This window comes from Cydia strobilella, chromosome 2 (genome assembly GCF_947568885.1).
Source record: "Cydia strobilella chromosome 2, ilCydStro3.1, whole genome shotgun sequence".
Taxonomy (NCBI): Eukaryota; Metazoa; Arthropoda; class Insecta; order Lepidoptera; family Tortricidae; genus Cydia; species Cydia strobilella.
In genome coordinates, this window is record NC_086042.1 from 30,680,318 (window position 1) to 30,750,253 (window position 69,936).

The 69,936-nt window shown below is 45.5% G+C and overlaps 4 protein-coding genes across 4 annotated transcripts; all 4 read right to left on the reverse strand.

Moving 5' to 3' along the window:
* Positions 1-4,148: 4,148 nt before the first annotated feature.
* On the reverse strand, positions 4,149-9,324 carry LOC134755329 (uncharacterized). The gene is made up of 2 exons (XM_063691794.1): positions 7,894-9,324; positions 4,149-7,802 (listed from the first exon to the last, which is right to left on the reverse strand). The coding sequence occupies exons 1-2, from the start codon at positions 9,322-9,324 to the stop codon at positions 4,149-4,151; spliced, it is 5,085 nt and encodes a 1,694-aa protein (XP_063547864.1).
* A 1,779-nt stretch (positions 9,325-11,103) lies between these two features.
* On the reverse strand, positions 11,104-13,982 carry LOC134755330 (uncharacterized). Its single transcript, XM_063691795.1, has 2 exons — positions 12,234-13,982; positions 11,104-11,304 (listed from the first exon to the last, which is right to left on the reverse strand). The coding sequence occupies exons 1-2, from the start codon at positions 13,980-13,982 to the stop codon at positions 11,104-11,106; spliced, it is 1,950 nt and encodes a 649-aa protein (XP_063547865.1).
* Positions 13,983-15,836: 1,854 nt separating this feature from the next.
* LOC134755331 (uncharacterized) lies at positions 15,837-16,784 on the reverse strand. Its single transcript, XM_063691797.1, has one exon. It carries the CDS (start codon positions 16,782-16,784, stop codon positions 15,837-15,839), a length of 948 nt encoding a protein of 315 aa, XP_063547867.1.
* Positions 16,785-52,982: 36,198 nt separating this feature from the next.
* LOC134755332 (uncharacterized) lies at positions 52,983-55,390 on the reverse strand. The gene is made up of 2 exons (XM_063691798.1): positions 53,954-55,390; positions 52,983-53,183 (listed from the first exon to the last, which is right to left on the reverse strand). Exons 1-2 carry the CDS (start codon positions 55,388-55,390, stop codon positions 52,983-52,985), a joined length of 1,638 nt encoding a protein of 545 aa, XP_063547868.1.
* Between the last annotated feature and the right edge of the window lie 14,546 nt (positions 55,391-69,936).

Consider the following 69,936-nt stretch of genomic DNA (forward strand, 5'->3'; position numbering starts at 1 on the left):
GCCTTGGGTCCACTAGAGTCGCGCTTGAGGGCACTCTTCAGCGGCTGCTTGACGCAGGGGCGGTTTCCTCGTGTGTGGAAGTCGGGAAAACTTGTCCTTCTGAGGAAGGAGGGGCGACCACCGGACTCGCCCTCGGCTTACAGGCCGATAGTGTTGCTGGACGAGGCCAGTAAGCTGTTGGAGCGCGTGGTGGCTGCTCGTCTCGTCCGGCACCTCGAGGGGCTGGGACCGAACCTCAGTGTCCATCAGTTCGGTTTCCGTCGGGGCAGGTCCACAATCGACGCAATTGCGAGGGTGAAGGCCCTAGCGGAGGAAGCAGTGTCCCGGGGCCAGGTGGTTTTGGCGGTGTCTCTAGATATCGCCAACGCATTCAACACCCTGCCCTGGGCTTGTATCAAGGCGGCATTGAGGCGCCATGCCGTGCCTGAGTACCTGCGGAAGACGGTGGAGGATTACCTCACCGATAGAACCATTAGGTACCCTGCGCGCGGTGCTTGGGAGGAGAAGGGGCTGTCGTGCGGCGTTCCACAGGGGTCTGTCCTAGGACCACTCCTGTGGAACATCGGGTACGACTGGGCGCTGAGGGGGGCCAACTTGCCGGGGGTGAGCGTGACCTGTTACGCCGACGATACCCTGGTAACGGCTCGAGGCATCAGCTTCAGGGAGGCGTCACTTCTGGCCACAGCGGGAGTAGCGTCGGTCGTGGCTCGGATTAGGAGGCTGGGGCTGGAAGTTGCTCTAAATAAATCAGAGGCCTTGTGTTTTCATGGGCCTCGGAAAGCCCCTCCGGCGGGTTCCAGCTTAATGGTGGGGGGAACGTCCATTGGTGTTAAGTCGACAATGCGGTACCTAGGCATAGTCCTTGACAGCCGTTGGACGTTCAAGAAACACTTTGAGGGACTTGCTCCCAAACTAATTGGAGCGGCGTCGGCACTTAGCCGGCTTCTACCGAACGTCGGTGGGCCGAATGTGGGCTGCAGGAAACTGTACGCGGGTGTAGTGCGGTCCATGGCCCTATATGGGGCGCCCATTTGGGCCTTCTCCCTGACCGCCGAAAATCAGGCCCAATTGCGAAGGCCACAGCGTGTCATGGCGGTCAGGATGGTGAGGGCATACCGCTCCGTCTCCTACGAGGCAGCGTGCGTGTTGGCGGGGACTCCGCCTTGGGACCTCGACGCAGCAGTGCTCGCTGATGTTTATTGGCGTGTCACTGAGGCGCGGGCTGAGGGGATCCAACCACCTCTGGAGGAGGTCAGACGGTGGAGACTTGACTCCCGTCGAGTGCTCCTCCACAAGTGGAATGAAAGGTTGGAGGCGCCAAGTGCCGGCCACTGGACTGTCGAAGCCATCCGACCCGTTCTGGAGCGATGGGTCAAAAGAAAGGGGGGGTTCCTCTCCTTCCACCTTACCCAGGTCCTCTCGGGACACGGTTGTTTCGGGAGATACCTGTGTAGGAGGGCGGGACGGGAACCAACGACGCAGTGCCACCACTGCGGCGACGCTGAAGACACAGCGCTACACACGCTGGCTGGATGCCCAGCGTGGGCGGAGCAGCGGGCCGCACTCGTGGCCGCAGTGGGAAGAGACCTCTCCTTGCCAGCGGTGGTGAAAGCCATGCTTGGTGGGGAGAGTCTATGGAAGGCGGTGGCCTCTTTCTGTGAGGACGTGATGGTGCAGAAGGAGGCAGCGGAACGCGGCAGGGAGGAAGATCCGACCTCTCAGCCAATGCGCCGCAAGCGCGTGGGGCGGCGGCGGTTGGCATACGACCGCCGGTTACCCCCATAAGGGTCCCTGTGGGCGGCAGGCTCGGGGACGTCTGTCGCCTACACAAAGGTCCCTGCGTGGGCGGGCGCAAACAAGGCGCCCATTGAGGTGAAGGCACAAGAGCCGGGTCCGAGTCCGGACGGCCGCTGGCGAGGTTGCGGAAGAGTACTTCGGCGTTCCTGGGACCTCGCCGTATAGCAGTGAGGCGGCAACAGAGGGGGTTTAGTGGGTAAACCATGGGTCCCATTAGCCTGTATGGGAGTCCCACATAACCATCCCAGGCCCGTCCCTGCGCCTGGGTGGTATGCGTAACGCATTCCCCCTCTATAAAAAAAAAAAAAAAAAAAAAAAAGGTTAGGTTAGGTTAGGTTAGGTTAGGTTAGGTTAGGTTTTTTTTTTTTTTTTTTTTTTTTTTTTTTTTTATCAGTGCTCCTCCAACATGATCGGAGACTTTGCCTAGCTAGTTTTTCATTCATACCAGTTCTCGCTTGTATACCTCTCGTACTAGCATACTTCATACTTGATCTTTCTTTCATTCATCTCTTTCGTTCCTTATGTGGGTAGTCCCACCTATCAGCTTATTACTTATTACTTACTATTCGGGAAAAATAAGGAAACACAGGGTTTGAACTTTATTCATGAGTGCTCACTGCATGGGTAGCGCTTTTTATACAATTTCTTATTACATGCTTATATTTAATATTATTATCTATGTTACATTTTTCATATATTCGCTATTGTATTATTATCTTAAATCTAATATACATATTGTGCGTTTCTTATGACACGAGTTTGGCTCTCTCTTTTGATTATTCCTACTGGGTTTTTTTATGTTTTTCTTAAATATATTTACTATATTTTAAAAACATATATTTCTATCTAGTTTTATTTCTTTTTACGACTCTTCTCACAATTTTTAAGCAGAACTCTATAAATTGGTCCATTTCCGCACTAGCCATTATGTTGTGTAGTTTGTCGGCAGTTATACTAATTTTAATTTTTTGCTCCATATCAAAGCGCTCACTATCATGAACTGGACACTCAAATATTATATGTGGCACCGTTTCTTGCGTATTGTTGTCACAGACGCACGATGGACTCTCCTTGCACTTGAAGCGGTTTAAATACTCAGAGAATCCACCGTGTCCCGTCATCAACTGCGTCTTTAGGTTGTTTGGCTCTGATTTCCTTGTCACCCTATAAGCCGCCACTGCATCTGGGAAGAATAACTTCGTGATGGAAGCCGTTTCGCCAGACTTATACCTCCGATTCCATTCGTCAAGCGTCGACATGCGAATGCTACGCTTGACGAATGAAACCGGGCATTGGTCATAGTCCGGCTTTCGTTTGGAGCCTACTGCTGCTCCTTTCGCCAACTCGTCTGCCCGCTCGTTGCCTTCTAACCCTGCGTGAGCTTTAATCCAGTGTAGGGTGACTACCTTACCCTGGAGAGACATAGCTTTTAAATTCTCTCTGGCCTCTACAGCGAGGGGGTGTAGGCAACTGTGGTTTTGTATTGTTTGAAGGGCTGCCATAGAGTCGCTGTAGACTCCATACGATTTCTCGGCATACTTCTTTGCTTCCCTAGTGGCCCTGCACAGGGCAAGGAGCTCCGCCTGGTAAACCGTACAGTATCTCGATAGAGCAAGCTTGTGGGCTTTGGTTTCGGTTTCTCCCTTCCAAATAGAAAGTGAGGCTCCAACCCCGCCCTCAAGCCTGCTGCCATCGGTAAATATTCGCACATCGAACTCACTGTTCGAGTTCACATCGTCTTGGTTCACCAGGCGAACCACCCTCAATTCTTCGCGATCCGCAGGATGAGGCATTTCAGTTCAGGTTAGGTTAGGTTAGGTTAGGTTAGGTTAGGTTAGGTTAGGTTTTTTTTTTTTTTTTTTTTTTTTTTTTTTTTTTTTTTTTTTTTTTTTTTTTTTTTTAAGTGCTCCTCCAACATGATCGGAGACTTTGCCTAGCTAGTTTTTCATTCATACCAGTTCTCGCTTGTATACCTCTCGTACTAGCATACTTCATACTTGATCTTTCTTTCATTCATCTCTTTCGTTCCTTATGTGGGTAGTCCCACCTATCAGCTTATTACTTATTACTTACTATTCGGGAAAAATAAGGAAACACAGGGTTTGAACTTTATTCATGAGTGCTCACTGCATGGGTAGCGCTTTTTATACAATTTCTTATTACATGCTTATATTTAATATTATTATCTATGTTACATTTTTCATATATTCGCTATTGTATTATTATCTTAAATCTAATATACATATTGTGCGTTTCTTATGACACGAGTTTGGCTCTCTCTTTTGATTATTTCTACTGGGTTTTTTATGTTTTTCTTAAATATATTTACTATATTTTAAAAACATATATTTCTATCTAGTTTTATTTCTTTTTACGACTCTTCTCACAATTTTTAAGCAGAACTCTATAAATTGGTCCATTTCCGCACTAGCCATTATGTTGTGTAGTTTGTCGGCAGTTATACTAATTTTAATTTTTTGCTCCATATCAAAGCGCTCACTATCATGAACTGGACACTCAAATATTATATGTGGCACCGTTTCTTGCGTATTGTTGTCACAGACGCACGATGGACTCTCCTTGCACTTGAAGCGGTTTAAATACTCAGAGAATCCACCGTGTCCCGTCATCAACTGCGTCTTTAGGTTGTTTGGCTCTGATTTCCTTGTCACCCTATAAGCCGCCACTGCATCTGGGAAGAATAACTTCGTGATGGAAGCCGTTTCGCCAGACTTATACCTCCGATTCCATTCGTCAAGCGTCGACATGCGAATGCTACGCTTGACGAATGAAACCGGGCATTGGTCATAGTCCGGCTTTCGTTTGGAGCCTACTGCTGCTCCTTTCGCCAACTCGTCTGCCCGCTCGTTGCCTTCTAACCCTGCGTGAGCTTTAATCCAGTGTAGGGTGACTACCTTACCCTGGAGAGACATAGCTTTTAAATTCTCTCTGGCCTCTACAGCGAGGGGGTGAAGGCAACTGTGGTTTTGTATTGTTTGAAGGGCTGCCATAGAGTCGCTGTAGACTCCATACGATTTCTCGGCATACTTCTTTGCTTCCCTAGTGGCCCTGCACAGGGCAAGGAGCTCCGCCTGGTAAACCGTACAGTATCTCGATAGAGCAAGCTTGTGGGCTTTGGTTTCGGTTTCTCCCTTCCAAATAGAAAGTGAGGCTCCAACCCCGCCCTCAAGCCTGCTGCCATCGGTAAATATTCGCACATCGAACTCACTGTTCGAGTTCACATCGTCTTGGTTCACCAGGCGAACCACCCTCAATTCTTCGCGATCCGCAGGATGAGGCATTTCAGTTGCGGATGCCATTTGTTCCACCTCTCTATCTCCAGGCCACAGGGCAGGCAGAGACTCTCCCTTCTTGGCTTCGTACAACGAAGCCGCCTCTCGGACTCGGAGGTCAAGAGGGAGCATCCCCGCCAGAACCAGCGCCGAGTTGAGGGACACGGTGCGGTATGCCTTGCATATCTTCTGCGCCATTCCGCGTTGCACCACTGCCAACTGCTTTTGGACACCCAATTTGTTTGCAGCATGCGCCCAAACACTAGCGGCATACAGTATGATGGGCTCTACGGTTGCCACATATATTATTTTTACGACTTCAGGATGGAGCCCCCAGTCTGTCTTGGCAGCCCTAGATAGCTGTTTATAGACTGCTATCGCTTTCCTGCAGACATTCGAAACATGGCTGTTAAAAGTCAGCTTGTCGTCGATGGTTACACCAAGTAATTTCATCTCTTTTACCATGGCGATGCTGGTTCCGCCCATACTCAGTCGAGGGGTGTCATACTTGAGCCTCCGTGTAATTACCATTGCATTAGTTTTATGCGGTGCGAATCGAAGCTTATTACTGACACCCCACTCCCGAGCATGGTCGAGAGCAGCGTTTGCGCGCGTTTCAATTTCCAGAGCGGTATTCCCATCAACGACAAGTACGACATCGTCTGCGAATGCCTGGCAGTAGTCGCCCCTTTGCCCGTAACTTTTAAGTAGTGGGTCCAAGAGCAAGTTCCACAGAATGGGGCCCGCTATCGATCCCTGTACGCATCCCTTGGTGGTGTCCAGACTGTATTGCTCTCCCGCGTATCTAACTGTTACTCTTCGGTCTGTGAGGTAGCTATCGATTACGCGTCTCAGTTCAACTGGGCAATTCTCTTCCGCCAACCGGGACCTGATAGCCGGCCACCAAGCACCATCGAAGGCCCCCTCTATGTCCAGTGATATTAGTGTTACGATCTTTTTAGAGTCTAATTTCTTTCGTATGTATTTCATTAGGGCATAAAGGGAGTCCTCGGTGCTGCGCTGTGGCATGAACCCGTATTGGCGATCACTCATTTGGGGCAGCAAGTAAAACTTTAGCCTGTTCACCACCATCTTCTCAAACACTTTACCCATGATCGGAAGCAGTCCTATTGGCCTGTACGATTTGGGCGTTGTATAGTCTCCTCTACCAGGCTTTCGGAGGACCACCACCGTTGCGGTTTTCCAAGCCCTAGGGAAGTATCCTCGGCTTAAACATTTATTAAGCAGTGCAAGGAACGTCTCTGGGTCCGTTTCTATGGCGTGAAGGCAAATATCAGAGGTAAAGCCGTCCTCCCCTGGGGCTTTCTTTGGGTTGAAGGAGTCGTACGCACGTTTCAGTTCCGCCATTGTGAACGAGGGTTCGCAAGTGTTATCTTGCTCCCCGTCGTTCACAATGTCGGCTCTCTCCCTCACTTGACGATGGTAGTCATTGTCGCTAGTGGTACAGTCCTTGGGGTAGAAAGTTTCCGCTAGCAGGCGCACTGAACTCTTCGCATCGAGCACTACTCCATCCTTCTCTAGCGGTGAGTCCTCTTCCCTGCTTGCGGTTCTTCCAATTACCCGGTAGATGCCCTCCCAGACCCCTTCTCTGCTTTGTTTATGGCAGAAGTCCTTCCAACTGTCCACTTGCGCTTTTGCCGCTGCCCTTTCATACTCTTCTTTGTATTGTACGTACTCTTCTACTACTTTTGACCTCCGGACTGGGGCAGCACACCCTATCCTGCGCTTCCTGGTAGCGACCCCTTTTTTCATTTTGGCGAGTTCCTCGGACCACCACGGCAATGTAAGTTGTTGTTTGACTTTCTTTTTAGGCATAGACGATATACAGGCTTCTTCTATTGCAGCGTTAAATTCTGTTACTACTTTTTCTATTTTTATATTGTTGTTTAAGCTTTCTATTTCTGATTTTACTATTTTGTGATCTTGCAGCAATTTTCTGAATTTTCCATAAAACTCAGACCAATTGGCTTTCCTAGTGTTGAATTTCCTTGTTGTCCTTTGTACCGTTATGCCAACCAGTTTTGTCAGCTTGACTTTAAATATAATGCCGTTGTGGTCCGAGCTTGTCAGCCCCTGATCAACTCTCCAGTCGTCTACCAGGTCCAGTATGTCAATGGAGCAGGCCGTTACATCAACATAGCTTGTGTAGTGTTTGCCGCCTCTCACGGTGTCGAATGTTGGAGTATCCCCTCTATTAAGTATGTTCAGGCCAAGCTCATCCAGTGTAGTGGCCAGCTGTTCCCCTCTGCCATCGACTACAGGGCTACCCCACCAGGTGCTTTTCGCATTAAAGTCTCCTCCTATTATCCACCTCTGCGGTTTTAGTTCTTTTGCGACTTTCTCAAGTTGCTCAAGGTGGGGTTCCATGGGTTGGTCTGGTTCAAGATACAGGGAAACGAGTACGACTTCCCAGGCACTGGTTTGGATGCTCACTGCTACAACATTGTCGGTGGTGAGTTTCGGGTATTGTGTTACCTTAATGTCGTCGTCAAAGACGGCGATCGCAGCCTTTACTGTTCCCTCCCCCGCGCCAGTGCCCTGGAAGATTCGTACTCCCTTGTAGCTTCTTGTCACTTTTGCCCCTCCTACATAGGGCTCTTGGAGAAGCGCGACAGCGATACCTCGCTGCTTCGCCTCTGCATAGAGCTCCTCAGTGGCAAGTTTCTTTCGCTGCAGGTTAGCTTGTGCAAGCTGGTAAAGTATTGGATTGCCAGGGGCGCCTTTAGCAATATGCCACGCTCGACCTTGCTATTTCGTCCCATCTTTTGCGTGTTTGGCAAGCCAGACTGAACGCGTTGTGCTCTGTGTCTTCCAATTCGGCCTTTTCACAGTTTTGACACTTCGGAGGGACTCTCGCGAGCCAGTCAGCACACTCGGAGCGTAGGTGGGGACCACCGCAGTGGCTGCATAAGTCCGCTGCTGCAGTGCAGTATCGCTTGCCGTGGCCGAAGCCCAGGCAGCGAGTGCACTGCACCAATGGCGTCTGGTCTTCCACCCTTACGCGTTGGAGGTCCAAATGGACGGTTCCCACCCCCGTCGCCCTCTGCCATATTATGGGAGAGACACAGGCCACAACGTGACAAGTATGTGGGTTTCGGGTCCTCCTTCTGTATTTAATTTCCACCCTGTTCTCTTCATCCTCGAGGTCGCGGAAAATTCCCTTGTTCTGGTTCCTTAGAGCCCTCACTATATCCTCGTCGGAGTTTATAGTGAGGACACTCCTAAGGACCAGAAGGGGGTCCTTATTCTTCGCGTCCTCGACGACGAGATTAGTTCCCTCTTTCGCTAGCCTTTCTTTAATCTTTTCCCTTTCCTCCCTAGTTGCCAACCCCATTATGATTTTCCTATCTTTTGCTTTCCGTACCCTTTCCACCTTGATCCACCCGTCCTTGGCGTCCACCGCTTTCCTTATCTTGCCGAGGACCTCGTCTCCCGTTTCGGTTTCGTCCGTCGAGGTTACGACCACCGAGTGCAGAGTACCTCTCCTGGAGGTTGGTCCTGCACCCTGCGCCGTGTTTGGGGCCGCCGCCGCTACGCTTGCGTACGTCGCGGTCGTCGCCACCCTCTCTAGGGTTTCCCGCTGGGTCTCCATCGAGGCCTTCAGCTCGTCCATTTTTGCTGTGTTTTCCTCTAGCAACAAGGTATTTCGTTGTATGAGAGTTTTAATCTCTCGAGCTTCTTCTTCATTCGTCCATCTCCTTTCGTCTACCTCTCTTTCTCTCGTTGTGTTTGGAGGCCGGTTTTGCTCCTCATCCAGCGTGAAGGTTGTGTCTGAAGCAGTTGCTCCAGGCACCACCCTCCCGGAACTCTCTTTTCTATCCTGTTCTGTTTTTAAGTCCTTTGCCAATTCCTTCACTATATTATACATTTGTTCAATTACTTCCTGGACGGTGGCTTTTATTTCCCTTTTAATATTCCCTGACAACTTCATTTGAGCCTTTGCTTTCTCAAGCAGAGCCCTGGCCTCCGCTACTCTCCGCTGCGGGCCTTTTTCCACCGAGTTTGGGATAGCTTGTCTTGTTTGGGGTGGAACTCCTGCAGGCCCAGCCTGCGATGTTGTTGGGATGACTGTGGGGATCAAAGTCTGAGTAACATCCCCGCTAGCCGCTTCCCATTTGTCAATGCTCCTTCTGACACTTTTGTTCGGGCTCTTAGCCGTGTCTTTTGACGGAGATTTGGTGGCCTTTTTGACCGGTGTTCTAAATCCTATCATTGTTGGAGGTTTTGCTGGGTCAGTCAATAAGGACCGACTTTCAGTCAGTTACCCTATTGTATATATGTTTATTTATCACCCCTGTAAAGAGGGGGTGCTGTCTAAAGCGCGAAGAAAATATTGAAAATATTAGAAATATTGAAAGTTGTTGTGTCTTAATGTAGAGTCGCAGCTCTACTGTCGGCTTTCTACTGCTAAATAAGGCTACTAGAGTCTCTGACTCTATATTTAGTCTTAAAACTACTTAAAATCTAGTTTATATTTTTGAACTCTACGTAGAGCCAAAATTCCAAACCCAAAAGATAGCTCTCTCCGAGACCTTTCCAACGGTACCAAACACGACCGGACCAGTCCAACGGGTTTCCGAGCAGTGGCGGTTCAAAATTTTCGGTATCGGTCCCCAAAACCGGTATCGGATTGGGTATCTGTCCGTAACTCGGGAACCCTTCGGCCAATCCTACCGTGCTTGGGCTCGTTTTTCTCGTCTCGGTAAGCCCTATCCTTTGAGTCACCCTTCAGGACTGAAAATTTTATTGACTATGAATTCCTGAAAGTCCTGAAGGAGTCCTGAAAGGTGAGTCTCCACGTAGAGGGCCCCGCGCTGGTATGAGACTTGAAAACCGCAGCTCTCCACGACCTACCGTTAGGAAGATATGGCTGTTTAGATTTTTCCAAGATGGCGGCGAGAACTGTCAAAGTCGAACTTTGACCGCCCGTATCTTCGCTTCCGGGGGTCGTAGAAAGCCTGGATTTTGGCTAGGGCTACTAAGCTAGACTTATTCTAGCGTCTGGGACCACTTTCAGATCTCCAAAATTTTCAGGAATTTTCAGTCCAAAATTGTCTTGAAAACTCCCGAAAACCGTTGGGGACGGTTGTTTGGCCTCGTGTGTTCTCTGCAAAGAAAACCGCGTGTCTCTAGCACCCTCGGTTGCCAAGTTATCGTTAGTTGAAAATAGGCAAGATGGCCGCCGAACTGTCAATGTCAATGTTTGAAGACCTATAACTTGGGAACCGTTGGTCGGAGGAGGTTCGGGTTTTCTCTCCTACTATTGGCCTTATCTCCTCTATTCTTTAAAAGTGGTCTCAGTCCTTAAAAATAATTATTGAGATATTCACCCAAAACCGGTAAATATCGGTTCTTGGTAAAAAAGTTATGCCTAGGGTGAAAATCCGAGATCTGTACGTCAAACGGTACCCGAGAAAAACCTATTTGAAATTTGGTATCGAAAAAATAAAATGGCGGAAAAACCGGTATCTGCTGAATTTACACGCTACGGGGTCCGGGTTTTCGGTTTCCCAAGGTGGTATTACTATTCTAAACCTGATTTTATGAAGAAAAAACAATATTTTTTATTAATTTGGAATTTAAGGCCAAAAATGAATTAAAATTCGATAACTCCGGTACCGCTTGACATAAAAATACACAAAAAATTGCAAAATTAAGATAAAATATACACCTACAATAGACAATAATAATACAGACACGTACAATACAAATATTTTATGCAGACTTAATTTTTCTAAAAATATATTTAAACTAAATTTTTTATGTGAAATATTGTCCAAAAATTTTCCAAACTTTGTAGAACTCTTCTTCTTGTAAGCGCGCAACAGGATCTAATGCGAAAAGTATATCGTCTGCCTGAAGATTTTTCACTATTGCACTTCAAAGTTTTAATTTTGAAAAGTTAATGTCTTGAAAACTGACTGTCCAAAAATTCCAAAAAAGGTACCGTACGTGTCCTGGAGATGTGTTCCTTCTTGCTGCGTCGTCAGAATCAGCCGAACACCGCTGGATCTTCGACCACGCCGCCACGTGGTTTTTGTTTTTTTGGCTTTTGTGCTCCAACGGTGTGTCGCCCGGAGGCGTGCGGGGTGTCAAATTGTGGGGCTCGTTGAGGCGCTTCCGGCGATGTATCGCAAGTAGCGATACCGATGTCCTGTGAGGCTGTAGACGGCTGTTTGAAGGTGTTTAACCTCTAAAAACGTGGTTTATTGCACTTTGCGGTTTTCACTGAGCACTGCCGTACACTCACTGTAATCCAATAGATCGGCCGCACTATTCCGCACACACTGACGTTTATTTTGTCCCGATCGGGTAAGAATTGCCACGTCCACGAATTTTTAACTGCGGAGCTCGGCGGAAAAGATGTTGCTACGACGCAGGGTGGCACGTGACTGGTTAGGTTAGGTTAGGTTAGGTTAGGTTAGGTTAGGTTAGGTTAGGTTAGGTTAGGTTAGGTTAGGTTAGGTTAGGTTAGGTTAGGTTAGGTTAGGTTAGGTTAGGTTAGGTTAGGTTAGGTTAGGTTAGGTTAGGTTAGGTTTTTTTTTTTTTTTTTTTTTTTTTTTTTTTTTTTTTTTTTTTCTCTTTGTATCCTCCAACATGATCGGAGCCTATGTTAGCGTGTATCTTTCATTCCAGTTCTCGCTTTTATTCTTCTCGCACTTTCATGCTTCATACTATCTTTCTTTCATTCATCGTCTTGCATTGCTTTTTCTGGGTGGGACTCCCAGCTACGTTTGCCTGTTCTATACTATATATTTATTTCTTCCTTTAATTGTTTTAGGGGTTGTACTTGGTGGTCTTTCCATTGGGGGTTGTAAATAATCAAGAATACAAGTTGTTGTCCATTCAAGGTGGTTCGGGTTTTACATTTCTCTCTTTGTAAGTTTTTCTGTTTACGCTATTCACATTTTTGTTTCCTTATTCTATTATTTTATGCTTATTAACCTTATTACTATGGGTCGGGAGTAGATTTTACATAGGTGGTTTTTTGTTTATTGTACATATTGCATTGTCTTTTACATTAGAGCTATACTTGTTTACTCCAGATAAACATCATGTTTATTATTATAATATACACTGTTTATCCTATATCTACTTATTTCTATTTATTACTATTCTTACAATTTTTCCACAATATTCTAAGAACGTATCTCTAATATTCTTGTTTTGCATTATTTTACTGATATTTTCTATCTCCATCCCTTCCTCAATCTTATTTTCTATATCGTGCCTTTGTGTGCTAAACTGAGGGCACTCCGCTATTAAATGCGGAATGCTCTCCGGTTTGCCGGGTTCACATATGCATGATGGGTTCTCCTTGCACTTAAATCTGTGTAAGTACTCGGAGAATCCACCATGCCCTGTCATTAGCTGTGTCATTGGATTCGTGAATTCGATTTTGCGCACCGTCCTGTACGCCGCCACCGCATCCGGGAAGAACAACTTTGTTGTTGAGGCTGTCTCGCCTGTCGTGTATCTCCGATTCCATTCGTCAAGCGTCGCCATACGAATGTTTCGCTTGACGAATGAAACCGGGCACTGGTCATAATCACGCTTACGTTTGGAGTCTGCAGCTGCTCTCTTGGCGAGTTCATCCGCCCTTTCATTACCTTCCAACCCCGCATGTGCTTTTATCCAATGCAAAGCGATAGTTTTGCCTTGGTGGGATATTGCTCTTATATTATCTCTCGCTTCGACTGCTAAGGGGTGGAGGCAACTATAGTTCTGGATGGTTTGGAGGGCTGCCATGGAGTCGCTGTAGACTCCAAACGTGTTTGCTTTGTTGTTCTTAACTTCTCTTGTGGCCACGCAAATAGCCAGAAGTTCCGCCTGGTAGACAGTGCAGAACTTAGGTAAAGTCAGTTGTCGGGCTTTTATCTCGGTTTCACCCCGCCATATAGACAGTGAGGCTCCGACTCCGCCCCCGATCTTACTACCGTCAGTGTAAATTCGCACTTCGTAATTACTGTAATTGTTAACGTCGTTTTGGTCTGTCAGGCATGTCAGTTTCAGTTCTTCGCGTTCCGCGGGATGAGGCATTTCTTCTGCTGGCGCCATCCTCTCCACCTCCCAGTCACCCAACCCTGGCTGGGGTACGCCTCTTTTGGCCTCGTATAACGAGGCCGCCTCGCGGACTCGGAGGTCAAGAGGGAGCACCCCTGCCAGGATGAGCGCAGAGTTAAGGGAGACAGTGCGGTACGCTTTGCACAGCTTTTGCGCTATCCCTCGTTGCACCGCTGCCAGCTGCTTCTGGACGCTTATTTTTGTTGCGGCCGGGGCCCATACGCTTGCGGCGTACAGGATTATTGGTTCCACAGTCGCTACGTATATGGTCCTAATAACCTCGGGGTGAAGTCCCCAGCTTGCCTTTGCCGCTCTGGAGAGCTGCTTGTGGATTCCCACTGCCTTTTTGCAGACGTTCGAGACATGTGCGTTGAAAGTGAGCTTGTCATCGATGGTAACACCTAGCATTTTTATTTCCTTGACCATCTCTATGTTTGTCCCGCCCATGCACAGGCGTGGGGTGTCGTACTTCAATTTCCGTGTAATGAGCATTGCATTGGTCTTGTGCGGCGCGAATTTCAATTTGTTTCTGACTCCCCATTCACGAGCATGTTCGAGAGCTGAGTTGGCCTTGGCCTCGATTTCCATTGCGGTGTCTCCATCGACTACAAGTGCTACATCGTCCGCGAACGCCTGGCAGTAGTCGCCCCTGCTTTGGAGGCTTTTGAGCAGTGGGTCCAGCAGCAGATTCCAGAGGATGGGTCCTGCTATCGACCCTTGCACGCAGCCTTTACTAGTTGCCACACCATGCTGTTCACCCGCATACCGCACCGTGACGCTTCTGTCCTTTAGGTAACTGTCCATCATTTGTCTCAGACCTACGGGGCAGTTTTCCTCGGCCAGTCGGACCCTGATGGCGGGCCACCATGCGCTATCGAAGGCCCCCTCTATATCCAGCGAGATCAGTGTGACGATCTTCTTTTCGCCTAGGTTAGGTTAGGTTAGGTTAGGTTAGGTTAGGTTAGGTTAGGTTAGGTTAGGTTAGGTTAGGTTAGGTTAGGTTAGGTTAGGTTAGGTTAGGTTAGGTTAGGTTAGGTTAGGTTAGGTTAGGTTAGGTTAGGTTAGGTTAGGTTAGGTTAGGTTAGGTTAGGTTAGGTTAGGTTAGGTTAGGTTAGGTTAGGTTAGGTTAGGTTAGGTTAGGTTAGGTTAGGTTAGGTTAGGTTAGGTTAGGTTAGGTTAGGTTAGGTTAGGTTAGGTTAGGTTAGGTTAGGTTAGGTTAGGTTAGGTTAGGTTAGGTTAGGTTAGGTTAGGTTAGGTTAGGTTAGGTTAGGTTAGGTTAGGTTAGGTTAGGTTAGGTTAGGTTAGGTTAGGTTAGGTTAGGTTAGGTTAGGTTAGGTTAGGTTAGGTTAGGTTAGGTTAGGTTAGGTTAGGTTAGGTTAGGTTAGGTTAGGTTAGGTTAGGTTAGGTTAGGTTAGGTTAGGTTAGGTTAGGTTAGGTTAGGTTAGGTTAGGTTAGGTTAGGTTAGGTTAGGTTAGGTTAGGTTAGGTTAGGTTAGGTTAGGTTAGGTTAGGTTAGGTTAGGTTAGGTTAGGTTAGGTTAGGTTAGGTTAGGTTAGGTTAGGTTAGGTTAGGTTAGGTTAGGTTAGGTTAGGTTAGGTTAGGTTAGGTTAGGTTAGGTTAGGTTAGGTTAGGTTAGGTTAGGTTAGGTTAGGTTAGGTTAGGTTAGGTTAGGTTAGGTTAGGTTAGGTTAGGTTAGGTTAGGTTAGGTTAGGTTAGGTTAGGTTAGGTTAGGTTAGGTTAGGTTAGGTTAGGTTAGGTTAGGTTAGGTTAGGTTAGGTTAGGTTAGGTTAGGTTAGGTTAGGTTAGGTTAGGTTAGGTTAGGTTAGGTTAGGTTAGGTTAGGTTAGGTTAGGTTAGGTTAGGTTAGGTTAGGTTAGGTTAGGTTAGGTTAGGTTAGGTTAGGTTAGGTTAGGTTAGGTTAGGTTAGGTTAGGTTAGGTTAGGTTAGGTTAGGTTAGGTTAGGTTAGGTTAGGTTAGGTTAGGTTAGGTTAGGTTAGGTTAGGTTAGGTTAGGTTAGGTTAGGTTAGGTTAGGTTAGGTTAGGTTAGGTTAGGTTAGGTTAGGTTAGGTTAGGTTAGGTTAGGTTTTTTTTTTTTTTTTTTTTTTTTTTTTTTTTTTTTTTTTTTTTTTTTTTTTTTTTTTTTTTTTTTTTTCTCTGTATCCTCCAACATGATCGGAGCCTATGTTAGCGTGTATCTTTCGTTCCAGTTCTCGCTTTTATTCTTCTCGCACTTTCATGCTTCATACTATCTTTCTTTCATTCATCGTCTTGCATTGCTTTTTCTGGGTGGGACTCCCAGCTACGTTTGCCTGTTCTATACTATATATTTATTTCTTCCTTTATTTATTTAGGGGTTGTACTTGGTGGTCTTTCCATTGGGGGTTGTAAATAATCAAGAATACAAGTTGTTGTCCATTCAAGGTGGTTCGGGTTTTACATTTCTCTCTTTGTAAGTTTTTTCTGTTTACGCTATTCACATTTTTGTTTCCTTATTCTATTATTTTATGCTTATTAACCTTATTACTATGGGTCGGGAGTAGATTTTACATAGGTGGTTTTTTGTTTATTATACATATTGCATTGTCTTTTACATTAGAGCTATACTTGTTTACTCCAGATAAACATCATGTTTATTATTATAATATACACTGTTTATCATATATCTACTTATTTCTAATTATTACTATTCTTACAATTTTTCCACAATATTCTAAGAACGTATCTCTAATATTCTTGTTTTGCATTATTTTACTGATATTTTCTATCTCAATCCCTTCCTCAATCTTATTTTCTATATCGTGCCTTTGTGTGCTAAACTGAGGGCACTCCGCTATTAAATGCGGAATGCTCTCCGGTTTGCCGGGTTCACATATGCATGATGGGTTCTCCTTGCACTTAAATCTGTGTAAATACTCGGAGAATCCACCATGCCCTGTCATTAGCTGTGTCATTGGATTCGTGAATTCGATTTTGCGCACCGTCCTGTACGCCGCCACCGCATCCGGGAAGAACAACTTTGTTGTTGAGGCTGTCTCGCCTGTCGTGTATCTCCGATTCCATTCGTCAAGCGTCGCCATACGAATGTTTCGCTTGACGAATGAAACCGGGCACTGGTCATAATCACGCTTACGTTTGGAGTCTGCAGCTGCTCTCTTGGCGAGTTCATCCGCCCTTTCATTACCTTCCAACCCCGCATGTGCTTTTATCCAATGCAAAGCGATAGTTTTGCCTTGGTGGGATATTGCTCTTATATTATCTCTCGCTTCGACTGCTAAGGGGTGGAGGCAACTATAGTTCTGGATGGTTTGGAGGGCTGCCATGGAGTCGCTGTAGACTCCAAACGTGTTTGCTTTGTTGTTCTTAACTTCTCTTGTGGCCACGCAAATAGCCAGAAGTTCCGCCTGGTAGACAGTGCAGAACTTAGGTAAAGTCAGTTGTCGGGCTTTTATCTCGGTTTCACCCCGCCATATAGACAGTGAGGCTCCGACTCCGCCCCCGATCTTACTACCGTCAGTGTAAATTCGCACTTCGTAATTACTGTAATTGTTAACGTCGTTTTGGTCTGTCAGGCATGTCAGTTTCAGTTCTTCGCGTTCCGCGGGATGAGGCATTTCTTTAGGTAGGTTAGGTTAGGTTAGGTTAGGTTAGGTTAGGTTAGGTTAGTACAATCTACAAGTGTGGTACAATCTCACAAGGGCGAACCGGTTCAGGATCACTATGGCTCAGCTGCCCAGTTGCAGCCGCTAAGAAAATTTTAGAATCCGGCCGGCTCAGAGTGGGTTGGGTCTCTGCGCGAGTGGTATTGCTAGAAACAAAGCCGTTGCGCTGCTATAAGTGCCTGGAAACAGGCCACGTTGGGGCAAAGTGCGATAGAGGTGTAGATCGCAGCTCCCTGTGCTATAACTGCGGTACTGCAGGCCACAAAGCCCGAGAATGCACCGCTGAAGCGAAGTGTGTTATATGCACGGCTACTAGTAAACCGGCAGGGCACCGTATTGGTGCCAAAGGTTGTCAAAGTGGCAAGGCACGTCCTGCCACAAGGGAAGGAAAGAAGACAGGACCTGGCCCGGTAGCCGCCCCATCTTCCCAGCAACTAGCTACAGAGGAATCAATGGACACCGAACAATAATATGGCGCTTTCGTGTCTACAGGCGAATATCAACCACTGCGCCAGGGCCCAAGATCTTATGGTCCAAACCATGGCAGAGTGGCGTATAGGGGTGGCTATCGTTTCGGAGCCGTATTTCGTTCCTAATCGAGATGACTGGGTCTCTGACCTTGATGAAACAGTGGCCATTATAGCCCCCACTGTAGCGGGATCTCCGCCCTTTGAAAATACTGTGAAGGGTCGTGGTTTCGTGCTTGCCGTAGTAGGAGGTGTAGTCATAATCGGCGTATACTCCTCGCCAAATAAAACCTTGGTTTATTTTGAAACAATGCTTGCTGAAATTGGAGCTCTAGTTGGTCAGGTGAACCCCACCCCTGTCATCGTCGCTGGGGATTTTAATGCTAAATCTGCAGCATGGGGTTCTCCCATTACAAACGTTCGGGGGGACGTCCTAGAAGAGTGGGCAGTATCTCTTGGACTAAATGTCATCAATACCGGTGCGGAAAGTACGTGCGTGAGGCAGCAGGGTGAATCAATCGTAGATATCACATTCGCATCCAATGCCCTTGCTCGCTCTATTCTAAACTGGAGGGTAGAAACAGACGTGGAGTCGCTGTCCGATCACCGGTATATCCGGTTTGACCTCTCCACTCCCACAGCCACACCGAACAGACAAACCCAACCTAGAGCAGGAGACGGTCCGAAATGGGTGACTAGGAAACTAGACCGGCAACTTGCAAAGGAGGCAGCAATTGTTGAATCGTGGGGAGCCCCTGCCGGCCCAGTGACAGAACAGGTAGATCACGAAGCCGACAATCTTGGCGCAGCTCTTACTCGCGTTTGTGACGCGGCAATGCCAAGAGCGAAACCCTTCATACCGAAGGAACAGGTATACTGGTGGCGACCAGAACTCCGACAACTGCGGAACGCTTGCGTGGCTGCGCGCCGTCAGTATACCAGATACAGAAGAAGGCGTACTCGAAACGAGGCCGATGAGAATATCCTGTACGATAATTATAGGGCTGCTCGTACAGTCTTGCAGACGGCTATTGCACAAGCCAAGGAGGCGGCGTGGGAGGAGTGGCTCGAGACACTAAATAGAGATCCCTGGGGAAGACCGTATCGGACTGTGCGGCAAAAACTTCGACCTTGGACCCCCCCACTAACAAGTAGTCTCAAGCCGGACCTCTTGGAGCGAGTCGTAGGAGCTCTATTCCCACAGAGGGACGAGTTTGTTCCACCATTGATGCCGCCTATTACAAGTCTACCAGAAGTGGTGACAGAAATACCACCAGTGACAGAGGTGGAACTCAGGATGGCTATTCTCAAACTCCGCTCAAAGAAAACTGCCCCCGGGCCAGACGGCGTACCAGGAAGTGTTTTGGGGATAGCACTCAGTGAATGGGAGGAGAAAGTCAGAGCCCTCTTCACTACGTGCTTAACTCTCGGGCGGTTTCCCGAACGGTGGAAAACGGGAAAATTGGTGCTGATCCGAAAGGATGGACGCCCGCCCGATCAGCCGTCGGCCTATCGCCCCATCGTGTTGCTCGACGAGATGAGCAAACTTTTTGAGCGAATAATAGCCACTCGTCTCACCAGGAGTATGCAACCGGGTCTTAGCGACTGCCAGTACGGATTTCGCCCACTTCGGTCCACACTGGACGCGATCGCGCGGGTCAGAGACTTCGCGCAAGAGGAAGTTTCACGGGGTGGGGTGGTAATGTCTGTATCGCTCGACATCTCCAACGCATTCAACACCCTACCCTGGGAAACAATAAAGGCGGCTCTAAAGTATCACAGCGTGCCCGAATACCTGCAAAACCTAGTGGCGGATTACTTTGCCGTGCGCTCTGTGATATTCCCAACTGCTAACGGCTGGGGGCGAAGACAAATGTCGTGCGGTGTTCCACAGGGCTCAGTGCTGGGCCCGCTCCTGTGGAACATAGGTTATGACTGGGTCCTACGCGGGGCCACTATGCCGGGAGTCAGCGTCACCTGCTACGCTGACGATACCCTGGTGTCGGCTCGCGGTAGGACCCACAGAGAGGCTGCCCACGTAGCTACAGCAGGGGTAGCATACGTGGTCCACAGAATACGGGCACTGGGCCTAGAGGTGGCTTTACACAAATCGGAAGTCCTGGTCTTTCATGGGCCTCGCAACAAACCACCACATGGCTCAGAAATCACTGTAGGGGGAACTTCCATTGCCGTCGGGTCAACGATGAAGTATCTGGGACTCGTCCTCGACGGCAGGTGGAAGTTCGAAGAACACTTTCGGCGATTGGCTCCAAAGCTGATGGCTGCCGCTGGAGCGCTCGGGCGGATCCTCCCGAATCTGGGTGGGCCAAGAGGAGTATGCAGGCGGCTCTACATAGGTGTGGTCCGCTCTATGGCGCTTTACGGGGCTCCGATATGGGCGGATACCCTGAGAGCCCGAAACGCGGCCCTACTACGGCGGCCGCAGCGGGCCATAGCTCTCAGGGCAGCTAGAGCGTACCGCACCGTTTCACACGTAGCAGCCTGTCTTCTGGCTGGGAGCCCGCCCTGGGACCTCGAAGCTGAGGTCCAATCCAGCGTATACTGGAGGGTTATGCGAGCAAGAGCAGAAGAAAACTGGCCTGGACCTCAGGAGGTCCGAAAATGGAGGGAGGAGGCGCACGACGTCCTCTACCATAAATGGACGGAGCGACTTGAAATCCCGGGTGCTAGCCGGGATCTAGTTACTGCTGTTCGGCCCGTTCTGAAAAAATGGGTCGAACGTAAACACGGCACACCCTCCTTCCACCTCACACAGCTGCTGACGGGGCACGGTTGCTTCGGCTGGTACCTGTGTGAGAGGGTAGGACGGGAGCCAACCACAGAGTGTCATCATTGTGACGGGAGAGCCGTGGACACGGCCCAGCACACGCGCGAAGAGTGCCCTGCTTGGGCGGAGCCTCGCGCTGTCCTGTCCACGGCTATGGGAGGAGACCTCTCACTTCCAGCACTAATTCACCAAATGGCTGACAGTGAGGAGGCGTGGGTGGCAGTAGCCAACTTCAGTGTCGCAGTGATGACGCGAAAGGAGGCTGCTGAAAGAATGCGCGAGGACGACGCCAATTCGCTTCCTCAGCGCCGCAGGAGGATAGGAAGACGGCGAAGAGCCTTCGCAGCCAGAGTGCTGCCGCTACTGCTGCCGCCTTAACGGGAACCTGAGGGTGATGGATCGGGAGTTCCATCACCCGCCTGAAGAGGTTCTGAGCTGGAGGGCCCTCCAGTGTTCCGAGGCGCCTTCAGCGGAGGACGCTGCATGAGCAGCCACCACAGAATGGGTCCCAATAGGCAACGCTGACGGGGTATCGGAAGTTGGCAGCCGCGTTCCCGAAACCCCGTCCAAAAGCGAGCGGTGGAACACCCCAGGGGTTTTAGTCCGTGTGAGTCGGACATACCCACTCGGCTTCTCCCGGGCCGGGTGGGATCCATAACGGATTTCCCCTGGGTCAAAAAAAAAAAAAAAAAAAAAAAAAGGTTAGGTTAGGTTAGGTTAGGTTAGGTTAGGTTAGGTTAGGTTAGGTTAGGTTAGGTTAGGTTAGGTTAGGTTAGGTTAGGTTAGGTTAGGTTAGGTTAGGTTAGGTTAGGTTAGGTTAGGTTAGGTTAGGTTAGGTTAGGTTAGGTTAGGTTAGGTTAGGTTAGGTTAGGTTAGGTTAGGTTAGGTTAGGTTAGGTTAGGTTAGGTTAGGTTTTTTTTTTTTTTTTTTTTTTTTTTTTTTTTTTTTTTTTTTTTTTTTTTTTTTTTTTTTTTTTTTCTCTTTGTATCCTCCAACATGATCGGAGCCTATGTTAGCGTGTATCTTTCATTCCAGTTCTCGCTTTTATTCTTCTCGCACTTTCATGCTTCATACTATCTTTCTTTCATTCATCGTCTTGCATTGCTTTTTCTGGGTGGGACTCCCAGCTACGTTTGCCTGTTCTATACTATATATTTATTTCTTCCTTTAATTGTTTTAGGGGTTGTACTTGGTGGTCTTTCCATTGGGGGTTGTAAATAATCAAGAATACAAGTTGTTGTCCATTCAAGGTGGTTCGGGTTTTACATTTCTCTCTTTGTAAGTTTTTCTGTTTACTCTACGCTATTCACATTTTTGTTTCCTTATTCTATTATTTTATGCTTATTAACCTTATTACTATGGGTCGGGAGTAGATTTTACATAGGTGGTTTTTTGTTTATTGTACATATTGCATTGTCTTTTACATTAGAGCTATACTTGTTTACTCCAGATAAACATCATGTTTATTATTATAATATACACTGTTTATCCTATATCTACTTATTTCTATTTATTACTATTCTTACAATTTTTCCACAATATTCTAAGAACGTATCTCTAATATTCTTGTTTTGCATTATTTTACTGATATTTTCTATCTCAATCCCTTCCTCAATCTTATTTTCTATATCGTGCCTTTGTGTGCTAAACTGAGGGCACTCCGCTATTAAATGCGGAATGCTCTCCGGTTTGCCGGGTTCACATATGCATGATGGGTTCTCCTTGCACTTAAATCTGTGTAAGTACTCGGAGAATCCACCATGCCCTGTCATTAGCTGTGTCATTGGATTCGTGAATTCGATTTTGCGCACCGTCCTGTACGCCGCCACCGCATCCGGGAAGAACAACTTTGTTGTTGAGGCTGTCTCGCCTGTCGTGTATCTCCGATTCCATTCGTCAAGCGTCGCCATACGAATGTTTCGCTTGACGAATGAAACCGGGCACTGGTCATAATCACGCTTACGTTTGGAGTCTGCAGCTGCTCTCTTGGCGAGTTCATCCGCCCTTTCATTACCTTCCAACCCCGCATGTGCTTTTATCCAATGCAAAGCGATAGTTTTGCCTTGGTGGGATATTGCTCTTATATTATCTCTCGCTTCGACTGCTAAGGGGTGGAGGCAACTATAGTTCTGGATGGTTTGGAGGGCTGCCATGGAGTCGCTGTAGACTCCAAACGTGTTTGCTTTGTTGTTCTTAACTTCTCTTGTGGCCACGCAAATAGCCAGAAGTTCCGCCTGGTAGACAGTGCAGAACTTAGGTAAAGTCAGTTGTCGGGCTTTTATCTCGGTTTCACCCCGCCATATAGACAGTGAGGCTCCGACTCCGCCCCCGATCTTACTACCGTCAGTGTAAATTCGCACTTCGTAATTACTGTAATTGTTAACGTCGTTTTGGTCTGTCAGGCATGTCAGTTTCAGTTCTTCGCGTTCCGCGGGATGAGGCATTTCTTCTGCTGGCGCCATCCTCTCCACCTCCCAGTCATCCAACCCTGGCTGGGGTACGCCTCTTTTGGCCTCGTATAACGAGGCCGCCTCGCGGACTCGGAGGTCAAGAGGGAGCACCCCTGCCAGGATGAGCGCAGAGTTAAGGGAGACAGTGCGGTACGCTTTGCACAGCTTTTGCGCTATCCCTCGTTGCACCGCTGCCAGCTGCTTCTGGACGCTTATTTTTGTTGCGGCCGGGGCCCATACGCTTGCGGCGTACAGGATTATTGGTTCCACAGTCGCTACGTATATGGTCCTAATAACCTCGGGGTGAAGTCCCCAGCTTGCCTTTGCCGCTCTGGAGAGCTGCTTGTGGATTCCCACTGCCTTTTTGCAGACGTTCGAGACATGTGCGTTGAAAGTGAGCTTGTCATCGATGGTAACACCTAGCATTTTTATTTCCTTGACCATCTCTATGTTTGTCCCGCCCATGCACAGGCGTGGGGTGTCGTACTTCAATTTCCGTGTAATGAGCATTGCATTGGTCTTGTGCGGCGCGAATTTCAATTTGTTTCTGACTCCCCATTCACGAGCATGTTCGAGAGCTGAGTTGGCCTTGGCCTCGATTTCCATTGCGGTGTCTCCATCGACTACAAGTGCTACATCGTCCGCGAACGCCTGGCAGTAGTCGCCCCTGCTTTGGAGGCTTTTGAGCAGTGGGTCCAGCAGCAGATTCCAGAGGATGGGTCCTGCTATCGACCCTTGCACGCAGCCTTTACTAGTTGCCACACCATGCTGTTCACCCGCATACCGCACCGTGACGCTTCTGTCCTTTAGGTAACTGTCCATCATTTGTCTCAGACCTACGGGGCAGTTTTCCTCGGCCAGTCGGATCCTGATGGCGGGCCACCATGCGCTATCGAAGGCCCCCTCTATATCCAGCGAGATCAGTGTGACGATCTTCTTTTCGCCTAGTTTTTTCTTGATTCTCTGCATAAGGGTATATAGGGAGTCCTCCGTACTGCGCTGCGGCATGAATCCATATTGACAGGTACTGGTCCTCGGTATTAGGTGGGACTTTAGCCTGGCAACCAGCATCTTCTCTAAGATCTTTCCGAAGATTGGCAGCAATCCTATCGGTCTATACGATTTGGGGCTAGTATAGTTGTCCTTTCCCGGTTTCCTGAGGACAACCACCGTTGCCTCTTTCCAGCTCTTAGGGAAATAGTGATACTCGAGACATTTATTTAGTAGAGTAAGGACCATCTCTGGGTTTCCTCGAATGGTGTGGGAACATATATCAGCCGTGAAACCCTCAGCGCCTGGTGCCTTTTTTGGGTTAAACGACTCGCACGACCACATTAGTTCAGTCATCGTGAAGGGTAGCTCGCAAGTTCCATTTTGCTCGCCATCATTCACTGCGGCTGCCTTCATGCGGATTTGTCTGTGGTGGTCGTCATCGCTACTAGCAGAGTCCTCTGGATAAAAGGTCTCCGCCAGCAACTTCACCGACTCTTTTGCACTCAGGGTTTCGCCATTCTTCTCCAGAGGTACGTCCTCCACTCTCTTTGTGACTCTGCCTATAACCCTATATATACCTTCCCAGAGCCCTTCCTTATCCTGCTTCTTGCAAAAGTCTTTCCAACTCTCAACTTGAGCTTTTGCTGCTTGACTTTCATAGTGTTCCTTTGCTTCAAGGTACTCTTTCACGACCCTATCTCGTCTTACTGGGGCTGCACAGCGGATTCTGCGCTTCCTGGTGGTGACTGATCGTTTCATCTCTTCGAGTTCTGGCGACCACCATGGTAGTTTGGGGTTCTCTTTATTTTTCTTTTGTGGTATGGTTGTTTTACATGTTTCTATTATTATTTGTGTTAATTTATTTACTGTTTCTTCAATTTTTTCTTTTGTATCTATTGTTTCTATATATGATTTAATTAATTGGTTTTCTTGCAATAATTGCCCGAGTTTCTCATGAAAATCGGCCCAATTTGCTTTTTTGGTGTTGTATAACCTTGTGGTTCTTTGTATTTTGATACCTGCTGATTTTTTGAGCTGAATTTTAAAGAGAATCCCATTGTGGTCCGAACTCGTGAGACCCTCGTCGATCTTCCAGTCGTCAACCAGGTCCAGCATCTCTGTTGAGCAAGCTGTTATGTCAACGAAGCTGCTGAAGCGCCTGTCTCCCCTCACGGTATCGAAGGTCGGGATGTTTCCAGTATTGAGCACGTTAAGGTTGAGCTCGTTGAGGGTTCCCATCAGGTCTTCACCCCTATAATCCGTCTGTGGGCTACCCCACCATACACTTTTGGCGTTGGCGTCACCTCCTATGATCCACATATTCGAGTCTATTTCTTTTCTTATTTTGGATAGGTGTTCCAGGTAGGGTTCAATGGGCTGATCTGGCTCGAAATAAATGGACACGAGTGTAATCCTCCAAGCAACGGTGCTAATCCCCACCACCACGATGTTATTTGTGGTGAGTTTTGGGTGTTGTTCAACATTAAGATCATCATCAAATACGGCTATTGCCGCCTTTACAACACCCTCTTCAGCACCGTCGCTCTGGTAGATTCTCACTCCTCTGTGGTTCCTCATTTCTTTGCCAGCCCCCACATAGGGTTCCTGCAAAAGCGCAAGGGCGATTTTTCGCCTTTCCGCTTCTACAAGTAACTCATTCGTGGCTAGTTTCTTCCTCTGGAGGTTTGCCTGCGCTACCCGGTAGGGCGTTTGTGCCTTTATGGAGCCCTCAGCAATGGTAGGCCACCGTTGACCGAACTATGTTGTCCCATTTCTGTCGTAGAGGGCATACAAGGTCGAATGCGTTGTGCTCTGCGTTTCCCAAGTTCGCCTTTGTGCAGTTGTGGCATCGGGGCGGTACTTTAGCGTACCACTCTTCACACTCAGTTTTTAGGTGGGGTCCTCCACAATGGCCACATAGATCGGCTAGTTCTGTGCAAAAGCGTTTGCCGTGACCAAATCCCAAGCAGCGAGTGCACTGCACCAGCGGGGACTGGTCCTCCACTTTAATTCTTTGGAGATCTATGTGGACATTTCCCCTTTTTAATGCTCTCTGATAGATGATGGGTGAGACGCTGATCACTATATGTCCCGTGTGAGGGTTTCTGGCCCTTTTCCGGTATTTGATTGCCACTCGGTCTTCCTCTTCGCCGAGGTCATGGAAAACATCCCGATTCTGGTTCCTAAGAGCTTTTAGAACGTCCTCATCCGTATTGACCGAGAGGACGCTCCTAAGGACCAAAAGCGGGTCCTTGTTCTTCACTTCCTCTACGGTGAGGTCGACTCCCTGGCTCTCCATCCTCTCTCGGAATTTATCCCTCTCCCCTTTAGTTCCGAATCCCATGAGTACCTTTCTATCCTTTGCCTTCCTTACCCTTTCCACCCTAATCCATCCCTCCTTGGCATCAGTTGCTTTCCTTATTTTGTTCAGGACTTCCTCACCTGTTTCGGTTTCGTTTTTGGAGGTGACCACGACGGAGTGCAGGGTGCTCCTTGCCGTTGGTCTGGCATTTGGAGCTTCCGTAGGTTTCCCCGCTGCCACACTGGCATATGTTGTTGCCGCTATGGTCATCCCCTCTATCACTGTTTTTTGGGACTCAAAGCCAGCCCTCAGCTCGGCCTTTAGCTCGTCTATCTTTAGAGCGTTGTCTCGGATAATTTTAGTCTGTTCCTCCAATTTTTCTACGTACTCACCTTGCTTTCTTTCATTTTCCTTCAGCAGGTTTTCCATCCTGTCCACCATTTGCTCCTCTCTATCAGCTCTTGGGCTTGTCTCCGACACGCTGGGGAGCGCGCTGCTCTTTTCGGACTTTTCTCCTTTTCCTCTCTCCCTTTCCAACTCTGCTTCCGCTTCCTTCACCAAGGTATATAATCGCTCAATAGCCTGTGTCACCTCTACCTTTATGATGGTTTTTATGTTGCCCGATTCGGCGAGGCGCATCTTTGCCCTGTTGTTGTTGGCTTTTGCTTCCTCAACACGACTTGTGTAATTTTTCTTTTTGTCGTCTCTAGCTGGTGACAACAGCGGCTTAGATGATTTCGCGTCCTGAGCTTTTGTCCGGGGTTTTTGTGTCGCTGTCGAGACTATTGGGACTGTTGGGGCTGTCAAGACGGTCGGTGCCGTCAGGACCGTCGGAGCTGTCGAGACTGTCGGGGCTGTCGAGGCTGTTGTGGCCCCCGTGGCTCCCGGAGCCTTCGGGTCCGTCAAAGTCATCGAGGTCGTCTGGTTTGTGTTTTCTGGCGATAGCCGAAACGTCTTACCAAGCTCCCAGTCCCCAATGCTCCGCCTCACTGATGGTAAAGGTCCGGATTTCTCCGGCTTTGGGGGGGAGGCTTTGGGGGCTGGGTTCTTGGCGGGTGTTCTGAAGCCGGACATCATCTTGTCGTGATGAAGAAGACACGAAGTCCTTTAAGAAGGGAGGGAGGGAAAGACACACAATATAATAATAGTCCTAGCAGTTATTTTATCCCGTACCAGTACGGTTATCAATTGCTTACACTAGAAAGGGGTAAAGAAGAGGTGAAGAAAAAGCTTATATACTATAACTTTACAAAAAAATTTTCTTTTATGTAGAGTCGCAGACTCTATCGTACTCTTATCTCCCCAAATTGGGTTAGAGGGGGTCTCTGTCTCCTTCTGTATACTTATTTGTAATTTCCAACTCAGAAGAAATTTCGACTCTATGTAGAGTCGATTTGTGGGCCTCACGAGATAGCCCTCCTTCAGCCCTTTTTAACGATACCAAACACGGCTCTACTATTACCACTGGTTTCGGAGCTACAGCAGTACAAAGTTTCTGGTTTCGGTACTAAAACCGGTTTCCAGATTCGGTATCTGTTTGTATCTCCGCTTCCGCCGGTCCTAGAGATCCGTGCCTGGGCTCGTTTTTCTCGGCTCGAGGAGCTCTATCCAGTGGAATCACTTTCAGGGAGGGAAAAATTTTCAGTTTTCAGTTTCCTGAAAATAGCTGGAGGGTCCTGAAAACCCCTCCCTCACCTGCTGTCGACCCCACTAATATCCGCACTGAAAACCACGATCCTCTGCGACCCTTCGTTCGGGAGATATCGCTGTTTGAAATTTTCCAAAATGGCGGCGGGAGCTGTCAAAGTTGAACTTTGGTCGCTGATATCTCCGGTTCCCGGCGTCGCAGAAAGCCCGGGTTTTCGACGGCTTACCTAAACTTAACCTACGCAATCGATTGGGACCACTTTCAACTCTAGAAAATTTTCAGGAATTTTCAGTTGTAAATTTTCCTGAAAATTCCCGAAAAGTGCCGGATGTGCTAGTCAATCCTATGCCTTCCTGCAGGGAAAAAACCGCGAGTCTCCAGGCCACTCAGTCGTCGAGATATTATAGTTTGAAAAAAGGCAAGATGGCCGCCGAACTGTCAAACTCAATGTTTGAGGGTCGATATCTCGGGAGTGGGTTGCCGGAGAAACTTCGGGTTTCCTTTCCTGCAATTGGCTTTTCCTCCTCTATCGTTTGAGAGTGGTCTCAAGCCTTAAAGTTACTTGTCGAGATTTTCGCCTGAAACCGGTAAAGTTCGGTTCCTGCTCAAAATACACTGTCTAAGGCGAAAATCCGACTTTTCTATGTCAAGCGGTTACCGAGTAATTTACAATTTAATTTTGATACCGTAAAAAACAAAATGGCGGTTTTTCGGTTTCTGCTCAATTTAAGTGGGACAAGGTTCGCGTTTTCGGTATCCCTGGGTAATATGACTGTTCTAAAGCTGATTTTAAAGTGAAATTTAGTTATTTATTATTAATTTTGAATATATGACCAAAAATAGGTTAAAATTCTATAACTTTGGAACCGCTTGACATAAAAATACACAAAAAACGTCAAAATTAAGGGCACACCAATGCCTACAATACACAATCATATAATAATACAGTTCTATAGAAATTTATTTTGAAATTTACAATTTTAGAAAATTTTGAAAAAGTTCGTTTTTCCGGGTGGAAAACTGTCGGAAATTTGTCCAGATGCTGTGGTCCTCTTCTTTATACTAGCGCGCAACAGATTTCACCAAGAAAAGTATATGGTCTGACTGAGTTTTTTGTTTTTTCACTTTGAATTTTGGATTTTGAAAAGTCTATATCTCAGAAACTAAGTGTCCAAAAATTATGATCTAAATACCGTATTTGTCGGCAAAGTGTACTCCTTCTGATGGCGTCCTCCAAATTAGCCGCACGACGCTGGATCTTCGACCACGCCGCCACGTGGTTTTTGTTTTTTTGGCTTTTGTGCTCCAACGGTGCGTCGCCCGGAGGCGTGCGGGGTGTCAAATTGTGGGGCTCGTTGAGACGCTTCCGGCGATGTATCGCAAGTAGCGATACCGATGTCCTGTGAGGCTGTAGACGGCTGTTTGAAGGTGTTTAACCTCTAAAAACGTGGTTTATTGCACTTTGCGGTTTTCACTGAGCACTGCCGTACACTCACTGTAATCCAATAGATCGGCCGCACTATTCCGCACACACTGACGTTTATTTTGTCCCGATCGGGTAAGAATTGCCACGTCCACGAATTTTTAACTGCGGAGCTCGGCGGAAAAGATGTTGCTACGACGCAGGGTGGCACGTGACTGGGTTAGGTTAGGTTAGGTTAGGTTAGGTTAGGTTAGGTTAGGTTAGGTTAGGTTAGGTTAGGTTAGGTTAGGTTAGGTTAGGTTAGGTTAGGTTAGGTTAGGTTAGGTTAGGTTAGGTTAGGTTAGGTTAGGTTAGGTTAGGTTAGGTTAGGTTAGGTTAGGTTAGGTTAGGTTAGGTTAGGTTAGGTTAGGTTAGGTTAGGTTAGGTTAGGTTAGGTTAGGTTAGGTTAGGTTAGGTTAGGTTAGGTTAGGTTAGGTTAGGTTAGGTTAGGTTAGGTTAGGTTAGGTTAGGTTAGGTTAGGTTAGGTTAGGTTAGGTTAGGTTAGGTTAGGTTAGGTTAGGTTAGGTTAGGTTAGGTTAGGTTAGGTTAGGTTAGGTTAGGTTAGGTTAGGTTTTTTTTTTTTTTTTTTTTTTTTTTTTTTTTTTTTTTTTTTTTTTTTTTTTTTCTCTGTATCCTCCAACATGATCGGAGCCTATGTTAGCAGTGTATCTTTCATTCCAGTTCTCACTTTTATTCTTCTCGCACTTTCATGCTTCATACTATCTTTCTTTCATTCATCGTCTTGCATTGCTTTTTCTGGGTGGGACTCCCAGCTACGTTTGCCTATTCTATACTATATATTTATTTCTTCCTTTAATTGTTTCAGGGATTGTACTTGGTGGTCCTTTCATTGGGGGTTGTAAATAATCAAGAATACCGTTGTGTCCATTCAAGGTGGTTCGGGTTTTACATTTCTCTCTGTAATTTTTACTCTACGCTATTTACATTTTTTGTTTCCTTATTCTATTATTTTATGTTTATTTTAATATACTTATTATATTAATCAAACATAACTTTCTTATCTAGTTTTGTTTCTATTGATTACTATTTTTACAATTTTTATACAGTATTTTACAAACTCCTCTTTATTTTCTCCTGAAATTAGTTCCCTTATTACCTCGGATGTTAGGTTGGTCGCTGTTCTTTGTTCGAAATCAAATCGTTCTTTTGCATGTATCGGACATTCCAGTAGTATGTGTTCAACTGATTCGTGTTTTGCCGGGTCGCAGATGCACGAGGGACTCTCCTTGCACCTAAAGCGGTTTAGGTATTCAGAGAATCCTCCGTGCCCTGTCATAAGCTGCGTCGTAACATTTGTTGGTTCCATTTTGCGAATTACATTGTATGCCGCCACTATGTCCGGGAAAAACAGCTTAGTTGTAGATGCGGTTTCGCCTGACTTATATCTGTGGTTCCATTCGTCAAGCGTTGCCATACGCAGGCGTCGCTTTACGTATGCGATCGGACATTGATCGTAGTCTGGTTTTCGTTTTGAGTCTGCAGCTGCTCCTTTTGCAAGCTCATCCGCTCTCTCGTTCCCTTCCAACCCCGCGTGTGCTTTAATCCAATGCAAAATCAATATTTTTCCTTGGAGAGATATTGTTTTCATATTTTCTCTTGCTTCCACTGCTAGGGGATGGAGGCATCCGTGATTCTGGATGGTCTGGAGTGCCGCCATAGAGTCGCTGTAGACCCCAAACGTTTTTTCCCTGTGCTTCACCACTTCTCTGGTTGCTATACACAGTGCTAGGAGCTCCGCTTGGTAGACGGTGCAGAACTTTGGTAATGTTAGTTTGCGCGTCCTTATTTCGACTTCTCCCTTCCAGATTGATAACGACGCCCCAACCCCACCTCCGATCTTGCTACCGTCCGTAAATATTCTGACCTCATGTTCACTATGTCTGTCAACGTCTTCTTGGTTTAAGAGGCGTATTACTTTTACATCGTCACGTTCAGCAGGGTGCGGTATTTTTGTTGCTGGTACCATTCTTTCTACTTCCCAATCGCCCAGACCAGGCACTGGCACCCCCTTCTTTGCTTCGTATAGGGCTGCTGCCTCTCGCACTCTGAGATCAAGTGGGAGTATACCTGCCAGCACAAGGGCTGAGTTAAGGGATACTGTGCGATATGCCTTACATATTTTTTGTGCTATTCCGCGCTGAACTGTCCCAAGCTGCTTTATTATTCCTATTTTGTTGGCTGCAGGGGCCCATACACTGGCAGCATACAGTATAATGGGCTCGACTGTAGCGACATATATTGTTTTGATTATTTCGGGGTTTAGTCCCCAACTGGTTTTGGCTGCTCTGGCTAGCCTCTTGTGTATACCTATCGCCTTCCTACAGACATTCGCTACGTGGGTGTTGAACGTCAGTTTGTTGTCAACGGTTACTCCTAGCATCTTGATTTCTTTGGACATGGTGATATCCGTTCCTCCCATGTTCAGACGTGGTGTGTCATATTTCAATTTCCTTGTGATGACCATTCCTACGGTTTTATGGGGAGCGAATTTAAGTTTGTTGTTCACACCCCACCTCTGAACATGTTCAAGTGCGGCATTTGCCTGCCCCTCGATGTCGTGAGCTGTTTTCCCGTCGAAGACCAGGACGACGTCGTCCGCGAATGCTTGGCACCATACGTGTTTTCCCTCTAGAGATTTTAGGAGCGGGTCCAACAGGAGGTTCCATAACATTGGGCCGCCAACCGAACCCTGCACACACCCTTTGCTTGTCTTCATGCTATATTCTTCTCTCAGGTACCTCACTCTAACCTTCCTGTCTTTAAGGTAGCTGTCGAAGACTTTTCTTAGGTCGGGTGGGCAATTTTCTTCAGCTAAGCGGACTCTGATGGCCGGCCACCAGGCGTTGTCGAAGGCTCCCTCTATATCCAGTGACACAACGGTGACAATTTTCTTCTCCTGTAATTTCTCTTTGATGTATTGTATCATGGTATAGAGGGAGTCCTCGGTACTTCTTTGTGGCATGAAGCCAAACTGGCGGGCGCTTATTCTTGGGAGAAGATAATGCTTGAGTCGAGCAACCAGGAGTTTTTCGTAAATTTTTCCGAGAATGGGGAGCAGTCCGATCGGTCTGTATGACTTTGGATTTGTATAGTCCTCTTTTCCTGGTTTTCTTAATGCTACGACTGTCGCTTCCTTCCAGGACAGAGGGAAGTGGTGGAGGCTCAGGCATTTGTTAAGAAGAGCCAGGAACATTTCTGGTTCACTCCGGATGACATGATTACATATATCAGCAGTGAAGCCATCTGCTCCCGGCGCCTTCTTGGGATTGAAGGATTCCGTGGCCCACTTGAGTTCTGCCATTGTGAACAGAGGTTTGCAAACTTCATTTTGCTCTACTTCGTTCACGTTTTCAGCTTTAGCTCTGATGTTACAATGGTGTTCGTTGTCGCTGTCGCTTGGGTCCTTCGGATAGAAAGTCTCTGCCAACAGCTTCGCCGAGTCCACCGCGCTCTGTGTTTCTCCTCCTTTCTCAAGTGGCGTGTCTTCCTCTCTCTTTGTGACCCTACCGATGACTCTGTAGATACCCTCCCACATCCCTTCTCTATCCTGTTTCCTGCAGAATTCCTTCCAGCTTTCTACTTGGGCTTTGGCTGCTCGTAGTTCATATTCTTCTTTCTTTACCAGATATTCTTCTACTACCTTCGATCTCCGTGCCGGGGCTGCATTGCGTATCCTGCGTTTTCTGGTGGCAACCTCGTGTTTCATCGAACTGAGCTCCTCGGACCACCATGGTAAGGTTAGTTTCTCGTTGTTTTTCTTTTTTGGAATTGTTATGTTGCATGTTTCTGTTATTATTTCCGTGAGGTTATTGACTGCTAGTTCAACTTCGCCCACCGTGTTAATCTCGTCTATTTTTGATTTTGTCAGGTTTCTGTCAGGTAGCAATTGTCTTAATTTCTCATGAAATGTTGTCCAATTGGCCTTTTTTGTATGGTAAATTCTTGTAGTTCTGTTTATTTTAATTCCCGGTGATTTTCGTAGATAGATTTTAAAGAGTATTCCGTTATGGTCCGAGCTTGTGAGTCCTTCGTTTATGTTCCAGTCGTCCACCAGGTCCATTATGTCTGTAGAGCAGGCTGTTACGTCTACATGACTGCTGTAGCGCACTGTGCCCCTGATGGTGTCGAAGGTCGGTATAGTTCCTTTGTTCATGATATGTAGGTCGAGTTCATTGAGCGTTGCCAGTGTGCTTGTGCCTCTGTGGTCTATTTCCAGGCTGCCCCACCAAGTGCTTTTTGCATTGGCGTCACCACCTATGATTAGGTTGCTGGAGCCGGTTTCTTGTTTTATTTTTGCAAGGTGTTCTAGGTACGGTTCTATTGGCTCGTCGGGTTCGAAGTAGAAGGAGACAATCGTTATTTTCCATACGCTGGTACTTATCCCCACCACTGTGATGTTGTTGGTGGTGAGTTTTGGGTACTGTGTGACGTTTAATTCATTGTTGAATACGGCTATGACCGATTTTACGGTCCCCTCTTTAGTTCCTGCATTTTGGAAAATACGAACGCCCGCACAACTTCTCATTTCTCTTGCTCCCCCAACGTAAGGTTCCTGTATTAGGGCCAATGCTATTTTACGTTTTGATGCCTCCAGCAAGAGCTCATAATATATTATATATAAAAACTTATAATAATTAGGTGTTTGGTTTCTACCCTACCCCAAAATTTCAATAATTGCGCATCGAATGACGTTTTTTACATTAAAATCGGATAATAAATAAAGATTTTAGACCCGGGTTAGATTATTTTTGCATTTTTTTTAATTTTTTTTTAGGGTCCAAAAATTTTGAAAAAAATATATAAGGTAGGCATGCCGTACCTCGTGCACCTACTACGTGGTGCCGATAGCTCGAATTTCAAGTCCATTTTTTTTTATCTCTTACCGTTTTTGAGATATTAATTTTTTAGAGGTAAAAATATAGAGAAACATTGCTATTACCTTCATCAGGCGCCTCGACCGATTTTGTATGGAAAAAGCTAATTCCGACTCGAACTTGACCGAAATTCAGTTTGAGGAAAAATTCTGTATCTTCTAAACGGCTTGTCCGATTTTGATAGGACTTTCAACATTGGTCATGGGATGGAAAATGTAGTTTGACGCATCTGTCAAAACTGTCAAAATTGACAGTTTGACAGTTTTTGTCATTTTTACTAAAAATTAACATGTTTTGTTATTGTTTGGTACTAAGTGACATAGTTTATGTACTTAGTGTTGTTTGACATCTGTCAAATTTGACAGTTTGACAGTTTTTGCCATTTTCAGTGAAAATTCTCATTTTGGGATATAATTTAGCACCAAGTGACATTGTTAAGTGTAGATTTATAATATCTGCCAAATCTGTCAAAATTAACATTTTGTGAAATTTTGACAGTTTTGGGTCCAAAATCGAAACGGCTGGTCCGATTTTGATAGGAACTTCAACAGTAGTCATGGGATGGCAAATGTAGTTTGACACATCTGTCCAAAATGTCAAAATTGACAGTTTGACAGTTTTTGTCATTTTTAGTGAAAATTAACATATTTTGTTAAAGTTTGGTACTAAGTGACATAGTATAGAGTTGTTTGACATATCAGTCAAATTTGACAGATTGACAGTTTTGGTCATTTTCAGTGAAAATTATCTTTTTGGGATAGAATATAGCACCGAGTGACATTGTTAATACTATCTGTCAAAATTGACAGTTTGTGACATTTGTCTGTTTGGTTCCCAAATCGAAACGGCTTGTCCGATTTTGATAGGACCTTCAACATTAGTCATGGGATGGAAAATGGAAAACCTATTAGGATAGGTTAGGTTAGGTTAGGTTAGGTTAGGTTAGGTTAGGTTAGGTTAGGTTAGGTTAGGTTAGGTTAGGTTATAGGGTCTATTCTCGGTCGATTTCGTTCAAATTTGGCATAGGGGCTTTTTTTTACCTGATCTATCTATGGTCTTTTGCTTTTGGTATTGAATCGCCCTGCGTCTGGTACCTCCCATACATTTTTTTTGAAAATTTGCGGTTTTTAATTTTTTATTAAAAACTTATAATAATTAGGTGTTTGGTTTCTACCCTACCCCAAAATTTCAATAATTGCGCATCGAATGACGTTTTTTACATTAAAATCGGATAATAAATAAAGATTTTAGACCCGGGTTAGATTATTTTTGCATTTTTTTTAATTTTTTTTTAGGGTCCAAAAATTTTGAAAAAAATATATAAGGTAGGCATGCCGTACCTCGTGCACCTACTACGTGGTGCCGATAGCTCGAATTTCAAGTCCATTTTTTTTTATCTCTTACCGTTTTTGAGATATTAATTTTTTAGAGGTAAAAATATAGAGAAACATTGCTATTACCTTCATCAGGCGCCTCGACCGATTTTGTATGGAAAAAGCTAATTCCGACTCGAACTTGACCGAAATTCAGTTTGAGGAAAAATTCTGTATCTTCTAAACGGCTTGTCCGATTTTGATAGGACTTTCAACATTGGTCATGGGATGGAAAATGTAGTTTGACGCATCTGTCAAAACTGTCAAAATTGACAGTTTGACAGTTTTTGTCATTTTTACTAAAAATTAACATGTTTTGTTATTGTTTGGTACTAAGTGACATAGTTTATGTACTTAGTGTTGTTTGACATCTGTCAAATTTGACAGTTTGACAGTTTTTGCCATTTTCAGTGAAAATTCTCATTTTGGGATATAATTTAGCACCAAGTGACATTGTTAAGTGTAGATTTATAATATCTGCCAAATCTGTCAAAATTAACATTTTGTGAAATTTTGACAGTTTTGGGTCCAAAATCGAAACGGCTGGTCCGATTTTGATAGGAACTTCAACAGTAGTCATGGGATGGCAAATGTAGTTTGACACATCTGTCCAAAATGTCAAAATTGACAGTTTGACAGTTTTTGTCATTTTTAGTGAAAATTAACATATTTTGTTAAAGTTTGGTACTAAGTGACATAGTATAGAGTTGTTTGACATATCAGTCAAATTTGACAGATTGACAGTTTTGGTCATTTTCAGTGAAAATTATCTTTTTGGGATAGAATATAGCACCGAGTGACATTGTTAATACTATCTGTCAAAATTGACAGTTTGTGACATTTTGTCTGTTTGGTTCCCAAATCGAAACGGCTTGTCCGATTTTGATAGGACCTTCAACATTAGTCATGGGATGGAAAATGGAAAACCTATTAGGATAGGTTAGGTTAGGTTAGGTTAGGTTAGGTTAGGTTAGGTTAGGTTAGGTTAGGTTAGGTTAGGTTAGGTTAGGTTATAGGGTCTATTCTCGGTCGATTTCGTTCAAATTTGGCATAGGGGCTTTTTTTTACCTGATCTATCTATGGTCTTTTGCTTTTGGTATTGAATCGCCCTGCGTCTGGTACCTCCCATACATTTTTTTTGAAAATTTGCGGTTTTTAATTTTTTATTAAAAACTTATAATAATTAGGTGTTTGGTTTCTACCCTACCCCAAAATTTCAATAATTGCGCATCGAATGACGTTTTTTACATTAAAATCGGATAATAAATAAAGATTTTAGACCCGGGTTAGATTATTTTTGCATTTTTTTTAATTTTTTTTTAGGGTCCAAAAATTTTGAAAAAAATATATAAGGTAGGCATGCCGTACCTCGTGCACCTACTACGTGGTGCCGATAGCTCGAATTTCAAGTCCATTTTTTTTTATCTCTTACCGTTTTTGAGATATTAATTTTTTAGAGGTAAAAATATAGAGAAACATTGCTATTACCTTCATCAGGCGCCTCGACCGATTTTGTATGGAAAAAGCTAATTCCGACTCGAACTTGACCGAAATTCAGTTTGAGGAAAAATTCTGTATCTTCTAAACGGCTTGTCCGATTTTGATAGGACTTTCAACATTGGTCATGGGATGGAAAATGTAGTTTGACGCATCTGTCAAAACTGTCAAAATTGACAGTTTGACAGTTTTTGTCATTTTTACACAGTTTTTGTCATTTTTACTAAAAATTAACATGTTTTGTTATTGTTTGGTACTAAGTGACATAGTTTATGTACTTAGTGTTGTTTGACATCTGTCAAATTTGACAGTTTGACAGTTTTTGCCATTTTCAGTGAAAATTCTCATTTTGGGATATAATTTAGCACCAAGTGACATTGTTAAGTGTAGATTTATAATATCTGCCAAATCTGTCAAAATTAACATTTTGTGAAATTTTGACAGTTTTGGGTCCAAAATCGAAACGGCTGGTCCGATTTTGATAGGAACTTCAACAGTAGTCATGGGATGGCAAATGTAGTTTGACACATCTGTCCAAAATGTCAAAATTGACAGTTTGACAGTTTTTGTCATTTTTAGTGAAAATTAACATATTTTGTTAAAGTTTGGTACTAAGTGACATAGTATAGAGTTGTTTGACATATCAGTCAAATTTGACAGATTGACAGTTTTGGTCATTTTCAGTGAAAATTATCTTTTTGGGATAGAATATAGCACCGAGTGACATTGTTAATACTATCTGTCAAAATTGACAGTTTGTGACATTTTGTCTGTTTGGTTCCCAAATCGAAACGGCTTGTCCGATTTTGATAGGACCTTCAACATTAGTCATGGGATGGAAAATGGAAAACCTATTAGGATAGGTTAGGTTAGGTTAGGTTAGGTTAGGTTAGGTTAGGTTAGGTTAGGTTAGGTTAGGTTAGGTTAGGTTAGGTTAGGTTAGGTTAGGTTAGGTTAGGTTAGGTTAGGTTAGGTTAGGTTAGGTTAGGTTAGGTTAGGTTAGGTTAGGTTAGGTTAGGTTAGGTTAGGTTAGGTTAGGTTAGGTTAGGTTAGGTTAGGTTAGGTTAGGTTAGGTTAGGTTAGGTTAGGTTAGGTTAGGTTAGGTTAGGTTAGGTTAGGTTAGGTTAGGTTAGGTTAGGTTAGGTTAGGTTAGGTTAGGTTAGGTTAGGTTAGGTTAGGTTAGGTTAGGTTAGGTTAGGTTAGGTTAGGTTAGGTTAGGTTAGGTTAGGTTAGGTTAGGTTAGGTTAGGTTAGGTTAGGTTAGGTTAGGTTAGGTTAGGTTAGGTTAGGTTAGGTTAGGTTAGGTTAGGTTAGGTTAGGTTAGGTTAGGTTAGGTTAGGTTAGGTTAGGTTAGGTTAGGTTAGGTTAGGTTAGGTTAGGTTAGGTTAGGTTAGGTTAGGTTAGGTTAGGTTAGGTTAGGTTAGGTTAGGTTAGGTTAGGTTAGGTTAGGTTAGGTTAGGTTAGGTTAGGTTAGGTTAGGTTAGGTTAGGTTAGGTTAGGTTAGGTTAGGTTAGGTTAGGTTAGGTTAGGTTAGGTTAGGTTAGGTTAGGTTAGGTTAGGTTAGGTTAGGTTAGGTTAGGTTAGGTTAGGTTAGGTTAGGTTAGGTTAGGTTAGGTTAGGTTAGGTTAGGTTAGGTTAGGTTAGGTTAGGTTAGGTTAGGTTAGGTTAGGTTAGGTTAGGTTAGGTTAGGTTAGGTTAGGTTAGGTTAGGTTAGGTTAGGTTAGGTTAGGTTAGGTTAGGTTAGGTTAGGTTAGGTTAGGTTAGGTTAGGTTAGGTTAGGTTAGGTTAGGTTAGGTTAGGTTAGGTTAGGTTAGGTTAGGTTAGGTTAGGTTAGGTTAGGTTAGGTTAGGTTAGGTTAGGTTAGGTTAGGTTAGGTTAGGTTAGGTTAGGTTAGGTTAGGTTAGGTTAGGTTAGGTTAGGTTAGGTTAGGTTAGGTTAGGTTAGGTTAGGTTAGGTTAGGTTAGGTTAGGTTAGGTTAGGTTAGGTTAGGTTAGGTTAGGTTAGGTTAGGTTAGGTTAGGTTAGGTTAGGTTAGGTTAGGTTAGGTTAGGTTAGGTTAGGTTAGGTTAGGTTAGGTTAGGTTAGGTTAGGTTAGGTTAGGTTAGGTTAGGTTATAGGGTCTATTCTCGGTCGATTTCGTTCAAATTTGGCATAGGGGCTTTTTTTTACCTGATCTATCTATGGTCTTTTGCTTTTGGTATTGAATCGCCCTGCGTCTGGTACCTCCCATACATTTTTTTTGAAAATTTGCGGTTTTTAATTTTTTATTAAAAACTTATAATAATTAGGTGTTTGGTTTCTACCCTACCCCAAAATTTCAATAATTGCGCATCGAATGACGTTTTTTACATTAAAATCGGATAATAAATAAAGATTTTAGACCCGGGTTAGATTATTTTTGCATTTTTTTTAATTTTTTTTTAGGGTCCAAAAATTTTGAAAAAAATATATAAGGTAGGCATGCCGTACCTCGTGCACCTACTACGTGGTGCCGATAGCTCGAATTTCAAGTCCATTTTTTTTTATCTCTTACCGTTTTTGAGATATTAATTTTTTAGAGGTAAAAATATAGAGAAACATTGCTATTACCTTCATCAGGCGCCTCGACCGATTTTGTATGGAAAAAGCTAATTCCGACTCGAACTTGACCGAAATTCAGTTTGAGGAAAAATTCTGTATCTTCTAAACGGCTTGTCCGATTTTGATAGGACTTTCAACATTGGTCATGGGATGGAAAATGTAGTTTGACGCATCTGTCAAAACTGTCAAAATTGACAGTTTGACAGTTTTTGTCATTTTTACTAAAAATTAACATGTTTTGTTATTGTTTGGTACTAAGTGACATAGTTTATGTACTTAGTGTTGTTTGACATCTGTCAAATTTGACAGTTTGACAGTTTTTGCCATTTTCAGTGAAAATTCTCATTTTGGGATATAATTTAGCACCAAGTGACATTGTTAAGTGTAGATTTATAATATCTGCCAAATCTGTCAAAATTAACATTTTGTGAAATTTTGACAGTTTTGGGTCCAAAATCGAAACGGCTGGTCCGATTTTGATAGGAACTTCAACAGTAGTCATGGGATGGCAAATGTAGTTTGACACATCTGTCCAAAATGTCAAAATTGACAGTTTGACAGTTTTTGTCATTTTTAGTGAAAATTAACATATTTTGTTAAAGTTTGGTACTAAGTGACATAGTATAGAGTTGTTTGACATATCAGTCAAATTTGACAGATTGACAGTTTTGGTCATTTTCAGTGAAAATTATCTTTTTGGGATAGAATATAGCACCGAGTGACATTGTTAATACTATCTGTCAAAATTGACAGTTTGTGACATTTTGTCTGTTTGGTTCCCAAATCGAAACGGCTTGTCCGATTTTGATAGGACCTTCAACATTAGTCATGGGATGGAAAATGGAAAACCTATTAGGATAGGTTAGGTTAGGTTAGGTTAGGTTAGGTTAGGTTAGGTTAGGTTAGGTTAGGTTAGGTTAGGTTAGGTTAGGTTAGGTTAGGTTAGGTTAGGTTAGGTTAGGTTAGGTTAGGTTAGGTTAGGTTAGGTTAGGTTAGGTTAGGTTAGGTTAGGTTAGGTTAGGTTAGGTTAGGTTAGGTTAGGTTAGGTTAGGTTAGGTTAGGTTAGGTTAGGTTAGGTTAGGTTAGGTTAGGTTAGGTTAGGTTAGGTTAGGTTAGGTTAGGTTAGGTTAGGTTAGGTTAGGTTAGGTTAGGTTAGGTTAGGTTAGGTTAGGTTAGGTTAGGTTAGGTTAGGTTAGGTTAGGTTAGGTTAGGTTAGGTTAGGTTAGGTTAGGTTAGGTTAGGTTAGGTTAGGTTAGGTTAGGTTAGGTTAGGTTAGGTTAGGTTAGGTTAGGTTAGGTTAGGTTAGGTTAGGTTAGGTTAGGTTAGGTTAGGTTAGGTTAGGTTAGGTTAGGTTAGGTTAGGTTAGGTTAGGTTAGGTTAGGTTAGGTTAGGTTAGGTTAGGTTAGGTTAGGTTAGGTTAGGTTAGGTTAGGTTAGGTTAGGTTAGGTTAGGTTAGGTTAGGTTAGGTTAGGTTAGGTTAGGTTAGGTTAGGTTAGGTTAGGTTAGGTTAGGTTAGGTTAGGTTAGGTTAGGTTAGGTTAGGTTAGGTTAGGTTAGGTTAGGTTAGGTTAGGTTAGGTTAGGTTAGGTTAGGTTAGGTTAGGTTAGGTTAGGTTAGGTTAGGTTAGGTTAGGTTAGGTTAGGTTAGGTTAGGTTAGGTTAGGTTAGGTTAGGTTAGGTTAGGTTAGGTTAGGTTAGGTTAGGTTAGGTTAGGTTAGGTTAGGTTAGGTTAGGTTAGGTTAGGTTAGGTTAGGTTAGGTTAGGTTAGGTTAGGTTAGGTTAGGTTAGGTTAGGTTAGGTTAGGTTAGGTTAGGTTAGGTTAGGTTAGGTTAGGTTAGGTTAGGTTAGGTTAGGTTAGGTTAGGTTAGGTTAGGTTAGGTTAGGTTAGGTTAGGTTAGGTTAGGTTAGGTTAGGTTAGGTTAGGTTAGGTTAGGTTAGGTTAGGTTAGGTTAGGTTAGGTTAGGTTAGGTTAGGTTAGGTTAGGTTAGGTTAGGTTAGGTTAGGTTAGGTTAGGTTAGGTTAGGTTAGGTTAGGTTAGGTTAGGTTAGGTTAGGTTAGGTTAGGTTAGGTTAGGTTAGGTTAGGTTAGGTTAGGTTAGGTTAGGTTAGGTTAGGTTAGGTTAGGTTAGGTTAGGTTAGGTTAGGTTAGGTTAGGTTAGGTTAGGTTAGGTTAGGTTAGGTTAGGTTAGGTTAGGTTAGGTTAGGTTAGGTTAGGTTAGGTTAGGTTAGGTTAGGTTAGGTTAGGTTAGGTTAGGTTAGGTTAGGTTAGGTTAGGTTAGGTTAGGTTAGGTTAGGTTAGGTTAGGTTAGGTTAGGTTAGGTTAGGTTAGGTTAGGTTAGGTTAGGTTAGGTTAGGTTATAGGGTCTATTCTCGGTCGATTTCGTTCAAATTTGGCATAGGGGCTTTTTTTTACCTGATCTATCTATGGTCTTTTGCTTTTGGTATTGAATCGCCCTGCGTCTGGTACCTCCCATACATTTTTTTTGAAAATTTGCGGTTTTTAATTTTTTATTAAAAACTTATAATAATTAGGTGTTTGGTTTCTACCCTACCCCAAAATTTCAATAATTGCGCATCGAATGACGTTTTTTACATTAAAATCGGATAATAAATAAAGATTTTAGACCCGGGTTAGATTATTTTTGCATTTTTTTTAATTTTTTTTTAGGGTCCAAAAATTTTGAAAAAAATATATAAGGTAGGCATGCCGTACCTCGTGCACCTACTACGTGGTGCCGATAGCTCGAATTTCAAGTCCATTTTTTTTTATCTCTTACCGTTTTTGAGATATTAATTTTTTAGAGGTAAAAATATAGAGAAACATTGCTATTACCTTCATCAGGCGCCTCGACCGATTTTGTATGGAAAAAGCTAATTCCGACTCGAACTTGACCGAAATTCAGTTTGAGGAAAAATTCTGTATCTTCTAAACGGCTTGTCCGATTTTGATAGGACTTTCAACATTGGTCATGGGATGGAAAATGTAGTTTGACGCATCTGTCAAAACTGTCAAAATTGACAGTTTGACAGTTTTTGTCATTTTTACTAAAAATTAACATGTTTTGTTATTGTTTGGTACTAAGTGACATAGTTTATGTACTTAGTGTTGTTTGACATCTGTCAAATTTGACAGTTTGACAGTTTTTGCCATTTTCAGTGAAAATTCTCATTTTGGGATATAATTTAGCACCAAGTGACATTGTTAAGTGTAGATTTATAATATCTGCCAAATCTGTCAAAATTAACATTTTGTGAAATTTTGACAGTTTTGGGTCCAAAATCGAAACGGCTGGTCCGATTTTGATAGGAACTTCAACAGTAGTCATGGGATGGCAAATGTAGTTTGACACATCTGTCCAAAATGTCAAAATTGACAGTTTGACAGTTTTTGTCATTTTTAGTGAAAATTAACATATTTTGTTAAAGTTTGGTACTAAGTGACATAGTATAGAGTTGTTTGACATATCAGTCAAATTTGACAGATTGACAGTTTTGGTCATTTTCAGTGAAAATTATCTTTTTGGGATAGAATATAGCACCGAGTGACATTGTTAATACTATCTGTCAAAATTGACAGTTTGTGACATTTTGTCTGTTTGGTTCCCAAATCGAAACGGCTTGTCCGATTTTGATAGGACCTTCAACATTAGTCATGGGATGGAAAATGGAAAACCTATTAGGATAGGTTAGGTTAGGTTAGGTTAGGTTAGGTTAGGTTAGGTTAGGTTAGGTTAGGTTAGGTTAGGTTAGGTTAGGTTAGGTTAGGTTAGGTTAGGTTAGGTTAGGTTAGGTTAGGTTAGGTTAGGTTAGGTTAGGTTAGGTTAGGTTAGGTTAGGTTAGGTTAGGTTAGGTTAGGTTAGGTTAGGTTAGGTTAGGTTAGGTTAGGTTAGGTTAGGTTAGGTTATAGGGTCTATTCTCGGTCGATTTCGTTCAAATTTGGCATAGGGGCTTTTTTTTACCTGATCTATCTATGGTCTTTTGCTTTTGGTATTGAATCGCCCTGCGTCTGGTACCTCCCATACATTTTTTTTGAAAATTTGCGGTTTTTAATTTTTTATTAAAAACTTATAATAATTAGGTGTTTGGTTTCTACCCTACCCCAAAATTTCAATAATTGCGCATCGAATGACGTTTTTTACATTAAAATCGGATAATAAATAAAGATTTTAGACCCGGGTTAGATTATTTTTGCATTTTTTTTAATTTTTTTTTAGGGTCCAAAAATTTTGAAAAAAATATATAAGGTAGGCATGCCGTACCTCGTGCACCTACTACGTGGTGCCGATAGCTCGAATTTCAAGTCCATTTTTTTTTATCTCTTACCGTTTTTGAGATATTAATTTTTTAGAGGTAAAAATATAGAGAAACATTGCTATTACCTTCATCAGGCGCCTCGACCGATTTTGTATGGAAAAAGCTAATTCCGACTCGAACTTGACCGAAATTCAGTTTGAGGAAAAATTCTGTATCTTCTAAACGGCTTGTCCGATTTTGATAGGACTTTCAACATTGGTCATGGGATGGAAAATGTAGTTTGACGCATCTGTCAAAACTGTCAAAATTGACAGTTTGACAGTTTTTGTCATTTTTACTAAAAATTAACATGTTTTGTTATTGTTTGGTACTAAGTGACATAGTTTATGTACTTAGTGTTGTTTGACATCTGTCAAATTTGACAGTTTGACAGTTTTTGCCATTTTCAGTGAAAATTCTCATTTTGGGATATAATTTAGCACCAAGTGACATTGTTAAGTGTAGATTTATAATATCTGCCAAATCTGTCAAAATTAACATTTTGTGAAATTTTGACAGTTTTGGGTCCAAAATCGAAACGGCTGGTCCGATTTTGATAGGAACTTCAACAGTAGTCATGGGATGGCAAATGTAGTTTGACACATCTGTCCAAAATGTCAAAATTGACAGTTTGACAGTTTTTGTCATTTTTAGTGAAAATTAACATATTTTGTTAAAGTTTGGTACTAAGTGACATAGTATAGAGTTGTTTGACATATCAGTCAAATTTGACAGATTGACAGTTTTGGTCATTTTCAGTGAAAATTATCTTTTTGGGATAGAATATAGCACCGAGTGACATTGTTAATACTATCTGTCAAAATTGACAGTTTGTGACATTTTGTCTGTTTGGTTCCCAAATCGAAACGGCTTGTCCGATTTTGATAGGACCTTCAACATTAGTCATGGGATGGAAAATGGAAAACCTATTAGGATAGGTTAGGTTAGGTTAGGTTAGGTTAGGTTAGGTTAGGTTAGGTTAGGTTAGGTTAGGTTAGGTTAGGTTAGGTTAGGTTAGGTTAGGTTAGGTTAGGTTAGGTTAGGTTAGGTTAGGTTAGGTTAGGTTAGGTTAGGTTAGGTTAGGTTAGGTTAGGTTAGGTTAGGTTAGGTTAGGTTAGGTTAGGTTAGGTTAGGTTAGGTTAGGTTAGGTTAGGTTAGGTTAGGTTAGGTTAGGTTAGGTTAGGTTAGGTTAGGTTAGGTTAGGTTAGGTTAGGTTAGGTTAGGTTAGGTTAGGTTAGGTTAGGTTAGGTTAGGTTAGGTTAGGTTAGGTTAGGTTAGGTTAGGTTAGGTTAGGTTAGGTTAGGTTAGGTTAGGTTAGGTTAGGTTAGGTTAGGTTAGGTTAGGTTAGGTTAGGTTAGGTTAGGTTAGGTTAGGTTAGGTTAGGTTAGGTTAGGTTAGGTTAGGTTAGGTTAGGTTAGGTTAGGTTAGGTTAGGTTAGGTTAGGTTAGGTTAGGTTAGGTTAGGTTAGGTTAGGTTAGGTTAGGTTAGGTTAGGTTAGGTTAGGTTAGGTTAGGTTAGGTTAGGTTAGGTTAGGTTAGGTTAGGTTAGGTTAGGTTAGGTTAGGTTAGGTTAGGTTAGGTTAGGTTAGGTTAGGTTAGGTTAGGTTAGGTTAGGTTAGGTTAGGTTAGGTTAGGTTAGGTTAGGTTAGGTTAGGTTAGGTTAGGTTAGGTTAGGTTAGGTTAGGTTAGGTTAGGTTAGGTTAGGTTAGGTTAGGTTAGGTTAGGTTAGGTTAGGTTAGGTTAGGTTAGGTTAGGTTAGGTTAGGTTAGGTTAGGTTAGGTTAGGTTAGGTTAGGTTAGGTTAGGTTAGGTTAGGTTAGGTTAGGTTAGGTTAGGTTAGGTTAGGTTAGGTTAGGTTAGGTTAGGTTAGGTTAGGTTAGGTTAGGTTAGGTTAGGTTAGGTTTTTTTTTTTTTTTTTTTTTTTTTTTTTTTTTTTTTTTTTTTTTTTTTTTTTTTTTTTCTCTGTATCCTCCAACATGATCGGAGCCTATGTTAGCGTGTATCTTTCATTCCAGTTCTCGCTTTTATTCTTCTCGCACTTTCATGCTTCATACTATCTTTCTTTCATTCATCGTCTTGCATTGCTTTTTCTGGGTGGGACTCCCAGCTACGTTTGCCTATTCTATACTATATATTTATTTCTTCCTTTAATTGTTTCAGGGATTGTACTTGGTGGTCCTTTCATTGGGGGTTGTAAATAATCAAGAATACAGTTGTGTCCATTCAAGGTGGTTCGGGTTTTACATTTCTCTCTGTAATTTTTACTCTACGCTATTTACATTTTTTGTTTCCTTATTCTATTATTTTATGTTTATTTTAATATACTTATTATATTAATCAAACATAACTTTCTTATCTAGTTTTGTTTCTATTGATTACTATTTTTACAATTTTTATACAGTATTTTACAAACTCCTCTTTATTTTCTCCTGAAATTAGTTCCCTTATTACCTCGGATGTTAGGTTGGTCGCTGTTCTTTGTTCGAAATCAAATCGTTCTTTTGCATGTATCGGACATTCCAGTAGTATGTGTTCAACTGATTCGTGTTTTGCCGGGTCGCAGATGCACGAGGGACTCTCCTTGCACCTAAAGCGGTTTAGGTATTCAGAGAATCCTCCGTGCCCTGTCATAAGCTGCGTCGTAACATTTGTTGGTTCCATTTTGCGAATTACATTGTATGCCGCCACTATGTCCGGGAAAAACAGCTTAGTTGTAGATGCGGTTTCGCCTGACTTATATCTGTGGTTCCATTCGTCAAGCGTTGCCATACGCAGGCGTCGCTTTACGTATGCGATCGGACATTGATCGTAGTCTGGTTTTCGTTTTGAGTCTGCAGCTGCTCCTTTTGCAAGCTCATCCGCTCTCTCGTTCCCTTCCAACCCCGCGTGTGCTTTAATCCAATGCAAAATCAATATTTTTCCTTGGAGAGATATTGTTTTCATATTTTCTCTTGCTTCCACTGCTAGGGGATGGAGGCATCCGTGATTCTGGATGGTCTGGAGTGCCGCCATAGAGTCGCTGTAGACCCCAAACGTTTTTTCCCTGTGCTTCACCACTTCTCTGGTTGCTATACACAGTGCTAGGAGCTCCGCTTGGTAGACGGTGCAGAACTTTGGTAATGTTAGTTTGCGCGTCCTTATTTCGACTTCTCCCTTCCAGATTGATAACGACGCCCCAACCCCACCTCCGATCTTGCTACCGTCCGTAAATATTCTGACCTCATGTTCACTATGTCTGTCAACGTCTTCTTGGTTTAAGAGGCGTATTACTTTTACATCGTCACGTTCAGCAGGGTGCGGTATTTTTGTTGCTGGTACCATTCTTTCTACTTCCCAATCGCCCAGACCAGGCACTGGCACCCCCTTCTTTGCTTCGTATAGGGCTGCTGCCTCTCGCACTCTGAGATCAAGTGGGAGTATACCTGCCAGCACAAGGGCTGAGTTAAGGGATACTGTGCGATATGCCTTACATATTTTTTGTGCTATTCCGCGCTGAACTGTCCCAAGCTGCTTTATTATTCCTATTTTGTTGGCTGCAGGGGCCCATACACTGGCAGCATACAGTATAATGGGCTCGACTGTAGCGACATATATTGTTTTGATTATTTCGGGGTTTAGTCCCCAACTGGTTTTGGCTGCTCTGGCTAGCCTCTTGTGTATACCTATCGCCTTCCTACAGACATTCGCTACGTGGGTGTTGAACGTCAGTTTGTTGTCAACGGTTACTCCTAGCATCTTGATTTCATTGGACATGGTGATATCCGTTCCTCCCATGTTCAGACGTGGTGTGTCATATTTCAATTTCCTTGTGATGACCATTCCTACGGTTTTATGGGGAGCGAATTTAAGTTTGTTGTTCACACCCCACCTCTGAACATGTTCAAGTGCGGCATTTGCCTGCCCCTCGATGTCGTGAGCTGTTTTCCCGTCGAAGACCAGGACGACGTCGTCCGCGAATGCTTGGCACCATACGTGTTTTCCCTCTAGAGATTTTAGGAGCGGGTCCAACAGGAGGTTCCATAACATTGGGCCGCCAATCGAACCCTGCACACACCCTTTGCTTGTCTTCATGCTATATTCTTCTCTCAGGTACCTCACTCTAACCTTCCTGTCTTTAAGGTAGCTGTCGAAGACCTTTCTTAGGTCGGGTGGGCAATTTTCTTCAGCTAAGCGGACTCTGATGGCCGGCCACCAGGCGTTGTCGAAGGCTCCCTCTATATCCAGTGACACAACGGTGACAATTTTCTTCTCCTGTAATTTCTCTTTGATGTGTTGTATCATGGTATAGAGGGAGTCCTCGGTACTTCTTTGTGGCATGAAGCCAAACTGGCGGGCGCTTATTCTTGGGACAAGATAATGCTTGAGTCGAGCAACCAGGAGTTTTTCGTAAATTTTTCCGAGAATGGGGAGCAGTCCGATCGGTCTGTATGACTTTGGATTTGTATAGTCCTCTTTTCCTGGTTTTCTTAATGCTACGACTGTCGCTTCCTTCCAGGACAGAGGGAAGTGGTGGAGGCTCAGGCATTTGTTAAGAAGAGCCAGGAACATTTCTGGTTCACTCCGGATGACATGATTACATATATCAGCAGTGAAGCCATCTGCTCCCGGCGCCTTCTTGGGATTGAAGGATTCCGTGGCCCACTTGAGTTCTGCCATTGTGAACAGAGGTTTGCAAACTTCATGTTGCTCTCCTTCGTTCACGTTTTCAGCTTTAGCTCTGATGTTACAATGGTGTTCGTTGTCGCTGTCGCTTGGGTCCTTCGGATAGAAAGTCTCTGCCAACAGCTTCGCCGAGTCCACCGCGCTCTGTGTTTCTCCTCCTTTCTCAAGTGGCGTGTCTTCCTCTCTCTTTGTGACCCTACCGATGACTCTGTAGATACCCTCCCACATCCCTTCTCTATCCTGTTTCCTGCAGAATTCCTTCCAGCTTTCTACTTGGGCTTTGGCTGCTCGTACTTCATATTCTTCTTTCTTTACCAGATATTCTTCTACTACCTTCGATCTCCGTGCCGGGGCTGCATTGCGTATCCTGCGTTTTCTGGTGGCAACCTCGTGTTTCATCGAACTGAGCTCCTCGGACCACCATGGTAAGGTTAGTTTCTCGTTGTTTTTCTTTTTTGGAATTGTTATGTTGCATGTTTCTGTTATTATTTCCGTGAGGTTATTGACTGCTAGTTCAACTTCGCCCACCGTGTTAATCTCGTCTATTTTTGATTTTGTCAGGTTTCTGTCAGGTAGCAATTGTCTTAATTTCTCATGAAATGTTGTCCAATTGGCCTTTTTTGTATGGTAAATTCTTGTAGTTCTGTTTATTTTAATTCCCGGTGATTTTCGTAGATAGATTTTAAAGAGTATTCCGTTATGGTCCGAGCTTGTGAGTCCTTCGTTTATGTTCCAGTCGTCCACCAGGTCCATTATGTCTGTAGAGCAGGCTGTTACGTCTACATGACTGCTGTAGCGCACTGTGCCCCTGATGGTGTCGAAGGTCGGTATAGTTCCTTTGTTCATGATATGTAGGTCGAGTTCATTGAGCGTTGCCAGTGTGCTTGTGCCTCTGTGGTCTATTTCCAGGCTGCCCCACCAAGTGCTTTTTGCATTGGCGTCACCACCTATGATTAGGTTGCTGGAGCCGGTTTCTTGTTTTATTTTTGCAAGGTGTTCTAGGTACGGTTCTATTGGCTCGTCGGGTTCGAAGTAGAAGGAGACAATCGTTATTTTCCATACGCTGGTACTTATCCCCACCACTGTGATGTTGTTGGTGGTGAGTTTTGGGTACTGTGTGACGTTTAATTCATTGTTGAATACGGCTATGACCGATTTTACGGTCCCCTCTTTGGTTCCTGCATTTTGGAAAATACGAACGCCCGCACAACTTCTCATTTCTCTTGCTCCCCCAACGTAAGGTTCCTGTATTAGGGCCAATGCTATTTTACGCTTTGATGCCTCCAGCAAGAGCTCATTTGTTGCGAGTCTTTTTCTCTGAAGGTTTGCTTGGACTACTTGGTATGGGGTGTATTCGCCGTGGGTGCCCTTAGCAGTAGGCAACGGTCGACCGTGCCAGTGCATCCCATTTCCGCCGTACTGGGCATGCCTGGTTGAAGGCATCGTGTTCCGTGTCTTCCAGGTTGGCTTTGGTACAATTCTTGCATTTGGGTGGAACTCTGGCGAGCCATTCCTCGCACGTCGCTCTCAGGTGAGGCCCGCCACAGTGACTGCATAAGTCCTCTGGTTCGTGGCAGAATCTTTTCCCGTGACCAAAGCCGAGGCATCGTGTGCATTGGACTAGCGGGGATTGATCCTCAACCTTGATCCGTTGCAGATCAATGTGCACACTCCCTATATCTAAGGTTTTTTGCCATATGGTTGGTGAGACACTGATGACGACATGACCTGTGTGTGGGTTCCTTGCCCGCCTTCTAAATTTGACCATCATTCTGTTGTCTTCCTCACTGAGGTTGGTGAAGATCACTTTGTTCTGGTTTCTGAAGGCCACTAGGATGTCTTCATCGGTGTTAACCGAGAGGACGTCCCTCAAGAGCAGCAGCGGGTCTTTGTTCTGGACTTCTTCTACAGTTAGTTCGGCGCCTTCCCTGCCGAGCTTGTCTTTGAGTTTGTCCCTCTCGGTTTTGGTCCCAAATCCCATGATAATTTTCCTGTCTTTTGCCTTGCGTACCTTCTCGACTTTGATCCATCCTTCTTTGGCGTCTATCGTCTTCCTTATTTTGTCCAGCACTTCCTCGCCGGTCTCGTGTTCGTTCTTTGATGTGACGACAACAGAGTGTAGTGTTTTCCGCTCGACAGTTGGTTTCCTGTTGGATGCAGAGATTGGAGCTGCTGCTACACTGGCGTAGGTTGTTCCCATCGCTGTCATCTTTTCCATTATTTCTCTCTGCTTTTTCATCTCTTCCTTTAGGTCTTCCATCATTTTGTTGTTTTTGATCAATAATTTTGTATTTTCCTTTATTTTCTCCGTACACATCTGTTGGTCTGATTCTTGGTCAGGTTCTGGTCCTGGGGTCGCTGGTGTTTTTTGTTTGGAGGCCTGTTCTGAGAAGCATGGTTGCGCCTTCTCCAGGCGCTTCTTCTCCTGCTCCACGTCCCTCACCAGCCTGTATAGTTTTTCTATTATTTCTTTTACTGAGGCTTTTATGTCTCTCTTTATGTTCCCGGACTTGTCCATGTCGCTCTTTGCTTTTTCCATCAGTCGTCTGGCCTCCGCCGTTTTTGGGAACATAGCTTGTTTTGTTTTCAAGGGGCCAGCCTGCGACTGTTTTTGTGCACTGTCGGTTTCTGCGACTGGCGCCGGGAGGGCCGCGGGAGCTAGCTTTGATGCCGCGTCGGCACCCTTGGGCTCCTCCGACGATGGGCTTGGTGACAGGTGGAATGTCCTGCCCAGCTCCTTCTCCCACTCCCCAATGCTTGTCCTCACTGAGGGTCGCGGGTCGGTTTTATCCGGCTTTGTGGGCGTCATGTTTGAAGCCACGTCCTTGTTGGGTGTCCTGTACATTTGTTCTTTGTTGCCTGGCCTTGACGTCTTGGGTGACGTTTTTGCCTGTGCTATAGGCGTCCGATACATGCAGGAGGATTTCCCCGTGTCGGCAATTTTTATAGGGAATGAGGTTTTGTCAAGTAAATAAATAAATCGGAGTTTGTAAAGAACACCGATTACGGTCAACAATTCGCTCTATGTAGAGTAGATAATAACTAAGGTTACCTCTGTACAGGGGAGGCAGTAATCTCTTAAATCTATTAACACAACGTAGATAACTACAAAATTTTTCTTTTATGTAGAGTCGCAGACTCTATCGTACTCTTATCTCCCCAAATTGGGTTAGAGGGGGGTCTCTGTCTCCTTCTGTATACTTATTTGTAATTTCCAACTCAGAAGAAATTTCGACTCTACTGTAGAGTCGATTTGTGGGGCTCACGAGATAGCCCTCCTTCAGCCCTTTTTAACGATACCAAACACGGCTCTACTATTACCACTGGTTTCGGAGCTACAGCAGTACAAAGTTTCTGGTTTCGGTACTAAAACCGGTTTCCAGATTCGGTATCTGTTTGTATCTCCGTTTCCGCCGGTCCTAGAGATCCGTGCCTGGGCTCGTTTTTCTCGGCTCGAGGAGCTCTATCCAGTGGAATCACTTTCAGGGAGGGAAAAATTTTTAGTTTTCAGTTTCCTGAAAATAGCTGGAGGGTCCTGAAAACCTCTCCCTAACCTGCTGTCGACCCCACTAATATCCGCACTGAAAACCACGATCCTCTGCGACCCTTCGTTCGGGAGATATCGCTGTTTGAAATTTTCCAAAATGGCGGCGGGAGCTGTCAAAGTTGAACTTTGGTCGCTGATATCTCCGGTTCCCGGCGTCGCAGAAAGCCCGGGTTTTCGACGGCTTACCTAAACTTAACCTACGCAATCGATTGGGACCACTTTCAACTCTCGAAAATTTTCAGGAATTTTCAGTTGTAAATTTTCCTGAAAATTCCCGAAAAGTGCCGGATGTGCTAGTCAATCCTATGCCTTCCTGCAGGGAAAAAACCGCGAGTCTCCAGGCCACTCAGTCGTCGAGATATTATAGTTTGAAAAAAGGCAAGATGGCCGCCGAACTGTCAAACTCAATGTTTGAGGGTCGATATCTCGGGAGTGGGTTGCCGGAGAAACTTCGGGTTTCCTTTCCTGCAATTGGCTTTTCCTCCTCTATCGTTTGAGAGTGGTCTCAAGCCTTAAAGTTACTTGTCGAGATTTTCGCCTGAAACCGGTAAAGTTCGGTTCCTGCTCAAAATACACTGTCTAAGGCGAAAATCCGACTTTTCTATGTCAAGCGGTTACCGAGTAATTTACAATTTAATTTTGATACCGTAAAAAACAAAATGGCGGTTTTTCGGTTTCTGCTCAATTTAAGTGGGACAAGGTTCGCGTTTTCGGTATCCCTGGGTAATATGACTGTTCTAAAGCTGATTTTAATGTGAAATTTAATTATTTATTATTAATTTTGAATCTATGACCAAAAATAGGTTAAAATTCTATAACTTTGGAACCACTTGACATAAAAATACACAAAAAACGTCAAAATTAAGGGCACACCAATGCCTACAATACACAATAATATAATAATACAGTTCTATAGAAATTTATTTTGAAATTTACAATTTTAGAAAATTTTTAAAAAGTTCGTTTTTCCGGGTGGAAAACTGTCGGAAATTTGTCCAGATGCTGTGGTCCTCTTCTTTATACTAGCGCGCAACAGATTTCACCAAGAAAAGTATATGGTCTGACTGAAAGTTTTTTGTTTTTTCACTTTGAATTTTGGATTTTGAAAAGTCTATATCTCAGAAACTAAGTGTCCAAAAATTATGATCTAAATACCGTATTTGTCGGCGAAGTGTACTCCTTCTGATGGCGTCCTCCAAATTAGCCGCACGACGCTGGATCTTCGACCACGCCGCCACGTGGTTTTTGTTTTTTTGGCTTTTGTGCTCCAACGGTGCGTCGCCCGGAGGCGTGCGGGGTGTCAAATTGTGGGGCTCGTTGAGACGCTTCCGGCGATGTATCGCAAGTAGCGATACCGATGTCCTGTGAGGCTGTAGACGGCTGTTTGAAGGTGTTTAACCTCTAAAAACGTGGTTTATTGCACTTTGCGGTTTTCACTGAGCACTGCCGTACACTCACTGTAATCCAATAGATCGGACGCACTATTCCGCACACACTGACGTTTATTTTGTCCCGATCGGGTAAGAATTGCCACGTCCACGAATTTTTAACTGCGGAGCTCGGCGGAAAAGATGTTGCTACGACGCAGGGTGGCACGTGACTGGTTAGGTTAGGTTAGGTTAGGTTTTTTTTTTTTTTTTTTTTTTTTTTTTTTTTTTTTTTTTTTTTTTTTTTTTTTTTTTTAACAGTGCTCCTCCAACATGATCGGAGACTTTGCCTAGCTAGTTTTTCATTCATACCAGTTCTCGCTTGTATACCTCTCGTACTAGCATACTTCATACTTGATCTTTCTTTCATTCATCTCTTTCGTTCCTTATGTGGGTAGTCCCACCTATCAGCTTATTACTTATTACTTACTATTCGGGAAAAATAAGGAAACACAGGGTTTGAACTTTATTCATGAGTGCTCACTGCATGGGTAGCGCTTTTTATACAATTTCTTATTACATGCTTATATTTAATATTATTATCTATGTTACATTTTTCATATATTCGCTATTGTATTATTATCTTAAATCTAATATACATATTGTGCGTTTCTTATGACACGAGTTTGGCTCTCTCTTTTGATTATTCCTACTGGGTTTTTTATGTTTTTCTTAAATATATTTACTATATTTTAAAAACATATATTTCTATCTAGTTTTATTTCTTTTTACGACTCTTCTCACAATTTTTAAGCAGAACTCTATAAATTGGTCCATTTCCGCACTAGCCATTATGTTGTGTAGTTTGTCGGCAGTTATACTAATTTTAATTTTTTGCTCCATATCAAAGCGCTCACTATCATGAACTGGACACTCAAATATTATATGTGGCACCGTTTCTTGCGTATTGTTGTCACAGACGCACGATGGACTCTCCTTGCACTTGAAGCGGTTTAAATACTCAGAGAATCCACCGTGTCCCGTCATCAACTGCGTCTTTAGGTTGTTTGGCTCTGATTTCCTTGTCACCCTATAAGCCGCCACTGCATCTGGGAAGAATAACTTCGTGATGGAAGCCGTTTCGCCAGACTTATACCTCCGATTCCATTCGTCAAGCGTCGACATGCGAATGCTACGCTTGACGAATGAAACCGGGCATTGGTCATAGTCCGGCTTTCGTTTGGAGCCTACTGCTGCTCCTTTCGCCAACTCGTCTGCCCGCTCGTTGCCTTCTAACCCTGCGTGAGCTTTAATCCAGTGTAGGGTGACTACCTTACCCTGGAGAGACATAGCTTTTAAATTCTCTCTGGCCTCTACAGCGAGGGGGTGAAGGCAACTGTGGTTTTGTATTGTTTGAAGGGCTGCCATAGAGTCGCTGTAGACTCCATACGATTTCTCGGCATACTTCTTTGCTTCCCTAGTGGCCCTGCACAGGGCAAGGAGCTCCGCCTGGTAAACCGTACAGTATCTCGATAGAGCAAGCTTGTGGGCTTTGGTTTCGGTTTCTCCCTTCCAAATAGAAAGTGAGGCTCCAACCCCGCCCTCAAGCCTGCTGCCATCGGTAAATATTCGCACATCGAACTCACTGTTCGAGTTCACATCGTCTTGGTTCACCAGGCGAACCACCCTCAATTCTTCGCGATCCGCAGGATGAGGCATTTCAGTTGCGGATGCCATTTGTTCCACCTCTCTATCTCCAGGCCACAGGGCAGGCAGAGACTCTCCCTTCTTGGCTTCGTACAACGAAGCCGCCTCTCGGACTCGGAGGTCAAGAGGGAGCATACCCGCCAGAACCAGCGCCGAGTTGAGGGACACGGTGCGGTATGCCTTGCATATCTTCTGCGCCATTCCGCGTTGCACCACTGCCAACTGCTTTTGGACACCCAATTTGTTTGCAGCATGCGCCCAAACACTAGCGGCATACAGTATGATGGGCTCTACGGTTGCCACATATATTATTTTTACGACTTCAGGATGGAGCCCCCAGTCTGTCTTGGCAGCCCTAGATAGCTGTTTATAGACTGCTATCGCTTTCCTGCAGACATTCGAAACATGGCTGTTAAAAGTCAGCTTGTCGTCGATGGTTACACCAAGTAATTTCATCTCTTTTACCATGGCGATGCTGGTTCCGCCCATACTCAGTCGAGGGGTGTCATACTTGAGCCTCCGTGTAATTACCATTGCATTAGTTTTATGCGGTGCGAATCGGTTAGGTTAGGTTAGGTTAGGTTAGGTTAGGTTAGGTTAGGTTAGGTTAGGTTAGGTTAGGTTAGGTTAGGTTAGGTTAGGTTAGGTTAGGTTAGGTTAGGTTAGGTTAGGTTAGGTTAGGTTAGGTTAGGTTAGGTTAGGTTAGGTTAGGTTAGGTTAGGTTAGGTTAGGTTAGGTTAGGTTAGGTTAGGTTAGGTTAGGTTAGGTTAGGTTAGGTTAGGTTAGGTTAGGTTAGGTTAGGTTAGGTTAGGTTAGGTTAGGTTCCAAAAATTGCAGGCTACTGATTGGCGGCGGAGGTCCGAGATGGGCTCTCGGTAAAATGGACCGGGACCTTCTTTTAGAGGCGGCTATTGTACAGGCTTGGCTCCCTTCGCCAGAAGGTGAAATAGTGGTGGAGACGGAAGCATCCTGGTTCCGGGATGCCATGACACTAATATGCGATACGGCGATGCCCCGGGCCAAGCCTCCACCACAAAAAAGGAAGGTGTACTGGTGGACTGCCGAGCTTGCACAGATGCGCAAGGACTGTACAGCCGCGCGGCGTCGGTACACAAGGCAGAGGCGCCGACGAACAGACGAAGACGCAGAAAGGAACCTTTACGCCTTATATAAGGAGGCAAAGAAGTCCCTAAAAGCCGCCATAGGAAATGCCAAGGACGCTGCGAGAGAAGCATTCCTCGACACCTTGAATGCGGACCCTTGGGGTCGGCCTTACAAGCTCGTCAGAAACAAATTGCGCTCCGGGGGCCCCCCGCTCACCCAAACATTGGAACCCGAGTTTGTCAGCGAAGTGGTCTCGGCATTGTTCCCTAGGGGAGCAAACAACAGGCCGCCAACAATGGCACCACCACGAGCAGACGAAGTGGAGGAAGCTGAAGTGCCACCTGTAACAACAGCTGAACTCGGCGTAGCAGTGATTAAGATGCGAGCCAAGAACACTGCCCCTGGTCCAGATGGAGTCCCTGGCCGCGCTTGGGCCCTCGCGTTGAAAGAGCTGGAGCCGCGACTTATCCGTCTTTTCACGGCATGCCTGGAGCAGGGCCGCTTCCCAGTAGAGTGGAAATTAGGAAAACTGGTCCTGCTAAAGAAAGAGGGTCGTCCGGCTGATTCGCCTTCGGCGTACCGGCCGATTGTTTTGCTTGATGAGGTGGGGAAGCTATTCGAGCGCATCATAGCGTCCCGCCTCATCAAGCATTTGCAAGGGGTTGGTCCAGACCTGGCCGGAAATCAATACGGCTTCAGGAGCGGCCGTTCCACAGTGGACGCGATCCTGCAAGTCAAAAGGCTGGCACAGGAGTCTGTTTCTCGGGGCGAGGTCGTCTTGGCTGTGTCGCTAGACATAGCCAACGCCTTCAACACCATGCCCTGGGAAACTGTAAATGAGGCTTTGCGCTACCACAGGGTCCCTCCTCACCTGGCCCATATCATCAGAGCCTATTTAAGTGAGCGATTTGTGACCTGGCCTGGGCAACGAAATTGGGGACAGAAAAGGATGGAGTGCGGTGTCCCTCAGGGATCGGTTTTGGGCCCCCTACTCTGGAATGTTGGCTACGACTGGGTCCTGCGGGGGGCAAACCTTCCTAGAGTCGACATGTTTTGCTATGCCGATGATACGTTGGTGACGGCCCGCGGGCCCAGTTTTCGCGACGCGGCCATTCTGGCAACTGCGGGCGTTGCCCACGTTGTCAGCCGAATAAGGCGGTTGGGCCTGGAAGTCGCCCTACAAAAATCCGAGGCCATCTGTTTTTATGGCCACCGCAGAGGTCCCCCGGTAGGAGCCCGGATCGTAGTAGGCGGGGTCCCGATTGCTGTCAGGCCGACTCTGCGCTACCTCGGCGTTACACTTGACAGCAAATGGAACTTTCGGGCCCATTTCGAAGGCTTGGCTCCAAAACTGCTCAGTGCAGCGGCGGCTCTAGGGCGTATACTCCCGAATTTGGGAGGGCCCAAAGCCTCATGCCGCCGTTTGTATACGGGAGTCGTGCGCTCCATGGCCTTATATGGCGCACCCGTCTGGGCTGACGCCCTTGGAAGGCAAAACATTACCCAGCTGAGAAAAGCTCAAAGAGCAATGGCGCTGCGGGTAATTCGGGGATACCGTACTATATCTACGGACGGTGCGTGTGCTTTAGCGGGATCCTTGCCCTGGGACCTTGATGCAAGAGCCCTCGCGGCTGTTTACCACTGGCGCGAGGAGATGCGTGAGAGGGATGAGCCACCAGCACCAAGGGAAATAGATGGACGGCGCGAAGCAGCTCATCTGGAAATGGTGGCAAGCTGGGAGGAGAGACTGGCGCATCCAATTGCTGGCCACCATACCATAGAGGCAATACGTCCGGTCCTTAAACAATGGCTTGACCGGAAACATGGCTCCATGACTTTCCGGGTGACGCAGGTCCTCTCAGGACATGGGTGTTTCGGTCGATATCTGTGCAACAGATTGGGCCGAGAACCGACGGCAATATGCCACGAGTGTGGTGCTGCCGAAGACACGTCACAACATACTCTGGCTATATGCCCAGCTTGGACAGAACAGCGGGCCACACTCGTGGCAGTAGTGGGGCGCGATCTCTCCCTGCCTGCCGTGGTGAAAACTATGGCAGACAGCGACAGATCATGGAAAGCGGTGGTCTCTTTCTGCGAAGCCGTAATGGCAAGAAAAGAGACCGCGGAAAGAGAAAGGGAAGAAGACCCGGCCTCCCATCCGATGCGCCGCAAGCGCGTAGGACGGAGGCGTTTGGCGTGCGTCCGTCGACTTCCCCCTTAACGGTACCCGTGGGCGGCAGGCTCGGGGACGTCTGCCGCCTACACGAGGGTCCCGGGGATGGTTAGTACGCCAAATAAGGGCGTACTCCAAGCTGAAGTGGAGTACTTCCTCCGAGGATGAGTCCGCAGTTCGGACAGCGGCTGGCGGGGTTTCGGAAGCGTGATCTCGGTCGTTCCCCGTGCCCCGCCTTATAGCCTCGAGGCGGCCAATAGAGGGGTTTTTAGTGGGTACACCTGGGGCCTCATTAGCCCACAACAGGGAGTCCCACATAACCATCCCGGCCCGTCCCCGCGCCGGGTGGTATGCGTAAAGCATTTTCCCCTCTTAAAAAAAAAAAAAAAAAAAAAGGTTAGGTTAGGTTAGGTTAGGTTAGGTTAGGTTAGGTTAGGTTAGGTTAGGTTAGGTTAGGTTAGGTTAGGTTAGGTTAGGTTAGGTTAGGTTAGGTTAGGTTAGGTTAGGTTAGGTTAGGTTAGGTTAGGTTAGGTTAGGTTAGGTTAGGTTAGGTTAGGTTAGGTTAGGTTAGGTTAGGTTAGGTTAGGTTAGGTTAGGTTAGGTTAGGTTAGGTTAGGTTAGGTTAGGTTAGGTTAGGTTAGGTTAGGTTAGGTTAGGTTAGGTTAGGTTAGGTTAGGTTAGGTTAGGTTAGGTTAGGTTAGGTTAGGTTAGGTTAGGTTAGGTTAGGTTAGGTTATAGGGTCTGGGGTGCAGGGCTGGTAGACCTCCTTGTGGTGCACCCTGGGAGGGGGAGGATAGCCGCTCAGTTGCGCGTAAGCTATTCTCTCTCTGCGAACTACCAGTCACAGTCGTGGCAATGGCAGTCGAGTTTTCTCCTGCGTTGGCTTTAATGCCGTGTTTGTGTGCTCCAATGATCCTCAGGGCTATGCCGGACAGGGCCTCCCAAACCGGACAGGCCTGAGGAGAGGGGTCCCGATGTGCGGCTCCGCGTGTCCCTCTGAAACCAGCAGAGGGCACAGTGTGAGACGCCAGGTCCCACTGGGACGGAGTCGGTGCTCGGAAACGAGCTGCCGTGGGTTGGCGCAGACCGCCCGGTGCGGCGTTGTGGCTTCGGCCACCGTCGGGCAACCCGTAACCCGCAATGTGCGGACCGGGGACCTGCCTCACTGAGAGGAAGGTCACGTGGAGTTAACCACTATAAAAAATCCCCAATCCCAAGGTGTGACTGGCGTGCCGATGGGATGCGTGGCTGGGGGGAGCCCAGTCACGAACGTCAGAAGAAGGGGGGGCATACCCCCTAAAAATAGCAAATCATGAGTGGCCAGAAATGGGAAAAACTACCCCAGGAGGTTCCAATCCTCTGTGTCACCACAGAACGGGTAAGTGCCCGCGCTGTGGTGACATGCCGCCCACCGTATTCTGGGGGGGCACACCGCTCAAGGACAGATACATACGACGACCATGGCAAATGCTTACTGGACAACGATGCAAGCGGATTAGTACTTAGATTACGCGGAGGAGGGGACGAGGAAGGTGCGAAGGCACCCTCTTCAAACCCCCCAATTATGGAGTTTCGCCCAATTCGGGACCAATGGGGGCGTTTTATACGCCACACCGTCCCTGATATCGAGGACGGAGAGAAGGAGGCACCCGTGGCACCGCAGGAGTTCGTGCGGTCACCCACACCAATTCTCACGAGGGTGTTTTGTGGGAGGAGGGCTCGTGGTGCGCCGGATACGCTCTCCCCAGGTAGGGAGGAGTTCTTTTCCCCTGCGAAAGTAGACACTCGCGACCTTCCTAGTGAAGAGGATTACTATTCGCCTCTGACGATGGCGACGGATGCCGATACCGAGACAGCTGATTCCGACTGGTCGCTGCCTACCCCCGCCTCAAACCGACCCGGAAATGTACGGAAGCGGCTGCTGAGCGAGGATAAGGGGTCGGAAGTATCCAGTGATGACGCTTCCGACCCCGGAGCGAGGCCTAGCTCTGGACCAAATAAGAGAGGGCGCGGCCACTACGCAAGGGTGGCCCGGGACAAAACTGAATCCCCGAAGCTGAAGCGTGAGGAACCCAAGCCCACCCCACAACTCACGGAATCCACGGCCGGGTCGTCAATGGCAGCAGCCTTCTCACAGAGTGGAGTGTCGGATGTGCGTAGTGCAAAGGCGGTGATTTCGTGCACGGAAGTTGCAGCCGAACCCTCGGCGAAAGCAGAGGCTTTGGCTAAATGGAGGAGATCGCTCCCAGATTTACGGGTGCTTCTAACCCGCTGCGATCGCGAGCTTGTAGCCCGGGCACCTACTCTGAAGAATACTAGGAGGGGGTCGGAGGCTGGAGCCCCCAGGGAGAAAGAGACGGATGCCCGCGTCGGTGCAAAGGAGGCGGAGGTCGAGCTTGATGCGAGGAGCATGACGGTTGGGCCCTCTGAGCCGACTAGAAGCGGCAAACATAGCAATGGGGACCAGGCCGTAGAAGATAAGAGGATCCCGGTAGAGGGTGACACAAGTAAGAGAACTCCAGGTCACCAAAGCGATGAGGAGACAATTAAAGAGGTGGCGGGTGTGGTTATGAAGGATGGTATCCCCACCGGAAAGCACTGGTGCAAACAGGGCAAAGATGGCGGTACCTCTGGCTCCGAGAGCGATCTTGGGGCTTGCAGCCAGGAAGGCACACCATTGCGCAACAAATATTTGAAGGTGACACCCAAACGGGGCAGGGGTAGGGGCCGGCCGCAAACCACAGGTTCGCCTGGCCGTTGCCAGGAGGACCTTACAGGGACTGCCATTGAGTCGAAGGTCCAGGATGCCCTAAATGCTGTGAAGCATGTGATTGACACATCGGGCCATCTAAAAGGCACGCACCAAAAAATTCTAAATGACTCAATCACGACTATTAGGGGTGCCTTCGAGGAGCTGAGAACGCGAACTGCGACAGAGGAGGTTGCTCGCCTAGAAGCAGCCAACGCGCGGCTCACTTGCCAGCTAGCGGAGGTTCGTAGGCAGGTGCAAGAAATTCGAAGCCAACCTGCTGCATTAGCTGAGCCAGACATTCGCCGGCTCGTAGAAGAGGTCTCGAGATCCACTCACGACCAGCTCAGCAAAATGCTTAATGCACGCATGGACGGCATTGAATGCCGTCTGCTACCGGAGCCCAGGCTCCGACCTGCATTAGCAGCCGATAGGACACCATCGGAGGATCAAGACCACAGCACTACGACCTCCCAATCCCTATCAGTAACGGAAACGGTGACAGCTGCCTCTCCCTTTCCCGACGACGAAAAACAAAAGGCTGAAACAAAAGCGAAACCCAAAAAAGCCAGTCTGGCTGCCAAGGAAGCGGCCGCAGCCAGACAAACCCCTAAGGAGCCACCAACGACTTCCGCGCCTAAACCTGCGCCCGAAAATTGGAAAAAGGTACGAGGCAGAAATGCCAAGATCAAGAAAACATCCAATGAGCCCAAAGAGGTCGGCGCTCCAAAGTCCAAGGGCAAAAAGAAAAAGAATGCTGTTTCCAAAACACAACCGAAACAGAAACAGCAACCAAAGAAGGTACGCAAACTGGTACCACCGCGTTCTTCAGCGGTGGTTCTGACACTGCTCCCAGAGGCATTAGAAAAGGGGGTGACGTATGCGAACGTCCTTACGGAGGCAAAGAGCAGGGTCGACTTGGCTGGACTCGGCATTACTGCATTGCGGATCAAGCGTGCAATCACTGGGGGTACAGTTCTAGAGGTCCCGGGAACAACCAGTGGTGACAAGGCCGACCAATTGGCCAGAGCGCTTAAGGAAAAGCTGGGTCCAGAAGCTGTTCGGGTATCAAGACCTGTTAAATGCGCAGAGCTCCGGTTGACAGAGCTGGACGACTCAATATCGCCGGAGGTGATAGTAGCCGCGATCGCCAGCGTCGGCGAGTGCTCGGCAGAACTGGTAAAGACCGGGGAGGTACGTCGAGGCTTTAGAGGACTTGGCACTCTGTGGGTGCGCTGCCCTCTTACGGCAGCCAAGAAGGTCACTCAGGCTGGTCGCCTCCAACTCGGTTGGGGCCTCTCGGCTAAAGTCAGCCTTCTTGAAGAAAGACCCATGAGGTGCTTCCGTTGCCTGCAGATGGGGCACGTTGGGGTCCAATGCACAGCGTCCGTAGACCACAGTGACCGCTGCTACAACTGCGGTCAACCAGGACATAAGAGGTCAGCTTGTTCTGGATCACCACAATGTATTCTGTGTCATGCTGCGGGAAAACCTGCGGACCATAAAATAGGGTCCAAAGCGTGCACCAACCCCAACCCAAAGAAGACCAAACGCGCTGGCGATGGCCCCCGAGCCCCCTCCCAGAATGTTAGCCCCCCCACCGGTGCGGTGGAAGAAGCCGAGATGGACACTGCAATCGCCGACAATTAAAATGACAACAAAAGTGTTGCAAACGAACCTCAATCACTGCGCCAGGGCTCAAGATCTGCTTGTCCAGTCCCTGGCTCAGTGGAGTATTAATGTAGCAGTTGCGGCTGAGCCGTATTGGGTCCCACCGCGAAGCGATTGGGTGTCAGACATAGACGGAGTGGTCGCCTTGGTGGCAGGAGAAGGTCCAGGCACATTCGAAAGCGTAATAAGGGGGAAAGGTTATGTGTCGGCAAAATATGAACGTGTCACTTTTGTCGGCATCTACTTCTCTCCAAATCGCTGTTTGGCCGAATTCGAACGGTTCCTGGCGGAGGTAGGCGCCCGAGTTAGCCAGCTTTATGGCCGAGGGTCAGTGGTCGTCGCGGGAGATTTTAACGCGAAGTCCACTGCGTGGGGTTCGCCGACGACGGACGTGCGTGGTGAGGTCGTCGAAGAGTGGGCACTTGCGTCAGGGCTGACCCTAGCCAACCAGGGAGTCGCTAACACGTGCGTGCGGCAACAAGGCGGATCAATAGTGGATCTGACTTTCACAAATGCCGCCCTGGCACGCCGTGTCCTCGATTGGAGGGTACTGGAAAACGTGGAGACGATGTCGGATCACCTGTACATTCGCTACGACGTCTCCACATCCCCATTAGCACAATCCGGCCAAAATTGCAGGCTACTGATTGGCGGCGGAGGTCCGAGATGGGCTCTCGGTAAAATGGACCGGGACCTTCTTTTAGAGGCGGCTATTGTACAGGCTTGGCTCCCTTCGCCAGAAGGTGAAATAGTGGTGGAGACGGAAGCATCCTGGTTCCGGGATGCCATGACACTAATATGCGATACGGCGATGCCCCGGGCCAAGCCTCCACCACAAAAAAGGAAGGTGTACTGGTGGACTGCCGAGCTTGCACAGATGCGCAAGGACTGTACAGCCGCGCGGCGTCGGTACACAAGGCAGAGGCGCCGACGAACAGACGAAGACGCAGAAAGGAACCTTTACGCCTTATATAAGGAGGCAAAGAAGTCCCTAAAAGCCGCCATAGGAAATGCCAAGGACGCTGCGAGAGAAGCATTCCTCGACACCTTGAATGCGGACCCTTGGGGTCGGCCTTACAAGCTCGTCAGAAACAAATTGCGCTCCGGGGGCCCCCCGCTCACCCAAACATTGGAACCCGAGTTTGTCAGCGAAGTGGTCTCGGCATTGTTCCCTAGGGGAGCAAACAACAGGCCGCCAACAATGGCACCACCACGAGCAGACGAAGTGGAGGAAGCTGAAGTGCCACCTGTAACAACAGCTGAACTCGGCGTAGCAGTGATTAAGATGCGAGCCAAGAACACTGCCCCTGGTCCAGATGGAGTCCCTGGCCGCGCTTGGGTCCTCGCGTTGAAAGAGCTGGAGCCGCGACTTATCCGTCTTTTCACGGCATGCCTGGAGCAGGGCCGCTTCCCAGTAGAGTGGAAATTAGGAAAACTGGTCCTGCTAAAGAAAGAGGGTCGTCCGGCTGATTCGCCTTCGGCGTACCGGCCGATTGTTTTGCTTGATGAGGTGGGGAAGCTATTCGAGCGCATCATAGCGTCCCGCCTCATCAAGCATTTGCAAGGGGTTGGTCCAGACCTGGCCGGAAATCAATACGGCTTCAGGAGCGGCCGTTCCACAGTGGACGCGATCCTGCAAGTCAAAAGGCTGGCACAGGAGTCTGTTTCTCGGGGCGAGGTCGTCTTGGCTGTGTCGCTAGACATAGCCAACGCCTTCAACACCATGCCCTGGGAAACTGTAAATGAGGCTTTGCGCTACCACAGGGTCCCTCCTCACCTGGCCCATATCATCAGAGCCTATTTAAGTGAGCGATTTGTGACCTGGCCTGGGCAACGAAATTGGGGACAGAAAAGGATGGAGAGCGGTGTCCCTCAGGGATCGGTTTTGGGCCCGCTACTCTGGAATGTTGGCTACGACTGGGTCCTGCGGGGGGCAAACCTTCCTAGAGTCGACATGTTTTGCTATGCCGATGATACGTTGGTGACGGCCCGCGGGCCCAGTTTTCGCGACGCGGCCATTCTGGCAACTGCGGGCGTTGCCCACGTTGTCAGCCGAATAAGGCGGTTGGGCCTGGAAGTCGCCCTACAAAAATCCGAGGCCATCTGTTTTTATGGCCACCGCAGAGGTCCCCCGGTAGGAGCCCGGATCGTAGTAGGCGGGGTCCCGATTGCTGTCAGGCCGACTCTGCGCTACCTCGGCGTTACACTTGACAGCAAATGGAACTTTCGGGCCCATTTCGAAGGCTTGGCTCCAAAACTGCTCAGTGCAGCGGCGGCTCTAGGGCGCATACTCCCAAATTTGGGAGGGCCCAAAGCCTCATGCCGCCGTTTGTATACGGGAGTCGTGCGCTCCATGGCCTTATATGGCGCACCCGTCTGGGCTGACGCCCTTGGAAGGCAAAACATTACCCAGCTGAGAAAAGCTCAAAGAGCAATGGCGCTGCGGGTAATTCGGGGATACCGTACTATATCTACGGACGGTGCGTGTGCTTTAGCGGGATCCTTGCCCTGGGACCTTGATGCAAGAGCCCTCGCGGCTGTTTACCACTGGCGCGAGGAGATGCGTGAGAGGGATGAGCCACCAGCACCAAGGGAAATAGATGGACGGCGCGAAGCAGCTCATCTGGAAATGGTGGCAAGCTGGGAGGAGAGACTGGCGCATCCAATTGCTGGCCACCATACCATAGAGGCAATACGTCCGGTCCTTAAACAATGGCTTGACCGGAAACATGGCTCCATGACTTTCCGGGTGACGCAGGTCCTCTCAGGACACGGGTGTTTCGGTCGATATCTGTGCAACAGATTGGGCCGAGAACCGACGGCAATATGCCACGAGTGTGGTGCTGCCGAAGACACGTCACAACATACTCTGGCTATATGCCCAGCTTGGACAGAACAGCGGGCCACACTCGTGGCAGTAGTGGGGCGCGATCTCTCCCTGCCTGCCGTGGTGAAAACTATGGCAGACAGCGACAGATCATGGAAAGCGGTGGTCTCTTTCTGCGAAGCCGTAATGGCAAGAAAAGAGACCGCGGAAAGAGAAAGGGAAGAAGACCCGGCCTCCCATCCGATGCGCCGCAAGCGCGTAGGACGGAGGCGTTTGGCGTGCGTCCGTCGACTTCCCCCTTAACGGTACCCGTGGGCGGCAGGCTCGGGGACGTCTGCCGCCTACACGAGGGTCCCGGGGATGGTTAGTACGCCAAATAAGGGCGTACTCCAAGCTGAAGAGGAGTACTTCCTCCGAGGATGAGTCCGCAGTTCGGACAGCGGCTGGCGGGGTTTCGGAAGCGTGATCTCGGTCGTTCCCCGTGCCCCGCCTATAGCCTCGAGGCGGCCAATAGAGGGGTTTTTAGTGGGTACACCTGGGGCCTCATTAGCCCACAACAGGGAGTCCCACATAACCATCCCGGCCCGTCCCCGCGCCGGGTGGTATGCGTAAAGCATTTTCCCCTCTTAAAAAAAAAAAAAAAAAAAAAAAAAAAAAAAAAAAAAAAAAAAAGGTTATAGGGTCTATTCTCGGTCGATTTCGTTCAAATTTGGCATAGGATCTTTTTTTTACCTGATCTATCTATGGTCTTTCGCTTTTGGTATTGAATCGCCCTGCGTCTGGTACCTCCCATACATTTTTTTTGAAAATTTACGGTTTTTAATTTTTTATTAAAAACTTATAATAATTAGGTGTTTGGTTTCTACCCTACCCCAAAATTTCAATAATTGCGCATCGAATGTCGTTTTTTACATTAAAATCGGATAATAAATAAAGATTTTAGACCCGGGTTAGATTATTTTTGCATTTTTTTTAATTTTTTTTTAGCGTCCAAAAATTTTGAAAAAAATATATAAGGTAGGCATGCCGTACCTCGTGCACCTACTACGTGGTGCCGATAGCTCGAATTTCAAGTCCATTTTTTTTTATCTCTTACAGTTTTTGAGATATTAATTTTTTAGAGGTAAAAATATAGAGAAACATTGCTATTACCTTCATCAGGCGCCTCGACCGATTTTGTATGGAAAAAGTTAATTCCGACTCGAACTTGACCGAAATTCAGTTTTAGGAAAAATTCTGTATCTTCTAAACGGCTGGTCCGATTTTGATAGGACTTTCAACATTGGTCATGGGATGGAAAATGTAGTTTGACGCATCTGTCAAAACTGTCAAAATTGACAGTTTGACAGTTTTTGTCATTTTGACTGAAAATTAACATGTTTTGTTATTGTTTGGTACTAAGTGACATAGTTTAATGTACTTAGTGTTGTTTGACATATCTGTCAAATTTGACAGTTTGACAGTTTTTGCCATTTTCAGTGAAAATTCTCATTTTGGGATATAATTCAGCACCAAGTGACATTGTTAAGTGTAGATTTATACTATCTGTCAAATCTGTCAAAATTGTCATTTTGTGAAATTTTGACAGTTTTGGGTCCAAAATCGAAACGGCTGGTCCGATTTTGATAGGAACTTCAACAGTAGTCATGGGATGGAAAATGTAGTTTGACACATCTGTCAAAAATGTCAAAATTGACAGTTTGACAGTTTTTGTCATTTTTAGTGAAAATTAACATGTTTTGTTAAAGTTTGGTACTAAGTGACATAGTTTAATATACTTAGTGTTGTTTGACATATCTGTCAAATTTGACAGTTTGACAGTTTTTGCCATTTTCAGTGAAAATTCTCATTTTGGGATATAATTTAGCACCAAGTGACATTGTTAAGTGTCTAATCTGTCAAAATTGACATTTTGTGAAATTTTGACAGTTTTGGGTCCAAAATCGAAACGGCTGGTCCGATTTTGATAGGAACTTCAACAGTAGTCATGGGATGGAAAATGTAGTTTGACACATCTGTCAAAAATGTCAAAATTGACAGTTTGACAGTTTTTGTCATTTTTAGTGAAAATTAACATGTTTTGTTAAAGTTTGGTACTAAGTGACATAGTATAGAGTTGTTTGACATATCAGTCAAATTTGACAGTTTTCAGTGAAAATTATCTTTTTGGGATAGAATATAGCACCAAGTGACATTGTTAATACTATCTGTCAAAATTGACAGTTTGTGACATTTTGTCTGTTTTGGTTCCCAAATCGAAACGGCTTGTCCGATTTTGATAGGACCTTCAACATTAGTCATGGGATGGAAAAAGGAAAATGGAAAACCTATTAGGTTAGGTTAGGTTAGGTTAGGTTAGGTTAGGTTAGGTTAGGTTAGGTTAGGTTAGGTTAGGTTAGGTTAGGTTAGGTTAGGTTAGGTTAGGTTAGGTTAGGTTAGGTTAGGTTAGGTTAGGTTAGGTTAGGTTAGGTTAGGTTAGGTTAGGTTAGGTTAGGTTAGGTTAGGTTAGGTTAGGTTAGGTTAGGTTAGGTTAGGTTAGGTTAGGTTAGGTTAGGTTAGGTTAGGTTAGGTTAGGTTAGGTTAGGTTAGGTTAGGTTAGGTTAGGTTAGGTTAGGTTAGGTTAGGTTAGGTTAGGTTAGGTTAGGTTAGGTTAGGTTAGGTTAGGTTAGGTTAGGTTAGGTTAGGTTAGGTTAGGTTAGGTTAGGTTAGGTTAGGTTAGGTTAGGTTAGGTTAGGTTAGGTTAGGTTAGGTTAGGTTAGGTTAGGTTAGGTTAGGTTAGGTTAGGTTAGGTTAGGTTAGGTTAGGTTAGGTTAGGTTAGGTTAGGTTAGGTTAGGTTAGGTTAGGTTAGGTTAGGTTAGGTTAGGTTAGGTTAGGTTAGGTTAGGTTAGGTTAGGTTAGGTTAGGTTAGGTTAGGTTAGGTTAGGTTAGGTTAGGTTAGGTTAGGTTAGGTTAGGTTAGGTTAGGTTAGGTTAGGTTAGGTTAGGTTAGGTTAGGTTAGGTTAGGTTAGGTTAGGTTAGGTTAGGTTAGGTTAGGTTAGGTTAGGTTAGGTTAGGTTAGGTTAGGTTAGGTTAGGTTAGGTTAGGTTAGGTTAGGTTAGGTTAGGTTAGGTTAGGTTAGGTTAGGTTAGGTTAGGTTATAGGGTCTATTCTCGGTCGATTTCGTTCAAATTTGGCATAGGATCTTTTTTTTACCTGATCTATCTATGGTCTTTCGCTTTTGGTATTGAATCGCCCTGCGTCTGGTACCTCCCATACATTTTTTTTGAAAATTTACGGTTTTTAATTTTTTATTAAAAACTTATAATAATTAGGTGTTTGGTTTCTACCCTACCCCAAAATTTCAATAATTGCGCATCGAATGTCGTTTTTTACATTAAAATCGGATAATAAATAAAGATTTTAGACCCGGGTTAGATTATTTTTGCATTTTTTTTAATTTTTTTTTAGCGTCCAAAAATTTTGAAAAAAATATATAAGGTAGGCATGCCGTACCTCGTGCACCTACTACGTGGTGCCGATAGCTCGAATTTCAAGTCCATTTTTTTTTATCTCTTACAGTTTTTGAGATATTAATTTTTTAGAGGTAAAAATATAGAGAAACATTGCTATTACCTTCATCAGGCGCCTCGACCGATTTTGTATGGAAAAAGTTAATTCCGACTCGAACTTGACCGAAATTCAGTTTTAGGAAAAATTCTGTATCTTCTAAACGGCTGGTCCGATTTTGATAGGACTTTCAACATTGGTCATGGGATGGAAAATGTAGTTTGACGCATCTGTCAAAACTGTCAAAATTGACAGTTTGACAGTTTTTGTCATTTTGACTGAAAATTAACATGTTTTGTTATTGTTTGGTACTAAGTGACATAGTTTAATGTACTTAGTGTTGTTTGACATATCTGTCAAATTTGACAGTTTGACAGTTTTTGCCATTTTCAGTGAAAATTCTCATTTTGGGATATAATTCAGCACCAAGTGACATTGTTAAGTGTAGATTTATACTATCTGTCAAATCTGTCAAAATTGTCATTTTGTGAAATTTTGACAGTTTTGGGTCCAAAATCGAAACGGCTGGTCCGATTTTGATAGGAACTTCAACAGTAGTCATGGGATGGAAAATGTAGTTTGACACATCTGTCAAAAATGTCAAAATTGACAGTTTGACAGTTTTTGTCATTTTTAGTGAAAATTAACATGTTTTGTTAAAGTTTGGTACTAAGTGACATAGTTTAATATACTTAGTGTTGTTTGACATATCTGTCAAATTTGACAGTTTGACAGTTTTTGCCATTTTCAGTGAAAATTCTCATTTTGGGATATAATTTAGCACCAAGTGACATTGTTAAGTGTCTAATCTGTCAAAATTGACATTTTGTGAAATTTTGACAGTTTTGGGTCCAAAATCGAAACGGCTGGTCCGATTTTGATAGGAACTTCAACAGTAGTCATGGGATGGAAAATGTAGTTTGACACATCTGTCAAAAATGTCAAAATTGACAGTTTGACAGTTTTTGTCATTTTTAGTGAAAATTAACATGTTTTGTTAAAGTTT

Excerpts from the sequence above, each read along its gene's own strand:
- LOC134755329 (XM_063691794.1), bottom strand. The coding sequence starts at position 9,324 with ATGATAGGATTTAGAACACCGGTCAAAAAGGCCACCAAATCTCCGTCA. Across the intron at positions 7,803-7,893 it reads AGCACAACGCGTTCAGTCTG|CTTGCACAAGCTAACCTGCA; the intron begins GCTTGCCAAACA and ends ATACTTTACCAG.
- LOC134755330 (XM_063691795.1), bottom strand. The coding sequence starts at position 13,982 with ATGATGGACAGTTACCTAAAGGACAGAAGCGTCACGGTGCGGTATGCG. Across the intron at positions 11,305-12,233 it reads TAGAATATTGTGGAAAAATT|AGGTTAAACACCTTCAAACA; the intron begins GTAAGAATAGTA and ends CCACGTTTTTAG.
- LOC134755331 (XM_063691797.1), bottom strand. The coding sequence starts at position 16,784 with ATGCCTCATCCCGCGGAACGCGAAGAACTGAAACTGACATGCCTGACA.
- LOC134755332 (XM_063691798.1), bottom strand. The coding sequence starts at position 55,390 with ATGGTAATTACACGGAGGCTCAAGTATGACACCCCTCGACTGAGTATG. Across the intron at positions 53,184-53,953 it reads TAGAGTTCTGCTTAAAAATT|AGGTTAAACACCTTCAAACA; the intron begins GTGAGAAGAGTC and ends CCACGTTTTTAG.